This window comes from Paramisgurnus dabryanus, chromosome 1, assembly GCF_030506205.2.
Source record: "Paramisgurnus dabryanus chromosome 1, PD_genome_1.1, whole genome shotgun sequence".
In the NCBI taxonomy this organism is placed as follows: domain Eukaryota; kingdom Metazoa; phylum Chordata; class Actinopteri; order Cypriniformes; family Cobitidae; genus Paramisgurnus; species Paramisgurnus dabryanus.
Window position 1 is genome coordinate 45,640,580 of NC_133337.1, and position 72,089 is coordinate 45,712,668.

At 38.8% G+C, this 72,089-nt stretch overlaps 2 protein-coding genes and 1 long non-coding RNA gene across 3 annotated transcripts; 2 read left to right on the forward strand and 1 right to left on the reverse strand.

Moving 5' to 3' along the window:
* The first annotated feature begins 20,937 nt into the window (after positions 1-20,937).
* Positions 20,938-32,115, forward strand: kcnj16a (potassium inwardly rectifying channel subfamily J member 16a). The gene is made up of 2 exons (XM_065262830.2): positions 20,938-21,021; positions 27,755-32,115. The coding sequence occupies exon 2, from the start codon at positions 27,766-27,768 to the stop codon at positions 28,927-28,929; it is 1,164 nt and encodes a 387-aa protein (XP_065118902.2). The 5' UTR covers positions 20,938-21,021; positions 27,755-27,765; the 3' UTR covers positions 28,930-32,115.
* A 371-nt stretch (positions 32,116-32,486) lies between these two features.
* On the forward strand, positions 32,487-38,312 carry kcnj2a (potassium inwardly rectifying channel subfamily J member 2a). The gene is made up of 2 exons (XM_065262634.2): positions 32,487-32,647; positions 34,903-38,312. Exon 2 carries the CDS (start codon positions 35,168-35,170, stop codon positions 36,449-36,451), a length of 1,284 nt encoding a protein of 427 aa, XP_065118706.1. The 5' UTR covers positions 32,487-32,647; positions 34,903-35,167; the 3' UTR covers positions 36,452-38,312.
* Positions 38,313-40,301: 1,989 nt separating this feature from the next.
* Positions 40,302-42,593, reverse strand: LOC141282994 (uncharacterized). The gene is made up of 2 exons (XR_012337939.1): positions 41,364-42,593; positions 40,302-40,993 (listed from the first exon to the last, which is right to left on the reverse strand). It is a non-coding gene; the product is annotated as an uncharacterized lncRNA (long non-coding RNA).
* Between the last annotated feature and the right edge of the window lie 29,496 nt (positions 42,594-72,089).

Genomic DNA, 72,089 nt, shown 5'->3' on the forward strand with positions numbered 1-72,089 from the left:
GGTCAACATGTGCCTAGAAAATTTATATTTTAGCACGAAAAAATAATTTCAGTGAACCTAAACGCTTGACTGATAGTATACACTGTAAAAAGTGGATCTAAGTATATAAAAGTCTATTGGTAACATTTAAAAAATATTACTTTTTAACTTGAAGTGAAAAATTGTAGGTGATTTTTTTTTTATTTCTTCAATTGCTAAAACCTAAAATGTAAGCTGTCTTAACTTAAATTTTTCACTTAAAGTCAATTTTGGATGTGTTACCAATAGAAGTATTTTTTTTAAGTTAATCAAACTTCATTTTTACAGTATGTTAATCATTTTGAAAAGCTACGTAAAATAAACAAATTACATTACAATAAACAGAGAGTATTAATATGCTTGCTGCTTTTTTGTACCAGTTTCCTTGCGTATTCCGACTTCACCTTATGAACTTATCATTAATTGATCCTTAATGTATAAACTTCAAAATAAAATTAGCTGACCTCTCATGAACTTTCTCTAATGCTTGAGATGGGCATTCAACAATTTTAATAAGGTTATGTAAAGAAACAGATCAAGAATCAGCCCCGAAAGCATCCCATCTGAACTAAAATATTGCGCAAGCACAGCCCGCCGGATAATTAAAAAGATATTACGTGTACGAGTAAGTGAACAATGTGGGAAAATATCATGGAAAATATTAGCAGGATGGAAAATGTTACAGGTATTTGGATTCCATGAGATACTGTAATAATACAAAGCGCTCTGCCTCCGAGATGACAAAACTTTCAGAAAAACATTAGATCGCCTCAGATCCTACCCTCCTCACACACATAAACACACACACACGCACGCCTCCCTAATGAGTTGGTTTGGCCACAGTTGTAGTTGGGCAAATTCGTCTATTATGACATAACCCAAACCCTTTCGACAGATCTAAACTCTGTAGCTGTCGGATTTACACATGCCTCGGAGGACAGAGTTCTTTCTTAAATTTCTCTTTATCTTTTTCTCTCTAGAGACATAGTGACTGTTTAAGGGAATCATATTAAAGTTGTGGTTTAATTTTATTGTTTTTATCAATATTTGAAGGCTCACAATATCTACATAATAACACAATTCTAGAGCTCAAAACTAGAAATTCGTTATAAAAATAAACAAACATTACAGTTCACTGATATTAAATGTATTCTTAGTTTGTAACACCACAGAAAAATGTGATATCAACTAATCTGAATCAATAAAAATGCCAATTAAATAAAATAAGTTATCAAAATCTTGAATTGGCAGTATTTTCAGCTTTTAAAAGAAGGGTATGTGTCCGCTGTCTGCGCTGAAACCACACCCACAAGCGGAAAAGCTGCAACCTGTCAAATACTGCTAAAACCTGAATGGATGCTCGTGAATGTGTTAAGCCGCCTTTTCACTGCACACGACAAACGACGGCCGATAAGCCGGAAGTCATTCATTTCCTATGGAGAGTCGCAAAGGGGTTGCGTGAGGTCCCGACCATCTGCGGATGCTAAAATATCGGATCCGTTTTGAGCGTTGGATCCGTTAAAAAATTTGAACTTGTGCGACTAAACCGCATGTGATATGCCGACCGGAAGTTATGTTTTTCATTGTATTCCAATCACAAACTGTGTGTGAGGTGAAAATGATTAATCCTTTTGGTTTAACTTTATTAGTAACACTTGAATCCTTAAAAAAACACTTGTGATTACTAATAAGTAATACATTATTGATTTCATTTGTGTACGTTATTATTTTAATCTTGTCTTTATATGTTCTCTCCAAAAAAATATTTGCAATCTTTGTCATATATGCATAGCTGTTTATTGTTTCATTCATTTGCGTTCATTCATTTATTCCACCATGGTAAACATATTAGAATGAAGCCTCTTGCGCTGGAATGAGCTTCCCTCCCATATACGATTAAACTGAACCTTCATTACGACTACCACTAGGGGGAGAACTCCGACTGTCGTTTCCGTATGTCGTGTGCAGTGGAAAGGCGGCTTTAGGGGCGGGGCCATGCTACACTGCATCATCGAGCCACTGTTTTAACCCCACCCAAAGAATCCAAAACACAGAAAGATGGAAAAACAGTTTAAAGTGCACCTATTTCATTGCTAAAAAACTTTATTTTGTGTTTATTTGCGCACAGCTAATCTGTACGTTGTGATTGGTCTGAATACCTCCGATGTCAGCCGGAAATGTGGCGCCCCTTTAGCCTGGCTCCGCCCTCCTTTGTGCTTCCGCTTAATTTTCATTTCGCTTCAGTACAACGTCTGGGACTGCTGAGTAGAGTTTCGTTTTCTCCGACAAAAATCTGCAGGTCCAATCAGTCGAACAGAGGGGGGTGGCTAAGAACGATGACGTTGAGCTCGTTCGCCAGACACGTTATGGCCGTCCTCCCCACTGGGTTCGGGAAAAGTTTGATTCGTTAGCGATTGGTTATGACAGATTCAGAGTGACTCTGGGCAGATCCAATAGTTTTAAACTTCAAAAGAGGACCCTCCTTAACGGAAGTAACGCTTTGCAATGGAGCGTGGCCAGACTCTCTGTACAAATGAAATGAATGTACGAGAGTCTGGTTGGACCAGGCTAGCGCCCCTTACCATGTTTGAAAGATTTGCTTACAATGCAATGCTGACAGGAGTTAACATACAGTATGAGAAAGCGGAAGGAATTATGATAATGTCGGTCTTTTACACGTCAACCGGCCCATAAAGTAAACTGTTGCCTACAAGCCGTGTGTTTGTTGTAGTCCAAGAAAAGAGATTTACGGTGGAGACGTTAACTCGGATCATTGTTTACTTTTGGGGTGTGTAGCTTTTGCATATTGTTAACATGTACTAATACACACTTACACACCAAAAGAAAATGTAAAATCGTGAATCTGACGATAGTTGCTCTTTAAGGGTGTAACTCCACAATTCAGTACTACATAGTCTTTGTAACGTGTTTCAGCAATACATTTCTAACATTTATAACGTGTTTAGAGAAAATTCTATAAAATTACTTTACAGACTGTAAGATATATCTTGATTTGTAGTTGTTTTAATGCTTGTTTTGTCAAATTATTTTTAATTTAAAGTCCCTTGAAAGTTTGCTAACACTTCATCTCACACGACAAACTGTACACCAGACAGACCTTTGAAGCTATAATAGAGACAACCTTTACATTGTTTTTAATTTGGTTTATACAGTAGCTTTAAATGTCTGCGGGTGTACAGGATAAAAGTCTCATCAAATAAGCCACTGTGTTTTTTTTAATCCAATAATGTCAACAACCAGAGGAAAATTTTATTGCTCTCTCTTAGCTCTGGAGATCAGATTAAGCTCTCAGTTGTGTTGCATTTAAAGGGACATTTCACAAGACCTTTTTAAGATGTAAAATAAATCTTTGGTGTTCCAAGAGTACGTATGTAAAGTTCAATACCATACAGATAATTTAATTATAGCATGTCAAAATCGACACAATTTTGGTGTGTGTCCTTACCAAAACTAAGTTACTGGGTTGTTCTTTTTCATATTTTCTAGGTTGATAGAAGTAGCGATGTAGTACTCGAGTCGAGACTTGTTCCTTCAAAGACTCTGTCTTGATTTGGTCTCGGACCACAGTGGGAGGAGAAGGACATGGCTCGGTCTCGACTCCTAAAGGACTCTGTCTCGACTCAGACTCGGCTCGGTCTCGACTCAGACTTGCTTCCTCAAAGACTCGGTCTTGACTTGGACTCAACTGTATTTGAAAACCAACGGACTCTCTGTCTTGATTCGGACTCGCCATAGGCGAGATAGATAGAAGCACTGGGGACCCAAATATAGCACTTAAACATGGAAAAAGTCGAGTTAAGTACTAACTTAGTCTCAAATGTTTCTCCTAAAATTGTTTACAGGAGAAATAAAAATACAATTGAAAGTATGAAGCTATAAAAGAATGTACAGTACAATGTATATGTAAAATAATCTGGATTTGGGCAAATTTGATGAGAAATGTATGCTTTTATATAGAAATATTAAAATATTAAATTATGTAAATCTGAGCTCACTTTTTGAAATTGTTCAGATCTCTTTTGAAACTTTGTGAGATTTCAGGGGCATTTCTATAGAAGAACTATCTGAGACATAAGCAAATTTTCCATTTGTTCTCCAATGAATCTCATTGATGTCTAGTAGAAATAATCGAAATTGGATTTATTATTTTTCTTTCTTAAGATCGTCAAATCTGTATCAGGGTTAGGTTTACATGTAGGTAATGGAAGATATTTTAGAACGAAAACGACTGTGTCTATGCGAGTCCCATCTTCAAAGGTCTGTCTAAGTGTTAAAGAAAAAAGGGAGAACAACAGAGACGTGTGTGTAAGTGTAAGTATAATCACCTACAGATGCAGGCCTTTGTTGGGGGGTATAAATCTCTAACCACATCAGAAATTATCCATAAAATTTACAGCTTAGGAAAACCACGTGTGTGGCTCTTTTAGCACCCTAAATCTACAAAGCCTTCTCTAGCACTCTCCCACAACGGGACAGCTAGATGGGGAGGCAGTGGAACGGAAGGAAATTACACCAGCCTTAATTGTTTTTCTGTAGCCAATGCAACCTGCCCCCCCCCCCCCCCCTCGCTGTCATGCTAACAGAATAAATCATTCAAAACAGCTAAATATAACATGGCTAACTCTACCCTGCCGCAAGCCCAGCAGATTAAACAATATTCTTTATAGGGGGTAAAAAGCTAGGCCATCAATCAATATAATATGAAAGAATGGCTCAGGAACAGAGTTGTTAGGATTGGGCAAGATATACTGTACATGTCGTGATCTAAACGAGAAAATATATTTGCCCGTAAAGCGATTACACAAAGTTTCCACCGGAGCTGGAACCAGTTGTACATCTGAGATGCATAACTCCAGATGCATCATTCTACTGGCTGTCTGTTCATTTATACAAACATGTGGTTCTGGGCTACTGTGTACTGACTGACAGCATTTGGGAGCTTGATACCAGTCTAGAGTACAGTAATGATGCCCAGAAATCAAATCAGTATGAGATTTAAGGGTCGAGATGGAAACTAGAGCAAAGGTGAGTGAGGGTTATGGAGTTCAACGTCACATTTGGTGGTAATTTTGATGTTTTTACATGCTTGGGAATATCGCTGTGTGCAGTCTGCGTGTGATTCTTGGAAAGCATCTCAATTTGATTTCTAATGCATAGGAGGGCATTTTGCGTCTTCTCTCGGAAACAGAAAAAAGATAATTGCAGCTACTACAGTATAGTATGTATTTTTCTGGCTTTTATCCACATATTTCTAGGTGAATTTAGCACATTGCAAACAAATTCTGGAAACGAACACCAATATTCATGACTCATCTTGCACTACACAAATTTGTGTCCAATCAAATGCTCTCTAACATGAGAATGCCCCTCCCTCAACCTCAACTAAGGCATGGGACACACTGGATGATTTTTATATCTTAAATGTTTTTAAATTCATGGGAGACCACGACATCATAAGGAGAGCCAAATTTCAATGACCTATTTTTCCATGTGCTTGCAGAGAATGGTTCACCAAAACTAAGTTACTGGGTTGATCTTTTACACATTTTCTAGGTTGATAGAAGCACTGGGAACCCAATTATAGCACTTAAACATGGAAAAAGTTAGACTTTCATGACATGGCCCCTTTAACAACAGGTGGCCCGCGGGCCAAAACTGGCCCGTCAGAAATCATATCTGGCCCACGCCCGGAGCCAAATAATTTTTAAAGGGGGTGGTTCTGAAATAGATCCATCATAAAAACACTTGTGAGAAAAGGCACAAGCACGCCGAAGAATATTATGGCCCCTTTAACAACATAATTCTCAGAACTCACACACTGGATGATTCAACCAAACTTGTTTGATATTTACGATTTGGGATGGAGGAGGCTCCAACGCGATCAGGAGCAGCAAAATAATCGCAATGACATCACACTCCAGTTTTTTTTACTTAAAAATGGGCTGCGGTATAGCACTAATCGGTCACGCCCCCTTTTGATCGCAGAAGGTGCAAATCAGATTAATATCTTCTTGTGTGTAGCCAGCCTTATTAGCAGGTAGCAGACTCGTGGTTCACAGTTGTGACGTAACTACAGGACTAAAAAAGGACACGCACGCAGTCCACAAGACTAAAATTCAAATTTCATCAGGACTATTACTGCACAATCCGAACTGAACAGTCTGAAAATGAGCACTAAGTGTTACTAATTTAAACTACCTAAAACACTAAGCACTAAAAATTATTTGAACACTTGCTAGACCTGTCCAAAAGTTTCAATTACTTTTCAAAAAGAAAAGTTAAGTCTAATTCTGTGAACTCAGAACTTGGACAGTGGCCATGTGTTTTGTCAGTCCAAAACTCTGCTTAGGGTGACATCACTGAGTTTTTTAAAGCGTTTACGTGCATATTACAGCGAAATGAGTTTTAAGAGAAATTCTACTCCAGAAAAACATCACAAGTAAACCCAGCACAAATGCGGTCCGTTGTTGAAATGGCATGACAGGTGCTCACCTCCCGCTCTCAGTGATGGAAAATGAGGTGGGAACTGAGCCAGTGTACTTCCCCCGAGGCTCCTCCGTTCTGCACGAAGATGGTGGGAATGGGTCAGAAGATGCAGAGAGAGCAAGACAGAAGGATTGGTCGGCCTGTCCTTGTAATGATCTCTCGAGTGGATTGGATGGCGTCAGAAGGCTCTAGGAGGTAATCACAGTGTTTATTGTCACAGGTGGACCACTGTGCTGGAGACCCAGCTGTAGAGTCCAGCGTCACTGTCGGCCAGTGTGTGTTTGGCGTCTGTGTTTGTTGGAGTGTGGGTTACATTGCCAGAGGCCTTCATTCTCGCAGTGCTCTGAAGTAATCACCTTTGACCTTACAAGAAAGAGGGTGAGGGTGTTTAGTAGAAAGCTATCAGAAATATCTCTTTATTTACTTGCTGTTCAGAACATTTTACCTCGGCTCAGAAGGTTATAACTCTATTATAATTCATGATTTGGGATTTTAACTGAATTGGTCCCTAATTAATTTAATCAGTTTAGTTTAAAAAAGCAGAAAACGTTTGGCTAATTGTGCCTATTTCTTAATTGAATTAGACATAGTTTTCTCTACTGACTGCCAAAACATAGCCTAACCCTAACCGCGGCTATTAAAACTTTTAATTTTTTTCTGTAAAGTACTACATATGTTTGACAATTTTTTTTAAATATTTATCAAAACTGACAATTCTAATATTTTAATGTAATATTGTCGTGTTTATTATCAAAAATTAATCCGTCAAAGCATTTTTTTATTTATGTGCCCTCATCAACTTCAATCAAAATCTGAAAATGTACTTCTGTCTCTTGTGGCGATTATTCTCTGATGACATCAGCTAGGTGGCTCTGTTAACTCCGCCCCTTCCAACCTTTTAAGGTACATTCACATTATAAGCGACTTTGTCGCTGTGTGTTGCTCATCTCTTTCAAAGAGGTTGTTAGGAGGCTTGTCTAAATCTGGTTGTTATAAACAAATGTCTAACGCTCACTCCAGTAACTGATGAGAGATGGATGACGTGAACTCCACTGCTTCGTTCTCATTGGTAGTCACTCCAGAAAGTCGCTCATCATTTGCATAATGTTCAGCTTTTCTCAACTTTGTCGCACGACTGGACACGCCCATCGGTCCCCAACGGTCACTGTCGCTCATGTCACTGGATGCCGCTGAGCTTCCATTGAAATTTATGAGATCATGTCGCTCTGCTTCTGCTAGTCGCTGCTAATGTGAATGGGGCTTTAGTCTGATGCCAGTTATATTTCTGAATGAAACACCTACTCTTCTATATCCAATCAAAGCACAGTGGAAAACACAAGCACATTTCTCACATTTTTTGCGTGTGAATTTCTGTTTCACTTGTTAATACATGGAAGAAAAGTCGATTGTGACTTTTGGTTTACAGGAACTTTAAAAAAAAAACTTTTGAAATACACTTTTAAAACATACCTGTGCATGTATGTTTATTTATAAACAACAATTTAATCGGGGGTTTGCAACAGGTGGCCCGTGGTCCAAAACTGGCCCGGCAGCAATAATATCAGGCTCGTGCCTGGAGCCAAATAATTTTCATAGCGGCTGGTTTCGAAATAGATCCATTATAAAAACACTTGTGAGGGAAAGAGACACAAGCACGCCGAAGAATATTTGCGCACGGAAAAGTGTCCTGAAAGGGCATTTCTGCTCAGCACGCCCCTTTGCAGGAACACAAGCAAAGGCTAAGATGAGCACTCACTCAACTCTCTTTTGCTCTCACAGCTTGACAACACGCGCTCGCTCGCTCAGTGAAGATGACTTTTGAGACTTTGGGGTGGAACAATGACTGGTGTCCTCGCACCTGTGATTAGGTGTTTGATTTGATGTGTGACATGCATAATCTTTTGTTCCAAATTCCATGTCCAGTCAATCTAGGTAGAGAAAACTAATTTTTTAAAATGACCATTATTCCTATGTTGAAGCAGGTATTTATGTTAAAACAATAAGTCTTGTTTGATCCATGCAATAAGCTGCAAACCAAACAATTATGCCAATATTTAATGTATTTATTTTTTGTAATTTGTTATATTACAATGTTCTGCCCCAAAATCGGCATGATCAAATGCTGATTTTTTTGGCCTGATGCCAAACTTGAATTTAATTAATAAAACCTGTATTTTTAATAATATAAATATATTTACTAATATATTATTAAAACTTATACTTACACATGCACCTTCTTTGAACTGCTTAATTGTAGTAAGTCGCGATCGATTTCCATATTGTGACACATTTCAGAGTAAAATCAAATATCACACAAGGAAAAAGGTGGTGTGTCTTGTGTTTTTCCACTGCCGCTTCATTCAGAAATATAACTCACTGTTGATAGGGGTTAATGGATGATCTATCCAAGCGGTAAAGCTGACATCATCAGAGAAGGATTGCCACAAGAGGGCCAAATACATTTTCAGATTTTGATTAAAGTTTATAAGGGCACATGATTTTTTTAAGTAATTATTACTCACACAGATACATTTTTTTAATGAACACAGCAATATTGCTTTAAAAAACGGTCAGTTTTGATTTCATGGGGACTTTAACTTTATAAATTCTGCATCCTGTTTGTTTGCTTTCAAATTCAGAGATTAAATTGGAATTTAAACTGCATGTTTAGTTTAATACCGATTGTTGCAGCTCTGCCTAATACTGTAAGTCTTATGACGCTTTTCCATCGCATAGTACCCTACAGTTTGGTTTGGGTCAGGTCAGGTCAGCTCACCGCACTTTTGCTTGGTTAGCTTTTTCATCGAGTTCAGTAACACTTCGCAGTGGGAGAGATTATAGGCATGTCATTATATTTGCGCTGCCTACTGCTGTGACACCATGCAAGTGAGAGCGTTGTTGTACATTCCCATGCATTCATTTATTTATCAGTCCGCCACAAAATGTAAATTGCCCATGACATAGATGTTTGCACATCACGTTTATCACTACCTCTGTCTCACATGACAGTTTCTGTACAAACACTGTGGCGTCAGTCGACGCGCTCTGCTGAGCCTCATTTAAGTTGCATTTAAGCATATGTGTGGACGTGTGCGTCGCGAATGTGCCGCCACAAACTGCAAGTCGGGAAAAAACTGTTATGGTGTTCCTGATTCTCAACCTGTGGATGTTTTTTCATTGCCAAAAGGGAGTTTGGGAACTTATAGCAAAGCACAGATGACAACAGGTTTACTTGAGACAGCGAAAGTTAGCATAAAGGTAAAGCTAATCTTTTACATTATAGCGGTGACGCTCGTAGTGACGATTGACTCTGACCAATCAGTGATCTACAGTGTTTTCGCGTCACGTTTTGGGAGCAGCTTGGTTCCCTTGGAACCCCGACGAGGTGGTACTAAAAAAAGTATTAGTTACTACGTACTGCACCCAGTGGAAGCCCCCAAAAGTAAGCTGACCCGACCTAAACCAAACCGTGGGGTACTATGCAATGGAAAAGCGCCATTATTTCCTTGCCATTATTGCAAGCGCTACTGAAAACCTAATGATAACATTGTCATATCTCTACATCCGATCGGACGATTTAAGATCGATCACCACTCGAAAACATCAGCGGAATAAAGATAACATCTCCCCTGTGGCACTGAGTCAATTTTCCCTGTGGAGACCAGTGTAAACAACACCAGCGACAGGAGTGGGATTTTATTTGGCCCATGCAACAGATACAACAGTAGAACGTAATTGCAAATTAATATGATAGTGGGATGAGAGAGAGACACAGAGGAGAGGACTCTGCAAGACAGTGTGGTGAGTCTTGGCTGAGCTTTTGTTTTTACCAAACAGCTGATGTCTTCTTCATTCATCCTCAATCAGCGTGTGTGTGCATCGGACTCGTTCCTGAATCCATTAAATCGGCCCCTTCGTTCCAGGACAGATTTTGAGAACCCAGACGCCCAGTCTCCACCATCAGAGCCCAGACTAGTCAACTGTGCACCTATCTAGAGGAACTCACAGTAAGCCTCTTTGTCTCCCTGGAGCTGCAGTTGAATGAAGGTTAGCCAAGCATCATAAATCTTCTCTCATCTCTTTCTTTTATGGGATCTAATAATAGCAAAAGAGGGAAGGGGAAGCATAAGAGCGGGAAACAGAATATCTATCATTTCTTTAAATAAATGAGAATTTTTTCATTGCCATATATTGAATCCAATTTGAGACTTCCTGCATTTTTGCATTTATCAGTATTGCAATTGCTGGCTGTTATGACCTTTTATTTAACAAACCCAACATACATCTTTACTGTTCCTAATGTAATCCATCATTTTGTTTCTGCCCTCCAGGTCTTCCTTTTGCATCTCTTCAATTCGTTCTGATGGTTTCATTGTCTCTATCTGGGATTATACTTTATAGAACTAAAAAGAAGGATGAAGATCTGTAAACATAAGCTGCAAAAAAATCAACTGGCTGTGTACTCATTAAAGGGCGTGTTGCAGGTTAACCACCACTGTTGATTAATGGGTACATAAATCACTCAAGATATGTATATCATTTTTAAAATGTCTCAAAAAAGGTCTTAAAGACCCTTTTTTTTAATGTTTTTGGTATTAACGGTTTTTTTAAGCAATTTGGCGATGACGTCACGTTGGGTGGAAGTCGATGAAAGCATCAGCCAGAACCATAGAGATAGATAAGACATTTGTTGCCGTTTTATTAATACTTACGTTTATAATATGGAAATCATATATACATAATAGGAAATATATAATGTGGTATACTGCAAAGTTACCCTGCTAATTATTATTTATGATATATGTGGAGATAAATAAAACTTTGCAAATCTGCTGATTCAATCCATTCATGTCCTGACCACCAGGCTAGAGAGTTTTAAACATCCTTAATCCACACTTACTAGTCTATCATATAATATCTAAAATATATTTTTATGTGAAATAAAAGGAAGTTTTGTTATATTGTTTATGCGATCATAACGAATCACACGATCATTTTATACACAGAAGCAGCGGTCAGCAGCTGCCTGCAGCGGGCTTGAATCTGACCGCATACTGCAATAAACAGGCGTTCGGCGGCTTTTTACATCAAAGGATGACAGGCTAGAAACCAATCACTGATCCCCATATTTTTATAAATCCTGGACATGATTGGACCGGCCGAACGGGTTGAGCACTTTTAAATTTGTCGAGCAGAGAGACTGCACAGTTTGACCAGCGGGCTGCGGGAACCGGCCGCACATCAGACCGAGACCGACAGACGGTGTTGCTAATATAACTCCCAATGTATAACTATTATCAGACCGGCCAACCGGGAAAGTCCCGACTCTCCCGACTGACACTCCGCTACTGGCTGTAGGGAAATGTGTGCGTTTTGATCGGTGTTCGAGGCTCTTACCCCGTGACCAGATGTGACGACGTGACGCCTCACTCAGCTTCCAGGATTTGAGCCATGCTGCCTGAATTCGTTTGTGCTGAAGATCGCATACACCCATTTCAGCAGGATTATGGTCTCCCTCAAACCAGCACGCACGAGTATGTTAATTGTTTGTTTACTTTCTACACGAAGTTATGCTAACGCTATCTGGCTTTCTATCTATCTATCTATCTATCTATCTATCTATCTATCTATCTATCTATCTATCTATCTATCTATCTATCTATCTATCTGTCTGTCTATCTGTCTGTCTGTCTGTCTGTCTGTCTGTCTGTCTGTCTGTCTGTCTGTCTGTCTGTCTGTCTATGTCTATCTATCTATCTGTCGTTCTGTCTATCTAGTCTATCTATCTAGTCTATCTATATCTATGTATTTATCTATAATTTGCATTGATATAATCTGAATATTGTACTTTACTCATCTCTCTAGTCACTCTCAATGCTCTTAAGGCAAATTCTCTCCCCAACGTGACGTCATGCAGTGCGTTGAGGGGGAAAGGAGAATCCTTGCAAACCGCTGTACTTTTTCGTTTTTTATTCCGTTTTGTGATAACCAACAACATAAAATACAATGGATAACAATTTAAATGTTTATTATCAACAAGCAAATTGCCCAAATTTGTGGAAAAATGTTACCTGCAAAACGCCCTTTAAAGGGATAGTTCACTCCAAACTGAACATTTTGTCATCATTACCTCATGACATTCCGACCCCGGGCTACTTTCCACAGCTTCTGTTTTTCATACAAGAAGATGCTACTAAGCTGCAAAAAGCAACATAAATATTTTAACTTTAAGTATCTTCAAGGATAATGTCATAAAAGCACCAGACATCCATATGCTATGATTCAGGATACCTTTCTTTTATGGACAATAGAAGCTCAAATATTTTGCACAAAATGCTTTCTGTATTTAACAGAAGAAAATAACCTGTGGTCAAACCTGATCTGAGAAACTCTTCATTTTTGCATGAACTGTTCATTTAACACAGTGGTTCTCATTTTTTTTGCTGTGCGGCCCTACTTATACGGTGCAACCCTTTGTGGCCCCCCAAAGTGAATTTATGACATAAGACATTGTAAAACATTTGAATTAAACAAAATATATGAAGTTATACAATGTAGTGCTGTTGGTTAGGAGCCTTATTTTAATTTTTTTAATTTTTTTAGGTTTAATAAAACATAATTCATGACAAATTCATGTATTTTATAAAATGTCCCCCCATGGCACAATCTTGCGGACCCCATTTTGAGACCACTGCTTTAACGTACTGCACAATCATTTGCCTGAAGCCATGTTGTTTGATAAAATCTGCACAGATGCAACTTGGTGATTCTCATAAAATTAGACTTATGACGTCTCATGAAACATTTTGATAAAAAAAGTAAATGCTATCAAAATAAGAAGCTTACAGTTACGAAGATATCTTCATGTGCTCTTTTGCACATGATTTCAAATGACATCATACAAACCAATTTTGTTGTTTTGATGACATTTAAAGGGAAAATTTTCATTACCGCAATGTGTCCATGACTGGATTTGGGTTCTTTGACATGTAAATATTTATAGTAAAAAAATCTAAAAGATGAAAAGCTTCAGTGCAAGTTACACTATAAACATTTACAGTAAAGAAACATTTGGTATTTGGTGATCATTGGTAAATGGAGAGACAATAATAAGGAATATAAATGTGGCCAAGACCAATTTTCTCATCCTCCGCAACAATTTTCAATCATTGTTTAAGCCCTCAAGGAACTAACATTTTCAAACAAAATTTGTTGCTAGGGACATAATTGACTGTGACACTCAAGATCGCTACCAGGTAGGCAGTTCTTATTTTTTCTTTCCAGATGAAAGTTAAAATTTTGTTTGTCATAGTACCTAGACAACATTTTAGTTCTCATTACCGAAACATGAGTTTGTAAATGCATATATTTAATGTAATTTCATCAGCAATGATCATTTTTGATAATGATAATCTAAAAATATTTTTTAAATATGGTTATAGTAAGTTCAGACCTTAATCTTCTAAGTGCAAAAAAATTCTGATGCTGGACACCTTCTAAATCTGGATTTCGTTAGAATCACCCAACTGGTTGGAAACAAGAAAGACCAATGTGATGACATTGTGTGCTATAGTATTATATACAGTATAAATATGTGCATTTATGCATTTACACTATATCTGTGTGAGGGTGTAAAAACAAGTGCACTGTATATTATCTCAGCGGTCGACTTTAAAACTTTGTTACAATACCTCATTCAGCTACAGCAATGGAAAGCGTGGAAAAGTTTGATTGCTGGAAACATTCACATGACTGTTTTTCTCCTGTGTTTTAATCTGCAAATAAACAGCAGATTTTCCAAAGCTATGTGCAACACAGAGAGTGATGGTTTGTGAGTGTGTGCATGTGTTTTTTATGTATGAAAGAAGTGAGAAATGGTCTACAATCTGTCATTTGATTCATTGATTGTAAATATACACATGCAAACATACATTGGGGGAAACACACTGACTTTTGGCCAATATTGTTTCATCAGTGCAATATTAAAATGCTTATAATGCTCACCCTAACAGTGTAACTTCTATAGCAGTCGGCACTCCATAAGTATTTTTCCCATTCATTTTCTCTAGAGATTCCCAAGAATTCTTCAATGACTTCTGAGCCTGGAAACAAACGTATAACTTCCAAGATAAATCAAAACATTGGATTTGAATTACATAAAGTATTTGAAAATCACTAAAAAAGAAAGGAGAATGTCTACTTATGAGGGAACGACTGAAGTACTTATCCTGTGTAAAAAACTGTGATGTAACAGAATGAGGCTGGGATATTGTGCCATTTTAATGGTATTTCTCATCAATAAACCCCAGTATCGTCTTTCACGGTGTAATACTGCGACATACCTATAAATAAAAAATAAAAAACATTAATATTAGTTAATGATACGTTCTCACAGTGTGTAGATCATACGTATAGCCAAACTTTAATGGGTGGTTTCCCGGACAGGAATTAGCTTAAGCCAGACTAGACCTTAGTTAAATTAAGATATTTAAGTCATTTTTTAAAGCATAATTTCTAAATAAACATAACTGGTGTGCATTTTCAGACACAACACTCGCACTGATTTATTTTAAGGTATGACAGAGCAAGTTGTTTTCGATCAAGACAACACTAACATTAAGTTATACTAGGCTTAGGCCCTGTCTTGGAAACTGCCCCTAAACTTATGAAGTTTAAAGGAAAACAGCACCGTTTTTCAATATTTTACTATGTTCTTACCTCAACTTAGATGAATGAATACATAACTATCTTTTTTCAATGCTTGCACTTTTAATCTTTGTACAGCGCTTCTTGAATGTGTTAGCATTTAGCCTAGCCCCATTCATTCCTATGGCTCCCAACAAAAGTTTTATTTTGTGCCACCATACTTACTTGTGTAACTACTCATGTAACAGTCTTTAAATAGGGAAAACATGGAAGTATTTGGTGGCTTCTAAATTCATCTCTGTTTGGAGCCATAAGAATGAATGGGGCTAGGCTAAATGCTAACACATTCACAATGCGCTGTACAAAGATTAAAGGAACAGTATGTATGAAATTTATATAAATTAATCATAAAATGGCCCTGATATGTCACTAGACATTAAGAAATGATTTTCATTTCAAATACTTATATCACTCACAAACAGTGGTCTGGCCAGGATATTGTCATTTAAAACGTGGAGTTGCAGCCTTCAACTTATGTTTATGTTGTCATGTTGTGTATTGGCCACCAGTTGTGTGATTGCAATACTAGTTTTAGCCACAAGTTTTGTGATTGCAAAAAACATACTGTTCCTTTAAGTGCACGCATTGAAAAAAGATAGGTATGTATTAATTCGTCTTAGTTGAGGTAAGAACATAGTAAAATATTGAAAATGGTGGTGTTTTCCTTTAAAGTACAGTTTAAAATGAACTACTTGCATTTGCTTGTTTGGAGTGGTTTACCCAAAATGTTTGCCTTTGAATTTTACGTTTTACCATGAAAAATACAACTTAAGGTGGATTTCAAAAGGCACATACTGTATATACACATTTTCCCGCTAGAAGGAAATATAATAGCCTGCCTCTGGTTGCAAAGCAAAAACCTTTCTATGCAACAATGTTAGATAACACATTTACCCGAATCTTCAACAAAATTGGATGGATTTCAGTATGATACCAGTTTAACAGCAAACATCGTGACATACAGCCTGCCAACTATCAATACTTCGTCAAGTTATTGTTTGGGGAGAGGCCCGGTGCGATATGTTTCATTAGACCGTTTCGGCTTTATGTACTGCACTAACCTGCATAATTAGCATATTGAATCCTTCCAAAGTGCAAATGGAAACAAGACTGCTGGGCATTCGTCGTAGGAATAACTTTCCAAGGAGAAACTGGAGAAGAAAACAAAGAGAGAAAGGGATATAGAGAAAGTCGAAATGGTAAAATAATTGTGCAGAAGTCTAATTTGATATCGCATCATTCTGAAAAACAACATATTTCAAACATTTGCAACATTACCAATGTTCTCTGTGAAGCATCCAAAGTAAGCTAATAAAGAGCACACAGACCACCACGCAGACCACCACCACGCAGAACGAAAACAAATGGTATTTTTAGTGCAGTGGGGAACAGTCATTTATATCTTACTATTTCAAAAAGTAAAATTTCTAAAAACCACTCAATTTAAAAGGGCTGGCAAGGGGCGATTTGTTCAATTTACGCACATAAAACATAACAAACGGCGGACAGAAGTGTTTATTTTGTACGAAAAACGAATCCTGCTTGACGGATCTAATATAACCATGGAGACATTAAAAATAGAATCAGTCAAAAACAAACTTACAAGCTCTCGTCTCGATAACAGGTTGATGCGTGACACTATTCACTACCAGTACTCTTGGATGAAGATCTAAAATATGGAAGCAAAACAGTCTGACAGGATGGTGACATCTTTATGAGGACTTCACCAAGGCCAGCAGACCTTTCAGTCTCACCGTTCCGAAACCTTAACTCAAATCACGGGGAAACGAAATCATGTGGATTTTTGACAGAGGAATGAGATAATAAAGACAAGCTAGAACAAAGAAAATGGAAACAGAAAAGGACTGAATGTGAAATAGCCTATAACATGGAAAAACCAGGTCTGAGATGGAAACATGCATGCTGAGCCAAGCACTCGGGTCTTTCACAGGCAGGGCTGAGGAAGGGTAAAAACGGCCAGGGAAAAGTGGCTATTTCTCTTCCCCGTGCTCCATCATATTAGTATCAATATGCGGCCTCATCAGCGGTGACGTGAGAACCGTATGAAACTGGGACACAAATGCGAGCTTCAGTACAGAGACTCACACAGACACATATACAGCACTATTGTCAGCCTTTCTGGGTGCACCCTGGAATTGATTTTCTGGCACGTTTTGTGAGGGAATATTTGAAGAGTTTGGTTCCAAAACATGATAAACGCCATTTAAAAAAAAAATGAGTTAATTCCAGAATCAATATTGTAGCAGGTCAGTATTTAAAAGTAAATTCTTAATTTGTTCTTCTTTCATCTTTTCTCTTTGTTTTCCCAATATGCAATAAACCAGGGCCAAATGCTACTATAACGGACAGAAAACGAGCTCATTATACAGTAAATTACACAGTTTCTGGTGTTTACACTGAGATAAATAAATTGGGATGGAGACCACAAACCCCACATGTGAGTGATCACAGAACAATTAGCATGCATGCGATTCATTTACTGTAAGCACGATAATAATAAATATCAGATTAAAAGCATTTCAGAAAACAAAAAATAATAATTAAATTAAAAGCAACATAAACCAAAACAAAATCTAGCATGCTTCTTAAGACTATAAACTATTGGAGTTGCAAAACCTAGGCTGTGTCTGAAACTATTATACTGTAGTGGACATTATCAAGCATATATTCAAAATCATAAATCACCACAATAACAAGTGTATTACAAGTAAAATTACTTGATTCACTGTGGGGCTCATGGCACATGTATTTACGCCTCTCGGCACACATTAGTACCTGCAGCCCTTTTGACGTGCACCATGCATAAATTCACTGGTTTTCATTCACTGCTTCAAGTGGACTACAGTATTAATGAAGTGATGTTCAAAATAGCGAATGAAGATTTATTTACAGGTACAGTTTTTTTTAGAACTACTTGCAACTTAAAAGCATACTGTAAGCCCTTAAAAAAGTACATTTATGTATACGACACACTTTTATTCAAAGATACTGACAGTGCATTCAATCTATAATTGTTTATGAAACCCATTAGCATTTATGCTGATACCTCAGTGCTCTGAGCTACAAGAACACTTGCTATTAAACAAGGTCCTTTTCTAGAAGCACATTCACACAGAAGTCTGGCCCGTTTTTCTCCTAATAGCTCACATGTGAGACAAACAAATGACCCACAGTGGACCAGGACTGATAACAGCACAGTGTTCTGTAGACAGGGTGGCCCAAAGGGTCCTGTTTGTTTGTTTGTTTGATTTACTTGAAGAACAACATATAAATGGGGTATGCTTTCTGAACCATTGGACACCAAATACCTTGAATAGACTCACTGACACGCACAAGCCTTTAAAATCATTAGAAGAATGAGTACAAACCGTGACTACAGTATGTACCATGTTGAAGAGGACTATAATATAAAGCAAAAAAATATATTAAAGCAAACAGCCAGAAGAAGATATTACAGTGATTTTCCATAATTAAGAGTCTCATTAGGTTAAATGTTTTATAATCTTTCATAGAAATGTATCTTTTCATCTAAAACAACTTTCCTTTTAGGATGATGTTACCAAGTCGTTTCTAACCCAAACCAAACTAAACATAATTAACAAATTAAGTCCTGTCCGTTCCAATGTCATATTATAGGAACATGTCATGTTGTAGGAGTTAAATGCCCCGCTTTTATTATGTAAAGGATGTTATAGTGCCAGAAAATTGTTTATGTTATAGCTACTGGAGACAATTTAGTAAAATGACACACAATACTTCCGGCTAAATATTATATAGACTAAACCCATATATTCCACATGGGATGAACACATTAGAAAGTGTAACTATTTTGGTCTGTATGAGAAGCCGTGTGGGAACGGCACTATTGAACGACCCAAATCACTTTAAGGTCAATGGTTAACAAAAACAACACCGGATTTGATTTGCCAGAACATCACCAATACACTGTACTGTAGTTCATGCGCCCATTTATTACATTTTTCTATGAATCTGTACAGCTCTTGGTATACTGTACAGTACTGTATGTAACTTAAAATGTTAAGTTATATACATAATTTAAAAAAATGGCCTTTAATAATTAAATAGTGCATTTATAAACTAATAGCTATCGTAAATTAATGTACTTGTATTTCGAGCATTAACGTCTATGGGTCATTTTAATTGGTACCATGATGGAAAAGCTCCGGAGGTGTAATCTGTTGTTTCCACTGCCGGTAGGCACAAAACAGCAGCAACCATTTATAAGTCAATCTATCATATTTCTTAAGCCATGGCGAGACAGTGAGATTCAGTATTGGCCCTGCAAATCTAAAATCTGAGAAAGGGTCTGCTTCTAAGAGTTGCCATGACCAAACCAAAATAATGTGGTCTATACAGAGACCTTTATGATAAGTGCTTTTGAGAGAATAGATGAGAGAAAGTTAGGTTAAGTATGACTGTGTTTACGTCGCATTCGGGTCAGTAGCCTAAGTACGTTAGCTGTAACTGTAGACATCTAACAACAAGCTCTGCAGGTACAGTACATGTTTATTGTGACAACATGGCCTCACTCCCAGGAGCACTTTTTACTTTATGACAATTTTGTTACAGTCTAAGAAAGGATGTGTTAATTTTATCACATTGTTTTGTGTTAAACTATATAACACATTATGTGTCATTACGTGTTGATTTTGAGTTCGAATAAATGAAATGGACAACACAAGATGTGTTAAAACAACACAAAGTGTGTCATTCCAAAAAATAACACATTAGATGTGTTGTCTTTAACTAGACACAAGATGTGTTAATTTAACACATTCATTTTGAGAGTGTACTTGTATGCTATTCTGTATACATGCCAAAGCCAAATCAGAGTTGCTTGTTTGTACTTTAAGTGTTTTGGCAGACATTTACTGACAATAGTGAAGATCTTAAACAAGGTGAATATGAATCCAGGCCGTCTTAGATAATTGATTTTTGCAATGACCTTCTTGTCGGAGTCTCTTAAGGGGGTCGCACACCGGCTGGCCAGCTCAGCGCCGCGCCATGCCGTTCTAAAAAACTCGAACACATTGCTTTCTATGAGTATACGCACACCAACGCCGACAGGTGGCGCCTGTCCGTGCCGCCCAGCTACGACTAAGGAAGTCATAGTTTAACATTAAATAACATCATATTTGTCCCAAATCATTAACGATTAACATTGGCTGCTAACGTATATTGTTGTACATATACACACAAATAAAAAAATCTTGTGCCTAAAAATGGCCTAAAAGAAGGGACTCACTATATAAAATACATTTATTATCATTAGATGGATTCATTCGATTGCATTGGACAAAAAGGAACTAAAACTTAGATTCTCGCATAAAATGTATTCCTCAGAGGATTAGGAGCTCATGAGATCTGTTGGAGTTGACTGCAAGTATTAGCTAAAAATATCTAATTTGTGGATTTTATTTTAAATTAGTCACTGTTTTGACAAAAAATAAAAAGAAACATTGTATTTTATGTAAACATAAATGCGAATGATAACATTATAATATTTGTTGTCTTAAACTGTGGCTACAACTTCAAGTGCACACACACACACACACACACACACACACACACACACACACACACACACACAGCAATTGTGAATATTGTCTGAGCATAGGTACAGGTGGGCTGGATCATTTACACTCACCCAATCCAAGCTCTGCAGTCAGTGCAGTTTATGTGCAGGATACAGGTGAAAACTTCAAAACACAGCATACTTTCCAAGCAACAACAGAAGACGCAGAGCAGGTAGGGACCATTATTCACAGTCTATTTATTTATGCACCATAAACAGCAAGCATAGCCAACCTGTGAGAGATAACAACATAAATGTTTAAAACAATTAATGTGGATCATAACAGACAGGTGTACATGTATGCTTATCAAACTTAAATTTGGCGAGAATGAAGTCTTAAGGTCTTAGTCTAAATGTAACATGCATGCATGGGTCTGTCATTATATACTCACCCTCAAGTCCTTTGTAAGTTTTATGTAGTTTTCTTTCCTGAAACACAAAACTACTTATTTACTACAAAATTTCCAAGCGGCATTTTCTCATGCAGTGAAAGTGAATTGTGATTATGGCTGTTAATAAAAAATGTCAGTATACAACTGCTTAAAATTCATCTTTTTCATGATTTAGATCTAAATTATAGTACACAAGTGATGCTTCAGAGGCTTGATGACATTTAGTTTACTTGCAACAATAAACAATCTTAATAACTTTTGGTTTAACATGTTTATGGAAAATAGGATTAGTAAATTGCACAAATATATATATATATATATATATATATATATATATATATATATATATATATATATATATATATATATATATATATATATATATATATATATATATTCTTTAACATGACAAATGAAAAAAAATCAGCATTTTTACAGTGTACATTGTGTGTGAACTGTCCCTTTAACTGCATGGCCACCATACAGTAGATAATTTCTCTGTAAATGGGCACAAGGTGCGGTCAGAAACGTGTCGAGTGAAACCACTGTCCAAAAGTCCAGTCATCCACCGAATTGTATTCCTTGCTTCCTGTTGCTGTCATACAGGGATCAGAATCCGTGGATGTGAGCAGAGATAAAAACTCGCTGGTTTTCGGGGTGTTAGAGGAAGGGCTGAGTCAGGATATGGGCGACACTTGAGCCACATTAGGGAGTAATTTTAAATGAGAGTGCAAAATGCGTGTGTGTGTGTATGTGTGTGTGTGAAAGAGAACATGCTGTATTTGGCAGGCTGAAAATCACTGAACCCAAATGACCGACAAGTTGAATAATAGACAGCTATGTTTCTCTCACTGCCGTATGCTTAAAATATAATATTCACTTGTTATAAATTAACTGCAAATATCAGTTTTTTGAACATAATTAGTGATGTATGCATTGAAATACGTGCTGTTTAATTTTTTAGTTGACCGCTTGAGGTACTTTCCTGGAATGTCATAGCAGCTGGCATAAAACAGAATGTTGCGTAAACATTTCAAGCTAATTTGTTTCTACTGATCTTTACCGTACACAGTGGTGTTTTTCAGGTATGCAAGGGACATTAAAAATGTCAATATTTCTGTTTCATTTAAAGTGTTACAGGCGAAGATTTATGAAGCATGGCTAGCAAAGTACTCGTGCTAGTGTTAAAGTGACACAAAGCGTATAATAATACAGAAACGTCCGTACAAACGCCAAGGTTAATTACAATTCCCCCTCAATCCTTGTAATCAAATTCAATGACTAACTTCCCAACCGTGACTCTAAAAATATAAATCAAATACACTTGTATTTACACCTGTAATACTGTTCTGGTCCATATGAGCCTGTGTTGGAACTAGTAAAACTTTAGCTAAATAAAGTGCCTTAAACTTCCTGGGAACACAGAAACTGAAGGTCATTATGGGTGAGACAGGGCCTGGGGTGAAGAACTTCTGCTCCCCACACACGAGATGGTTTCGTGCCACTGAACCTTGTGTAGCTGCATGGACGTTTTTGCTTTAAGTGGGCATGTAATGGTCTTGTTAAGCCCTGGAGCAATGCAGGAAAGGAGGTAGGAGGTAGGATGTACCGGGACTCTGACATTCAGAACATTGCCATATGTCACCCATCAGCGGTTTACAACCTTCAGCTGAATGGGAGCAGAAGAATCACTCACCGACAGAGAGACATCTAAACATACAGTTGTTGTACATATACACACAAATAAAAAAATCTTGTGCCTAAAAATGGCCTTAAAGAAGGGAACTTCACTATGCCAATAGTATTCACACACTAATTTGGTGGACATAATTGCTTGGCAATCCGGAATATTGAGAGAGAAGAGCATGGCTGGTTTAGCTCAACTGGTAAAGCATGGCACAAACAAACCAACCATAGTTTCAAATCCCAGGGAACACACACCACTTCATCATTTACCAATAAAGATAATCCACAGTAATTAGTAAATACTGGAAGTTGCGTTTGTACAGTTGTCCTGTAATTGTGTTAAAGAATAAGCTCATGTGATTGAGGTAAAAACCGCAAAAAGAAAAAAAACTCGTGTTCCACGAGAGGAGAAAATTGGATGACACTTTGACTCTTTCACACGATTACAGAAACATGACTACATAATCTGACAAGCATTCATGGTTTCACAAGGAAGTGGAGTCCAGTTCATCCAGTTAGATATCGGAACCGGCAGTCCAGTTTGGCTGGGTGGGAACAGTGATCAGAGAAGATGATGTTTAACAGTGGTTTGGCTGTGATAGATCAAACAGCTGCCAAAGGCTCTCCCAATGGGGTGCTTAATTTCAATCCTCTCTAAATGTTGTAGTTTAGAATGGCTTCCTATAATGGTCAATGGAGAATCTCAGGACTCCACCCAGGCGTTTTGGGAAACACAAAATCGTTGAACTTTGTCAGTAACTACGAAACTTACGACAGTAGTTGGCTAACATTGCTTTTGGGAAACGCACCCCAGATAAGCTGCCTTCTTTTAGGGGGCGTGCACACCAAAGCTTTTACGCCCGCGGCCGGGGCATGTTTTCAATTGATTACAATGGAAACTCTGCGTTTTTCAAATAAGCCAGCAGCTAGCATTTTTTCCGTGCTGAAAACCGGCGCTTGGCGTTTTTTCAGCGCTCAGCACTGAGCGTTGAGAGTTGAAAGAGATTCAACTTTGGGTGAAAAGCTCCGCTCGTCAATGTCAGTTCTCACACGGCTGTCCAATCACAGTGGAGGACAGGCGGGACAAGTATCACAACAACCAACTGGCTCACAGCTCAAGTATCATAGCCACCAAAGCGCTCAGCTAAAGAAAGCTAGGGCTTAGCTGAAAAAACAGCTGCCAATTGATGTCCTCCAGGCATTTTAAGCCATGTTTAAAAGTTTTGGTGTGCACAACCCCTTACTGTAGTGTGTAACCAATAGGCTCTTTATCCATTCAAAATGAATTTGATCCAATCAATTTGTAAATCAGATGGAAAAGGAAATATAACAGAAAAGTCAAACATTAACTTTGACTATATCAGCAACTAATTTTATCAGTATGTTTCCTATGGGATTCAAACTTACAACTTTGGGGTTGCCAGTGCCATGCTCTACCAGCTAAGCTATTTTCGATATTTAAATGTAAAAAAAATAATAAAATAAAAATAATGGCATGACAATTGGAAATTGATTGGATTGCGAAAAAAGGCATTACAAATCAGAATGGAGCTACTGTACAGGTGAAGCAAATGGTGGGAATGTACAAGAGGGTTAGTTTTAACTGAGCACTGAGTAAAAAGATGAACCCAACCTGTCGGGATGTAATTTAACCTGTGCTTGGTTGTTTTAATGTAAAAAATTCTGGAGTAATTCAACCGACTGTGGCTGGGTTTCTCCCTTTAGACTCAACATTGGGTTGAAAATAACCCAGCATTTTTAGATTTTATACTGTATAAACACAGACTATTTTTTTATATAAAATGAAGGTGAGCAATGCCTACTAAAAAAGCAAATGACCTATTTGCCTTTGAATGGACACTTGTGGCCATAACTTTAAGGTTTTAAATAAATTTTAGGCTCATTAGAAATAAATTCATGAAAAATATATTACTCCGAGAAGTATGACACCTGATAACTATGTTTACTGGTTTGATGTGAAACCTACTTTAATAGGAGATTTACACGACATTCAGTAGGCTACTCAAATTACAAACAAACACATGCAAGAATTACCGAGCAACTAAGTCAAACTTCATCAGTTGAGAATAGACCAAGAAAGAAAAGCGTGCATTGAAGATATTAGATTTCTTTGCACACAATGCTGTGAAAAACCCACAACCTGTAATAATCTCAATGGTTTGGTGCAATGAGGTCTGTATCCCCAGGCAACCGATTATTATGATAAACTGTATTGACACTAAGCAAAGAGAACATACTGTAAAAAAATGACCAATAGTAAACATTTCCAGATTGTCATCCTAAAATATCTCCGGAAAGCCAAAACATACCAGTTAAAGCCACATCCGACAAAACTGATTGAAGCATGAAACGTGGATGAAATAACTACTAGAAAAAAAACGATCTACAGCAGCTTTTATTTTTCCTTTTTGTGTATTTACATCATTTATATAATTCTCCTAGTCTGGCATTCAAAGTTTTATAAGACAAGACCAGTGAGATTCAATTCCATGGTCTGCAAGATATTTTTCTTCTCAATTTATGGAAGAAACTTCACCTTAATCATGTTCTTTGACAGTAAGTGCAAAAAAACAAGCGGAAAATGCAAAAACCAGCAGCAGTTGAGTGGAAGGTCACAGGGTCCAATGACAACAATAATGTACATTTAAGGAACATGGCTATACCTCATTCAGTTACAGTATACTTGGAAGTGAAGACCCTACACAGACAAGGAAATGAAACTCAATGATACAAACTCTTCATTTAAGATTGTGTGTTCCCTAAACCCTGAAAAATCTTTAGTTTACGTAGCGTACAACTGGATGAAGGCTGTTTCCAGTCCAGCAGGGCCAGCTGGAAGAACATCCTTTGATAAAGGACAGGGACACGTTTAAATCAACGATGCCAGGAATTCAAGCTAAGAGATGGAACATAAAGTGCGTGAGATGTAATTTCAAATATCCGTTTGCGGTTCATTCCACGTTAAACACAGACGGACGTTGCTATTATGGGTGGTGTGGAAAATTTCATAATTTGTGTGATGTGTGCATGTGGTTAGGTGTGTGCGTCTGAACGAAAAGAGTCAGAAAGCTAAAGCGAAGGAAAGTATGTGGTTGTGTGTGCAGAGAATTGTTTTAACCTCAGGCAAAGTTAGTTTTGTTGCTGTATCATTACCAGCAGAAATGTATTTACCTTGCCTCCCATTCATAAATGTACGGTGTGTGTGTCCGAATGTTTGCTTTTGCTTTAAACGGCAAACAGAAGCAAGCACCTTTCTAGAGGTTAAAGTCGTAAACAGACATAATCATCCACCATTACAAAGGCCAACGTGTCCAGAGCATCTGTTTACATAACAAATTTTATATAACACAAATATCCCTAATCTATAGCTTGTATTTCATAACAGGGAATTATAGTGCAACAGACCTAGACTAGCACGGTCGGGTGGGACATGCTTTCTCACAAAACTCGATTTGATTTGCAGCCAAAGTCCCTGGTTTCTCAGCAAGTTGGCCTAAAGCCTGAACATTTTCTGTTTGTTGAGACACTTATTCACCTTTGACCCGCTGATCTTGGACCACAAACGTAAAAAAAGACCTGGTCGCTACACTAGGCTGATGTTCATTATGGTATCCCAAAGCTGAGCTCGTGTTAAGTCCTCAATATGACATGGCCAAACCACCGACCGCAAGCAGTCTCTTGTTCCAAACATCACCACCCAGCCCTACAACAGCTTTAACATTTGCCCCAACACCACTGCTTATGGCACTTATGAGCAAGCGACAAAGCATGGTGGTGTTCACAAATATGCTTTTGTAAAGGTTTGCAATTACCGCATTTACCAAAAATGCACTAAAACAACACAACACACTCTGTGGACATCTGATTTACTTCTTACACTGACAAAAACATCAATTTCAAGTCACATTTTAGAAGACGTGATAGGATGTTTACTGCTAAACCTGGCAAATAACAGCCTGGCTCCTTATTAAGCCAACTGAAAATCGTTTGGGGATTAATTTAGTTTCTTCGCTTAAATTCTGCAACGCTCATCAAAATCTGTTGCAGAAAATGGTTATGTTTTGCTGAAATGCAAATTTGCATATTGTACAAGAAGTTCAAGAGTGCTAAGTATAACCATCATACCTTGTGGTTTTATAACTGCATTTGGTGTAAGGCATTTTTCTCGTAAAGAAATAAAAATCTACCACTGACATCATTCAGAAAAGTTTAAGTTTTTCTCCAAATTAAGAATTAGTTAACTCCAAAAATGTGTCATATTTACTCACCGTTATGTTGTTCCTATCACCTATCGAAGAAATGTATCGCTTTTCTTTCCATGCAGTGTACAATAAATAAGGAATAGGGCCTTAAAGATTCTTCAAGAAAGCAGAAGCATCATTATAAATCAACAATATATTGTTTATGAAACTATACAAGTTCATCTTATATTAAGTAATATGGGGCGGTTTCCTGGACAGGGCTTATCTAATCCCAGACTAAAATGCATGTTTGTGCAGCCTAAATTAAAAAAAAACACTTTGCACTGACATATCTTAGCATATATCAATGCCATTGTTTTGTCTCAAGATGCACACCTGTAATGTTTTTTGTAAGGTTTGTTTGTAAAAACTATTTAAATGCCCTAATTATAACTAAGGCCTAGCCATGGACTAATCTAGACCCTGTCTGGGAAACCGCACATAAAGTTTTACTTAGCTTAATTCACAAATCTTGAAACATCATTTAATCGTTTGCATTCTTTTTGTGAACTATTTCTTTAATGTCATGGGTAAACCTGATGACTTTGCATTTCTCTCATCTCTAGACTGACTCAGCATGAGCTCACGAGCATTGCAGTATTCTGGAGTGAAAAGCAGCGATGACGTACCCAGCGTGCATGCCGAAGACAGCTGTTACACTAAGAGAAAAAGATACGTAAAAAAAGATGGGAGCTGTAACATGGTGGTGCGTCACGTTCCTGATGAATGGCTCCTCTGGATCACGGACATCTTCACCACCCTGGTGGAGATACGCTGGAGGGTCATGTTCTTGACATTTGCCCTCTCCTACATTTTATCATGGCTTTTTTTTGGAGTTCTGTTTTGGTTCATTGCACTCACCCACGGTGATATGAACGACCCTACCAACGAGCCGTGCATGTATGAGGTCCGAAGCTTTGTGGGAGCTTTTCTGTTTTCGTTAGAGACCCAGACCACCATTGGTTATGGCTTTCGGGGCATGACTGAAAACTGCATGATCGGCATCATTTTAGTTACTATTCAAGATGTCATCAGTGTCTTTATTGACACGTTTGTCATCGGAATTGCTGTCGCCAAGATGGCTTCTGCACGTAAGAGAGCCCAGACGGTTGGTTTCAGCAATTGCGCTGTGATCAGCTTACGTGACGGGCACCTGTGTCTGTCATGGCGAGTGGGCGATTTTCGTAGAAACCACATGGTAGATGGAACGGCCAATGCCCAGCTGCTGCGCCACCGAGAACATGCCACAGGGAAAGTTGATGTTTCATACAAAGACCTCAATATTGAAGAGAGCAATATCATCCTGGCCACACCAACAACCATAGTTCATAAGATCGACCCTAGTAGTCCTTTGTACAAGGTGAACTTGAAGGACTTGAGGAAAGAGAGCTTTGAGCTGGTGGTATCGTTCACCTACACGGACGACTGCACAGGAACACTTCACCAGACACGTACATCCTACACTCCCAATGAAATTCTGTGGGGCCAGCATTTTCAGGAGATGATCAAGGTCACCCGCAAGAACTACAGAGTGGACTACGCCTTGTTTAACCACACAGTTAACGTCCTAGTCCCAGAATTAAGCGCAGAGGAGTATGACCTTAAGAAATGCTCTGAACAGCCAAAACACAAACCACTGAACGTAAGTCCTCCAACAGAAGCTGTGGAGTTGGTTAATGGGAAAAGTCCTGAGGTAGAAAAAGCATCCACCAGCCACGCTGTCCAAGTGAACAAGCTATAGCATCAGCCCTGACACGTCCTGACTCTACTATATAGCACTTTATGGGCTTCATCTGAAGGCATTAAAAATGCACGTACAGTTAGCTTAAGTCTTGAAGGTGTGTTGTTATTTAGTGGGACAATATTACATCACACCTTTTAACAAAGACTGGATTGTGGATGAATAATCATCACAAAAGCCCCGTAGATAGGTTGACTTTGACTAAAAAAAAGATCATTCAGAGTACTACTTTTAAAATTATATGGTTGTTTATACCTCTAGTTTTGTCGATCTAAAATCAACAAAACTTTCAGTTGTATCGGAGTAAAACTTTCTGGGCCGGTGTACCGGACAGGGCTCAGGTCAAGTCCAAGACTTAAATGCTCGTTTGAGTTGTCCTAACTAAAATCAGCTTGCACTGACATATTTTAAAATATATCAGTGCCGTTGTTTTGTCTCAAGATACCAGTAATGATTTTTGTAAGGTATGTTGTAAAAACTACTTAAATATCCTAATATAACTAAAGGCCTAGTCCTGAATTAATCTAAATCTAAACTGCAAATATGTTAAGTCACAAAGTCATATCTGATGTGTCTATGTCACATATACACTGTATATGTATCTGTGTGTGTACTGCATGCATTGGCAGTAATGCACAAACTCACTCTTTGCATAAAAAACACACACGCGCGCACACACAAATCTCTTCTTGCTTCAAGATCACAGAGGTAGTTAAACTTTGAAGTGTATTACAGACTCATCTTCTATGAGCTTTAAGGTTCTTTGATATCCAAAGATGTTAAAAAGGCATCCTGATTAAATTATGACCCCAAATTGTTGACCCAAATAAGAGGCTATGGTTCAATTATAATGACACTGACATTAACCTGACCAAATTGCGGTCAGTCAGAGCCTCTTTGGCATCAGCTGAGGAAGTCCAGAACATTGTTCCACCTTATTTTTCAAAGTGGTTAACCTTTTCATCCAAACAGCTAATAAAACCTGGGTTTGGAAACAGAGCCCTGTCAGAATTTTCAATGCTTACAGAGCAAGCATCCAATTCCTAATAAGGACAATTAAACAGGCAATATCTGAGGTGGTCAAGGTACAGCAGCAATAAATAACACTTTTGTTCCACTAATACAGCTTACAATTTCTGCCTATTAAAAGGCATTTTGAGGGGTATATTTTATCTTTACAATACACTAATATGATCAAGCTAACTGTATTGATCATCACATTTTATAATTGTTAGAATATACGGAACAACATTGGCTACACCACCAAATATTTGACATTACAAAAAGCATGTGATGTGCTCTTTAAGCCATATGAGTCGTGCGTTTCCAATTTACATACTATCCTTCCTGTGCCCCCATTCCCATACTATCCGTGCAAAATAGTATTCAAAATCACAATAGGGTATATGCGCAACTTATTTTCGCATTCTTGTTAAACACAGTAGATCGCTTCCGGTTCTGTATGCTCTAAGCCAGGGTTCCCCAAATCTTACCCTGGAGGGCCGGAGCACTGCAGAGTTTAGCTCAAACCCTTATCAAACACACCTGAGCAAGATAATCAAGGTCTTCTTGATCACTAGAAAATCACAGGTGGGTAAGTTTGATCAAGGTTGGACCTAAACTCTGTAGTGCACCGGCCCCCCAGGGTAAGATTTGGGGACAAAGGCATTTCTTCTCACATACATTCAGATGTTAGAATAAAAAAGAACATAACACAAATAATAATAGTACGAATAACAATAACAAGCTACGATAGCACATACCAGCAACCGGAAGCGATCAACCTAGTTTTCCGGTTCGGTCACGTGAAGTTTAACATATACTGTATTAATATGTCCCAAAACATTGGATTGGTCTACTACTTCCAAAACTTCACCTCCCATATTTATTTGTGGGTAGTATCAGCCGTTAAGAGTGTGCATAGATCTGCACTTTAAAACTTTTATGTCTTGTTTACTATTTTACAGTAAACATTACATAAGAATTAATGAATAGAATGGCTAAAATGCAAGGAGGAGCTGTACTTTGTAGTGTCTGTAGTGTCTAGGCAACATTGAGGTGACTTCTGTTACACATTAGTATGTCTCAGTACTTGCATAGTCTTCTTTAGCTATGCACTCAAATGTATATACTTTCCCGTATATACAATACATAGGTTAAGGGCATAGTAAGAGTAGGCCAATTGGGATGCAGCACAGGGCCTAAACAGTGGCACGTTTGGTGTCAGAGTTATTAACAAAAACACATGTCCACTAAAATAAATAAAACCGAGTTGCCGGGTCTCTGGAAATCGTCCTGCAGTCTCCAGCTCTCCACCTTGTGGTTGGATGCAGCGCTGTTCAAGCATCGCCTCAAATTAGGCTGAAAGGTAAACAGAGAGGGGACAGCTCACGCACCATGTTTCGCCTATAAATAGTCTGTATTATTAATAGACTCGAACAAGAAAGTAACTAAAATAAGCTCCATGAAACAGCTTTACAAATAAAAGCCTAACACGGCTCATTACGTGTAAGTAAGCAGGAAAAGCAAAGGCCTGTGAAACTGATGCTGAGTTTTCATTGGAGCTCATATGAAAGGGAATGTAAATACTTTCATTTGACTAAACAGTGAACCGTCATTAATTTCTCTCACAATACTTTCGCATTACTCATTCAGAACAACATGATGCAATCATTATATGTGTTTATAAGTCTCATAATCCAGTTATGCGATTAGGAGCATCCAAGTTTGATTTCACATTTATTTCAATCTTTGATGTGATCTTACTCAGTTAATATTAAAGATATCACAGTTATATTTTCTCAGATTGTTCTTTGCATTATGTAGGACGATGTATAGCTGGGTTTTCAGGCTTGGTCATTTGTTGTATGACAAAATAAAAACAAATATGTGCTGTTTTATTCATATTTATGTATTTGATGAGTATTCTTCATAGTCAGCCCCAAAATATCAATAAACCTACTTCTCCGAATATAAACCATGTTTAACGTTAGTTGGGCTGCATGATCAACACTTGTGGGCAAAATACAGACTTCAAGTCACTGGTTAGTAAACAAAACATGACAGTTCTCAATTACATTGAAATTAGACCCAAATACGTCACACTACATAATATTTAGTACACGGTGTAACGTAAAACAAAACACTTTATAAATATGAGTGAGTTCTTAGTTAACTGCGCAATCGTATATGGTAAATACTGTAGTGTTTACCTTTGGTCCTGTCATTTTCATCGTGTGTATCGTCGTTGTACATAAAACGTGCAAATTATAATCATGTATCAAAGTTAATGTCCTACATTAAATCATCTTATTGACATTAATTTAGTTTTCTGTCAAGTTTTCTCTTCAAAACACTTTCTTTTTCTCAGAGATGAATCTCACCCTCTCACACACTCCAGTCAGTCAGACAGCCAGTCAGTCAGATGGCCGTTGCTTTATCCGCGTGAAACTCTCCCTCTCTCCTGATTGGTAGGTTTTCAAGGAGTGGGTGTGTCTAGCCGGTGCGTGTTATTTAAATGGCTTTGAAGCCTGGAGGATACGGCACATGAGTTACCGCACACTGCAAACAAGTGGCGACAAGTGGGGATTTCTGATCGTTAATATAAGATACTGTACAGAGCTTACGTGGAGCCAAGATCAATGAGAGGATAGTGTGGATAGTACACGTTTCGTGGGATTTATATATGAACTGCTTTTTCTTCATTTGCACATTTTAGGTAAGATCGCACATACAGCCTACATACATGTAGATATACATAATAACATGTGTATTGTATGGTTATGTATGTTAGAAAATGCCTAAAGCTTTCAATGACCAAGAATGTTGTGCTGTGAAGTTTAATAGCATACACACGTGATAATTCAGTGCAACGTGCGCAAATATTTACGTGAGTTTTTTTTTTTTAATAACGAGGTAGCATTTTGTGAAGGCTATTTTAAGATTAATATGAAAGTAGACTGGTGTGTTGTTATTTAAAAAGAAAATGTGGAAAACTATTTAAGGAGTAGGCTAATTAAGGATTTTTTTCCTCCCGCACCTGTTGACTTCATATCTATTTTTATTATGCTTATTGTACAACCGTCAGGGTTTATTGTTTTAAATGGTTATTTGTACTAAATCTGTTCTACTGAAGTCATTGCATTTTTGTATTTGGAGCACAGCTGCGCTCAGCTGTCAGCCGTCAGCCGCCTGACAGACGCGCGCTCGCCTGTTCAGGCTGAAACAGACGCCGGCTTTCAATCGCCATCTAAATGGCATCTTGTTTTTGTCATGACTATGCACGCCACAAATGTAAACCATTAACAGCAATAATAGAGGAAAAAATGCAACCCAGTTAAAAAACATGTGATGAATATCCTTACTAGATCACTAAAAAGAATGTACTTTTATGTAAGATTTTCCACTGGTCCTTACAGTTTCACTCCATCAAAATAAACATATTTTCTGGATATCAACAGAGCATATTATGTTTCATGTATGATACATAGTTATCTGAACATCAGGAAGGACACATGTAAAGACAGAGACCAAAAGAAATTAAAGGGGTAAGATGAATAAAATAATAAATAACAACTAGATAGTACAAAATGTGAACTTTGTGTTGCTAGGAACATTGATAGTTGAGTATAAGCTTTAATGAGTGTTTTAAACCTCCATAGGGACTTGTCACAGCTCTGTCATTATAATGCTTAGAGAGAAGATGAGTTCCCAAAGGACAGGTTCTCTAGTCAACAAGCTTTGTCTAAGTCCCTGCTCTGCACCCAACATAAAACCAGTATAGCTTGTTTTTAGTTAAGAATATTTTGTGCTTCCAAACATTGTTTAATTGGGTCAAGAATAAGAAGAATGATTTTCTCAATCTTTCAGTTTAATTGAAAGGTAAAGGTGAATAAAATATCAAAAAAAGTTTTCTTTAATGCATAAGAATGGATGCGTATAGCAAATTCAACTTTTTGGCTTTTTATATGTGTAAACGATGTATATTAATGCAGACTTTAAATGTAAAGTGGTCAAGTCAGACCTGAAGATTTTATGGACACAGCTGTCAATTAGATCTTGTTTGCTAATTTGCATTAGCACAGCACGTAACACTAGTAATAGACATACATGACTGAGCAAAACAATTTTCCATTAACCCAAAGTCTGATTAGCACAGTACATGAAAATTACTAATGGTCCTGTGAACAATAAGGCAACGAATGAGAGCGCATCAACAGACAAGCTGCCATGGCATTAACAAGTTCTGTAGAGTACTGTTTTGTAAAGACCTAGAAAATTTGGAGAAAATTACAAATTGCTTATATACATGGGTACTGTTTTCAATGGAAGAGTAAACATGCGTTTCCACCTGCTCGACAAGATCAAATGAAGTTGTTAAGTGAAAAGATAAATGACCAGCGTACAATCTATCAAAAGTATTAATATCAACCCATAAAAGGAAATTTTATAATTCAATAACCTACTACATCATTCTTTGCAGCCTCACTGAACTTATAAATGAAAGAAATCAGACTTCGGTTAAGCTTTGTTATTTTGTCTGTTTTGAGTGAAGTCTTGTTGGCCCACTTCACTGTTTTTTTCTAAATCTGAAAGGAATGGTCAGGGTCCTCTTAAGTTTCAAAGTATGAGTTTTTGATTAAGCACATACCATGCATCAAAGTTAGTATTATTCCATGTGATGCTAAATTCAGAGGGAAATGTGAACATTATGATTTAATCAGTGTACAAATTTATCAGTTCAAGCTGAGACTTGAGAATGCATGAGATTTATGTACATTGCACGCAGTCTCGGAGACACATGTGCTATTAGAATCAAGAGTTCAGATTTAAATACAAAATATTGTAAAACTTGTGAAGTAAACATAAGAGGAGTTGAACTTTCAATCAACCAAATTGGTGTGAAAATGTTGCATTTCTTGGGTCTTTGTCGATGGATGCTAACTGTTGTTTTTTCTCTCTTGTTTCCAATAGGACATTTGACTGATGCCATCACCAGATCAAATGAGACAAGACTGACCACCCCATCACCTGGCCCTTTAGACCTTTCCAGAAGGTCAATTTAAAGGTCTAACTGGAGCATAAAGAGACGCCTCCTGCGTCCTGCTCTGAACAGCCCCACCATTTCCTGCTTGTGTTGGTCCCCGTGAGTGTTTCAAAACTGTTTCTCCAACGCTTTTTCCAGAAACTAAGACTGTTTTCCAAAGCAGAAACAGCACAGACCTCCCAGACTGAGGTGATGGGAAGTGTGCGGGCCAACCGCTACAGCATTGTGTCATCAGAGGAGGACGGTATGAAGTTGGCCACTGCTGCGGTACCAAACGGGTATGGTAACGGGAAGGGCAAGGTCCACACCCGTCACCAGACCCAGAGCAGGTTCGTCAAGAAGGATGGACACTGCAACGTGCAGTTCATCAACGTCAGCGAGAAGAGCCAGCGTTACCTAGCCGACATCTTCACCACGTGCGTGGACATTCGCTGGCGATGGATGTTTGTCATTTTCTGCTTGGCGTTTCTGCTGTCCTGGCTGTTTTTTGGATGTATCTTCTGGCTGGTGGCCATATTTCACGGAGACCTGGAAAACGGCAGCCCGAAGTGCGTCTCGAACGTAGGCACCTTCACGGCTGCGTTTCTCTTCTCCATTGAGACGCAGACCACCATTGGCTACGGCTATCGCTACGTTACGGACGAGTGTCCCATCGCTGTGTTTATGGTGGTGTTCCAGAGCATTGTAGGATGCATCATTGATGCCTTCATCATCGGTGCCGTCATGGCCAAAATGGCAAAGCCCAAGAAGAGGAACGAGACGCTGGTGTTTAGCCACAACGCTACAGTGGCAATGAGGGACAGTAAACTGTGTCTGATGTGGCGGGTGGGCAACTTGCGCAAAAGCCACTTGGTTGAAGCCCACGTTCGCGCTCAGCTCCTTAGGTCTCGCACCACAGCTGAGGGCGAGTTTATTCCTCTTGATCAAATGGACATTGACGTCGGATTTGACAGCGGCATCGATCGCATCTTCCTGGTGTCGCCCATCACCATTGTCCACGAGATCGACGAGGACAGTCCTTTCTATGACATGAGCAAACAAGAAATGGAGAACTCTGACTTTGAAATAGTCGTCATCCTAGAAGGTATGGTGGAAGCCACTGCGATGACCACCCAGTGCCGCAGCTCCTACGTGGCCAGCGAGATCCTCTGGGGACACCGCTTTGAGCCTGTCCTCTTTGAGGAGAAAAACTATTACAAAGTAGACTATTCTCGCTTTCACAAAACCTATGAAGTGCCCAGCACCCCCTTGTGCAGTGCAAGGGACCTTGCTGAGAAAAAATATATCCTATCCAACTCAAATTCTTTTTGTTATGAGAATGAGGTTGCCCTTTCAAACAAAGAGGAGAAAGAAGAAGAGAACGAAGATAGCTTGGGCCCCGGAAGCACAAACACGGACATCAGCTCGGACTCTGACAACAGCCAGGCCACCGTTCCTTTAGAAACGCGGCCTTTAAGGCGGGAATCAGAAATATGACTGTGCAGACTTTACGGAAAGGTTTAACAGACACCTCTTCATACAGGCACATTGTGCTGAACTGAGCCCTTCGGTGAGGCAGACTCAAGCTAACGGTACAGTTACGAGGAGGACCCGACATTGAAACTGTACTTACGAGTATGCATGGTTAAATAAACACCGCATAGAGGCACTGCATAGCTAATGAAGACGTCAAAGCGAAGAAAGGGTCACCCAATTAGGCAACACTACCTGTTAGATTGTTGCTTCTGAATGACATGACGCTGGGAGATGTAACTGCTTGGCAAAACTTGAAAATGAGCAAGCATGGGTCCGTGTGCGTTTGTCCTGAACTAGTTTGATACATCATTCACACTTGCTGCTGCTATGGAAGTTGACTCTTTTTCAGATTGGCATGGAAGTCAGACTGTTATTCAGTTTTGTCCAATTGTATAAGAAATGCTAAAAATTTGAGAAAGGCGGGCCTTTAAAGATGCAGGTGAAAACGCACACGACCGTGCCTGTTTATTGCGATACACCGGACAGGGTCTTTACATCAGTATCAGAATAAGACATCACAGTCACTTGTCCACAAGGACAAATCGAGTGAACGTGTTATTGAATGTCTATCTACAAGTGCTGCTATGTTGCATATGAAATAGAGTTTTAGACTTAAACCAAAGAGTATTCAAAATTATCTTTCATAAAGAATCTATCGAATTCTTTATAGACGTATAAGATGATCGACAAGCCACAACACGGAGTACTGCATACATATATATATATATTTGTAAGTGGAATGAAATCGTTTTGTTTGCTTATGCACATATATGGTTTATTTTATCAATTATTTTCTTACTCGAAGCCAAATGTGTATAGGGCAAGGACAAAATCTAAAATAAGTCAAATGGAAATAAGAAAGCTACAGGTTAGCCAACCTTATTTTCAAACAGATATTCCCTTATTTTCCTCCCATAACTTCAGTGTTACTGTAGTTTAAGTGTTTAGGTTGAAACTAGGTTCTGTTTGCATGGATTTCACATAATATATTCATTTACAAACTGTGTGAGTGTATACTGGACGTAAGGTTTGGGTTTGTAGACGTTTTCATGTAAAAGAGAAAAGGACAAAAAAAGGAATTCACTTTCTTTATTTCGAACCTCTCTAATAATTCATTACTTCTCAGTGAACTCTAACCTCTTGTCTTGCCTGACAAACTGCAATACAGCCCTAATGCCCTATTTGGCAGGTGTACGGAGATCTGGGTATGTAGGACAGGGTAATGAGACTGAGATCATGGCACTGTGATCCAATGACAATCAGAACACAGAATCTGAGCTCAGAACCGCACTTGCACACGAAATGTGCTCTTGTGATGTCACTTTTTTATAGTGATATCAAACCTGTATCTTGTTTTCTACCTAAAGTAATTCAAAGACGCCACTATAGAGCACGTTCTCCTGAAAGCTCTATAAAAGGAGATAATAAATTGGGAATTTTATTTTTAAATACTGCACGTTATCTGGCTGTGTTAAGTGTACAAAAGAGTATAAATTGTTATACATACAATTTCAAACGTAGTCACACTTGATGAACAGCCAAACATGCCGTAAATATGGTGTGTAGCCTACCTGTGGGAAGCTCGTGCTCCTTTTATTGACTGAATGCAGCGTTTCTCTTTGTTGTAAATATCCCCATACATTATGCAGCCGTTCTGTATCAGTCTTCCCTATTGTACTGAAAATAAAACAATGGAATGTACAGATTTTTATATTATGATTAATATTATTGTTCTTATAATTATTATTATTATTATTATTGTAATTATTATTGTACATGCTATTTTATTTCCTTTTTCAATAAAACGAGATTGAATGGTCAAGTAATTGTGGGTATTTTGTTTTTTGAGAGAGAGAGAGAGAAATCTGGGTAACACTTTACAATAAAGTTAATTAGTTAATATAAGTTAATGTAACTAACATGAACAAACCATGAGCAATACATTTGTTACAGTATTTATTTATCTTTGTTAATGTTAGTTAGAAATAAAACTTTTAATGGTTTGTTCATGTTAGTTCACAGTGCATTAACTAACGTTAACAAGATTTTAATAAAGTATTCGTAATTGTTGATATTAAAATTAAGATTAATAAATGCTTTATAAGTGCAGTTCATTATTTGTTCATGTTAACTAATAACTAATGTTAACTAATCAACTTTATTGTAAAGTTTTACCAAAATTTGGTAAACTCTTTAAAGGTTTCAGATTTAAATACTTTTTTAAATGCTAGGTTTTATCCCAGTATAATGTGCAGAAATAGTCATTGGCCATTCCAAGTAGAAAAAAAATATTTTACATAATAATGTGATTTTGGGGTGTGAAAGTACAGTACATGTTTTTGGTAAACGAGAGATAGTATAGGGGCACTTGGTTGAAAAGTTAAATACTGTTTTGTGTTGTAATTGGCAAAAGTAAAACTAAAAACATTGTAAAGACTACCCATAACAAATAATGCATTGTGGAGCTATAAAGTTGCTTGGTCACTCTTTATGCCGGCACAGCTCTGCAATACAAAAGACTACCCATTCATCTAAATAAAGAAAGATAAAAATAAAATAAAACAAATAGATTATAAAACTAAACAAATATATTATGTGTGTTTGTGATGTCCAGCTGAGGATATAGAAATTAGACAATTATGGAGCTCAGATGCAAAAACGCTAAACGTCACCTAAGTCATAAATTAAATAATGATGCTCTCTGCACATTTTATACAATCATCAAATATTTAGCTTCAATTCCGCTTTATCCAGGTTTCAGGTCATTCAGAAATACCGCTTTGTTGGCAAGAATCCACGAAAAGTCTTATAAAAAAAATGCAAATTTAAACAGAAAACGTGTCAGAAGCACTTAGACGGTTTTGCATACTGGTGACGTTCACATCAACCCAATACTTCAAGTATTTTAGTACTTAATGTTTAGATGTATATAAATCTCTTTAATTATATTTTGCTCTCACAATGCCTATTTTATAATATGGTATTTTCATGATTTCCATCCAAAAAGTCATGGTAGGTCAGCTGTATCCCATGACAGGTCATGGCCACAAGGACCTACATAAATCTCACGACCTGCTGCAGTGAAATACAGTATGAAGCAGATTTCTCAAAGTCTTTTTTCCAGTCCTTTTCAATCCTCCTATTAATTTTAACCATCTGCAGAAAGTTTAAACCCTAAAATATATTAATGATAGAGTACATTAAGGGGTGGTTTCCTGGGCAGGGATTAGTTTAAGACAGGACTAGGCCTTATTTAATTATGAAATATAACCAGTTTTAACAAACACGTCTTACTAAAAACATCACTTGAATTTTGAGGCAAAACAAAGGGCACTGATGTATTTTAAGATATGAAAGTGCAAGTTGTTATGAGTTTGGACAGCTCTTACATTTATTTTAGTTGAGGACTAATCTAATCCCTGTCCAGGAAACTGCCCCATGACAGAATGCAAGAATGAACACTCTAAAAATGGTTGGGTTAAAAACAACCCAATTGGCAACCCAGCGCTGGGTAAATATTGGACAGAACATATGCTGGGTTAAAGTAACCCAACACGCTGGGTAACACATTTTAACCCAGCAGGTTGGGTTGTTGAAAAAACCCAACGTGTAGTCATTTTAACCATTTATGAGATTAATATTCTGGGTTTGGGTTATTCTTGCTGGGTTATTTTTATCATGTGCTTTATTGTAAATCAAGACCATTGCGAACACCAAATAAATGTTTATTTGACTTCAAAATAACTACAAACTCTTAAATTTTTACAGTTGGCAGTTGCAAAATCATTTAAAGGACTGCTGCTTACTGACATCAAGTATAAATATATTTATTAAATATCAGAAATTATGCACATTGAAGTAACAATGTAACAGGTTAAATCAATTTGTTTGAATTTAAGACAGAATTTGTATATAAGTATATACAATATATAAATGAAATACTGAAATGTACATAACAAATCTGCAGCAGTGTAAGAAAATAAACAATGTAATTGTTAAATTAAAAGTAAAATCATTTACAGATGTGTAAAGTTTTTTATAGACCAGATGTTCCAAGTTTCAGAGTATGGAATGTATTTGACTAAAAATACTTCATTTATTAAAGTTACTCCTCACGAACAAAGATGTACAAAGGAACCGAACAGCAGAGGATTTATCCATTTGGAAAATGACAGACTACAGTAGATGCACATTGCCTGGGGTATTTATTTTCAAGCACGTAAAATGCCTTTAAACCATAGACTGTAAAAAAAATATGAATGTAGTGTCCGTGACGTCACCCACTGGTTTGTGAAGAGCATTTTTGAAGCCTAAAGTAGGCGGTGCGTGCCGTCGCCATCTTGGCCGAATTGCAGTTTAAGTCACTTCCGTATTGGCTCCATCAGAGAGACTGATGAGAAAAAAGATTGAGAGATCTGTTGCATGTTTCCCATGGCCAGGAAATAAAGGAAAGGATTTTGAGGATTCTGTCCAGAGAAGAACTTCCACCACATTTGTTGCAATCTACAAAAGAGGAAAAAACTTTTAGTGGTCTGAACTAAATGATCAGATTTAAGTGTTTAGAAAACCACGTGGGCCAAGGGAATTATACATTTTATAAAAATTATAAGACTTTCTTTTGCATCCCTGGCCGCATTACCACCACTTGTGAGATTTTTTTCCCAAAAATGCAATGGCCTGTCATCGGTTTGCATAAGACTTTGGTGTTACACTGCTTTAATTGTTGTGTCAACAACAAAGGCTGCAAACCACACAGACTGACAAATAGGATGATCTTACTATAAAGAATAAAGTGCTGCAGAACTAAAATGCAGCAGATAATTAAGACATTCCCAATACATTTTAAATAGGAGTTATTAAATGTTATACTTACTGGCTGTATGAAGGCCTTGCTAGCCTCATCAATGGATGGACGTAAAAACTCTGCACACTCTAAAAAAAAGAATGGGAAAACAACATCACATCTGATCTCTGCTAAAAACATAACATCTCTGATACAGTAGTCAGCCACAGATCAGAGGGTTGGTCAATATAAACTTGAAATCACAGGAGACAACCCAAGAATATTATTAAATTAATATAAAATAGTAACTAAATACGACTCAATAACACATCTTCATTCATATAACACATAGGCTATAAATGTTTGTTAAACGGTACACGCGCCTCCGTCTTGGTGACAAATACGTTTATGTTTTCAAGTTCATGTCCAAACACTTAAATTATTGTTTCATTTTAAAAGAGAGGACCAAGCAATATACATATTAGACACCGGTTCTTGGAAACGCTGTTTCGTTTTCATTTATCGACGAGTTACCTGCCGTACCGACGGTGAATTGAAAGTGCTGCTTGTCCCTGCCTCTCAGTGACAGAGTAGACGCCAGCTCCGCAATTCTCCGCCGCCGGTTAAGTTAACTTGCTCGCGCCTCGCGGTCTGTCTTTCCATATCGAATGACAAGAAAGCAACTCGTTTGTCATCAAATTTAATTTAATAGTGTCGCTATTGCTAAGCTGGGAAAACTATGCGCGTGTGTGACACAACAAGCCGAAGTGGGGTTGCGGAGGTCGACTCGGTACCGGTTTTGACTCGCTTTGTTAAAGGCTTACAGAAATTGTCATGAGTTAATAAATCAACCGTGTGATGGGGATTTTGTAACATCGATTTTATTAATATGCCATATTAAACATCTTAGAACGATTATTCAAGTCAATTTGTGTAAATGGCGATCTGAGGTAACAGTCGTCATTCCTCTAAATTACACCCGTCGTCTTAGTCTGTATAAATTAACACGTTGGTGTCTCGCAAAATGTTATAATTTTGTTTATATTCATGAAATGTTTACAAAAACATATAAACTTACCTTGAAACAACTTCTTCCAGTGACTCTGTCCTTTCACAACGACCGTTGCTGAGCACATTCAAACATCAAAGGCGCGAAGCACGTGAGCCTCTTCAAACAACCCAGCATAATAACCCAGCAGTTTTAACCCAACAACCAGAAAACTGAAACTACCCAAAAAGTGTTTAAAATGTTAAAAAATAACCCAGCAAAACAACCCAACAGACTCAACCCAGCATTTTGGGTTAAAAAATAACCCAGCCATTTTTAGAGTGAATGAATGAAAAATTGCAATGAAACAAGAGCTACTACAATACACTTTGTAAAAAAAGAAAAGGACTTTCTGTCACACCTCTAACACCAGCACTTTTTTCTATAGCATTATCATGTCAAGATGAGAAATTCCAGTTTGTTAAGAAGGGGAAATGAGTTCTTTCATAATGCCTAATAGGGATGTCATACACTGGACAATAAATGATTTGTGTTTTAAAAAAATGGAAAAACAAGATTTAAATTGGTGCCATGGAAAATATCTGTATACACAGGAGGATAAGATTGACAGTAATGTCAGCTGAGGTAGTCTGGATTTCTGGAACGATAAAGGATGGAACCAGGTTTATGTGTGTGTGTGTGTGTGAGCGAGAGAGAGAGAGAGAGAGAGAGAGAGAGAGAGAGAGAGAGAGAGAGAGAGAGAGAGAGAGAGAGAGAGAGAGAGAGAGAGAGAGAGAGAGAGAGATCATCTGTTCTATTCATTAGTGATCATCTAAAGATGTGATACTCAGAGGAACAGCAAGGAGAAAAAAGCCAAACAGATACATGATTTCTTCTTGACCATAGATAGTTTATGTTAAATACCAAGTCTTACTGCTTTAAAAAGTCCATTACATAATACAAAACATCAAGATGTTGTAACTTCCTTAATTTCATGATATCAATTGTATAGTCATTCATTTAAACTACTACTTTAAAATGCATATTTAAGTACTACTGTAGAAGTGTATATACTGTAGTACATACATGCTACAGTAAATTGCTGTACTAAAAAAAAGTTCACATAACTTAAATATTCAAAGGTCGCTTACTGAGTTTTATTGGTTTATTGTTGCAGAATTTATGTATAGAGAAAAATAAAATTCACTTCTGACTAAAGGACAAAATTTTTTAAATAATTGGTAGCAAAAACAAATGTTTGAGAAATCAGCTACTGTAAGAATGAACCTCACACAAAATTCAGCTCTCCAAGGCACTGCCTCATACGGGAGAGACTGTCACGCTGGTGGGAAAGTAAAAAATAGGGTGTCACCCTTTCCGGTCACACCATTTGATATTCGATTTATTTATTGAATTATTCATTTAACGGTGACCAGGAAAGGCGCATTGAGTCTGTGCTTCCTGTCCGAAAGGATCGCATTGTTGGGCAAGATGCAGGGTAACAGCTTAGTAGGTGATTTTTTTGCTTCCCGTTTTTGATAACTACACCCACGTTCTTAAGATTTCTCCTAGGAGTCAAACAAGCTGCAACAAAGCTGCACGAGACCTAAGTGTTTTGATAACAACACTTACCTTAAATGGCTTTCTAGCCTATATTTCAGTGGTTCTTAAACTTTTTCCGCGTGCGGCCCCCCTTGTGTACAGTGCATTCCTTCGCGGCCCCCCAAAGAAAATTTATGACAAAAAACTGTTCTAAAATGTAACATTTTAATTAAACAAAACATATTAAGTTATACAAAGTAGTGCTGTTGGTTAGTAGCCTTATTTTTTTTAGATAAATGAATGTATTTTATAAAATGTCATAAAACTGGGGCCCCCCTGGGGGCCCCGGACCCCAGTTTGAGAACCGCTGCTATACTGTATGCTTAAAAATTATAAAATTTCTCAGATTAATTAAAAGCAAAGGTGCTACGTGATGCCAGATGAACTGTTTTTGTACCTTTCTGGTTTAACTGTTTGGTTTGTTTAGTATAAACATATAGGCACAAATGAGTATTTTTTATGTGCACATGTGAGCGGTTATGTGTTGACATCAGAAAGTTGAAGAAGAATGAGACATTCTTGCAGTTTAGTCTATTAAATGATCTTCGAGTATGTTTTCATAGTACAACGAACCCTTGTATCTTAAAAGATCAAGGAAAATTTGATTCCCCGTGAAATGAACGCTTTATTAATGTTATTTATCCCACATGGAAGTGTTCAAGTGCCTTTTAACTCTGGTATTTATAACATTTTTGTTATTAAGAAATCAAAGCAATAACACAACAGCCCATGAACAGGTTAACATTTTTGGGCATCTTGAAGAGGATCTGCGTATATCAGTCCATAAACAGGTGATTTCTTTCAAATTTTCTGCCCAGCTGTGATCTAAAGGGAGGGTAAACAATGGTGAACTCGCAGGCCCCCTGTTCACGCAACATAAAACAATCCATGTACCAAAAACTATAACCGGAAAAACCTTCTAACAAGCCACCGTCTGGGAAAAAGCTTTCAGACACTCTGAGCGCTGTTGCAGGTCTGTGATCCTGACGCTTTTGTGTCTGTTTATAGAGCGCACCGTTCCGGTTTCACACGATCTTCTACACAGGAGCGTCATTTAGAAAGAGCCCTATTGTAATAGTTAAAGACATGTACTGTGCAATTTTACAACTGCCACTATAAAGAAGTATGCATAACAGGATCAATGCAGATAGAGTTGGGGTTTTCATAGGCAAAATGATGCAAAGCTCCCCTCCCCTGCTCCACTTTCAAAACAGGAATTCCCAATTTTAAAGAAGTTTCTCAATAAGGCCAGGATGGATGAGAGATAGTCATGCAATGGGAAAGAAAGAAATAAGAGAATAGAAACCACAGAATACCACACTACACGTTTACATATTGCAAAAATGATAACCTACATCTTTATAATCCAAATCTTAAAGCAGCTTTTATGAAACTAGGTGTGATCCAGCGTAGCTCCAAAAGCATTTTTATGATCGCATTCAGCTCCTGTCTCATTATGTAATGGGAAGATTTTGGTATAACCTATGAGGGATAGGAAGCTGTCTGATGTAATATATTGCTACAGATATACTGTAGTACACTAGTTTCATAAAATATAGCTTCTGTATGGCATTTTTAGGTTTAGATTATGTTCCAGATATATCAGATCTGCAAAATTTATGAGCTAACCTAGTTACTAAAACTTTTAGAAAATATTTGGTATGACCTCTGTATATCTCGCGTATATCTGAAGAGGAAACAATTTCCCTTAAGTTTTCCATGCATCTGTTGGTTATTTGAAACCTTGGGCTACAAACATTGTCTTGCATGTGGGTCAAGTAAACCTGAGGGTGTAAAAGGCCTGCAAATTCAGCCAGATCCCCTTCTTTTGTAAAAGTTTAATGGTAAGAAGTTATAAATCACACTGAAGTTCCTTTTTAAATGGTATTCCTTTGAGGCTCATTTACTAGTGGTTCACTGGAAAACATTTAAGGTTTGGACCAAAAGCCAGCACACATGCAATAAAAATATATATCATAGCAACAATATTTTTTTATTATTAAATGTTAATACCTTGGTTTTGCATCAGCCCGCAGGCAGGCTTGGAAAAAAACATAATTTTGACTTTTAAAGCTTCCATTAAACAGGACAAACTCGCTAATATCGCTAAGTTTTAATTCCGTCTGGTCTCTTTCACAGCGGCCTTTTAAAAGTTTTAAGACCAAATATTTAGCTCTGGCTCAAAAATCTTATAGCCCTATATATCATTTATAAAACCAGATGATTCCTGGACAATTTTTACACTTGACAGTAAATGACAGTTTTATAAAAGAGAATATTTAACACATCTGTAAGCCTTCACTGGGCTTTATTGTGTCTTTCAATCAGGCTGGAAAAGTTTCAATTCAGCAGAAAACGTTGTGGGATAGAGTTGTACAATAAAATATGGTAAAAAAAAACCAATAAAAAACTACAATTTAAGCATGCAATATAAAAATTGAAAGTTGGATTAACTTAAATTGGTAACACCTAAAAAAATATATATTTTTTTCTACTTAGATTTTCTTAATTTACTAATGTTTTTTAAATTTTACCAGTTTAATAATTTGTGTTGATCCAACTTTCACTTTTTCAGTGCAGTGCATATAGATGGTTTCATCGGACGCACGTGATACACGTCTGGATCCGAACCTTACTTCCGGTTTCGTTTTTTTAATGGTCTGACTAGTTGCTAAACTGATCTCTTGAACAAATGCCTCGTCGAAAATAACAAATGTTTTGGTTTCCTAGGTAATCTATGTGTTGTTTTGTTTGCTTGTTATATAAATAAACTATGTTTAAAGAATTTATTGTTATTTATTATTAGCGGAGTTTACCGGAAGTTACATGCGGACCGCGACAGCGGCTTGTTTATGTTGTTACCGCTGAAACGGTCTATAGCTTTTAAAATTATTTATTTTTTTCTAAGAGGAAAGTGATGCTCTCTACATTAAATAAAAAATGCTCTAAAAAAACATGTGTTATCTTCAACCCATGGTTGGGTCAAAAATGCACAAATGCAACCTTTATATACTCACCTAAGGGATTATTAGGAACACCTGTTCAATTTCTCATTAATGCAATTATCTAATAGACCAATTACATGGCAGTTGCTTCAATGCATTTAGGGGTGTGGTCCTGGTCAAGACAATCTCCTGAACTCCAAACTGAATGTCAGAATGGGAAAGAAAGGTGATTTAAGCAATTTTGAGCGTGGCATGGTTGTTGGTTTTTCCACAATCTGCTCAGTTACTGGGATTTTCACGCACAACCATTTCTAGGGTTTACAAAGAATGGTGTGAAAAGGGAAAAACATCCCGTATGTGGCAGTCCTTTGGGCGAAAATGCCTTGTTGATGCTAGAGGTCAGAGGAGAATAGGCCGACTGATTCAAGCTAATAGAAGAGCACCTTTGACTGAAATAACCACTTGTTACAATCGGTATGCAGCAAAGCATTTGTGAAGACACAACACGCAAAACCTTGAGGCGGATGGGTTACAACAGCAGATGACCCCACTGGGTACCACTAATCTCCACTACAAATAGAAAAAAGAGGCTAGAAGCTTACCAAAATTGGACAGTTGAAGACTGAAAAAATGTTGCCTGGTCTGATGAGTCTCGATTTCTGTTGAGACATTCAGATGGTAGAGTCAGAATTTGGCGTAAACAGAATGAGAACATGAATCCATCATGCCTTGTTACCACTGTGCAGGCTGGTGGTGGTGGTGTAATGGTGTGGGGGATGTTTTCTTGGAACACTTTAGGCCCTTAGTGCTAATTGGGCATCTTTTAAATGCCACGGCCGCATTGTTTCTGACCATGTTCATCCATTTATGGCCACCATGTTCATCCATTTATGGCCACCATGTACCCATCCTCTGATGGCTACTTCAAGCAGGATAATGCACCATGTCACAAAGCTTGAATCATTTCAAATTGGTTTCTTGAACATGACAATGAGTTCACTGTACTAAAATGGCCCACACAGTCACCAGATCTTAACCTCATAGAGCATCTTTGGGATGTGGTGGAACGGGAGCTTTGTGCCCTGGATGTGCATCCCACAAATCTCCATCAACTGTAAGATGCTATCCTATCAATATGGGCCAACATTTCTTAAGAATGCTTTCAGCACCTTGTTGAATCAATGCCACATAGAATTAAGGCAGTTCTAAAGGTGAAAGGGGGTCAAACACAGTATTAGTATGGTGTTCCTAATAATCCTTTAGGTGAGTGTATTTCAAATTAATGCTGGCTTGTTTTAGCCCAAAATGCTGGGTTGTTTTAAATGAAATATAAGCATTTTCTACGTTATTTTAATGGTTGTGTTTGTCCCAGTTTTAGAGCTTTAGACTCATTGCACAGTTTCCTATTTTATTAACATATAAGACAATTAAAATAAAATTGATCTAAGAAGTAAAACGTCTCGGTTACGGATGTAACCCTCGTTCCCTGAAGGAGGGAACGGAGACGTCACGTCGTGACCGACGAATTGGGAACTCGCTTAGAGAGACCAATCTGCTTCGAATACTACTAAAACGCCAATGAACTTGGCATTGAGATATTTGCATAATGCTGGCGCCGCCCCGCCAGGTGCATATATAAGCAGCAGGTGCAAATGAGGAAATTAGCTTCTTTTTCGCTGAGAAAGCCGGAAAGTGTGACCGGCCGTAACAGCAGGTGGCAGCACCTGTGGCGACGGGACGTGACGTCTCCGTTCCCTCCTTCAGGGAACGAGGGTTACATCCGTAACCGAGACGTTCCCTTTCAGTCGGTCACTACGACGTCACGTCGTGACCGACGAATTGGGAATCCCTATCAAAACGCCACTAGGGGCTGACCTCTTCCAGTGTCTGCGTAAAGCCCTCCGGTTCCACTTAAGGATAAGGAGAATTAGGTTTTAAGGCAGAAGGCCGGGCACTAGATGTTCCTTTAACCCCACAGAAGTGCCAGCGACTGGGAAGCGCCCTACCTGAGCGGGATAGGAACGCTGCGGAAGCCACCACCCGTCTTAAGGGTTAATGGTGGGCGAAAGTCAACCGTAGTTGAGGTAAAAATGACAGCCGTGGCTGTGTAAGCAAAGCAGTGCTCTGCTAAGGGAAACGTGGGCTAGTAGGATTAACCCCACGGAAAATACTCACAAAGGAACCCGGTGGGACACAATGTGGAGCCCGAGCCAACACGTAGGTTCGCGAGGATGCAGCTAGTGAAGGCTGACAGCCAATGCTCCGCAACAAAGGCTGCCAAGGCAGCGGAGGAAGAACAATTCAAACCATTACGCATTTTTGTTCTGAAGGCCTTCCATACTGATACAGTTATGAAGCATCAGATGGAGGCTGCAAGCCGACCTGTGAGACTGTTCTCCGTGCTCCCCCTGGTGAGGAAAGAACACGAGAGGATACAGGCTCAATACGAACACTGTAAAATCTAATGAACGTATTAGGTGTCGCCCAACCAGCAGCTCTACAGATGTCTGTTAGCGAGGAACCACGAGCTAGAGCCCAAGATGAGGCAACGCTCCGTGTGGAGTGCGCTCTCAAATTAAAGGGGCAAGGAATACCCTGAAGATTATAAGCCAGGGCGATAGTATCAACTATCCAATGAGACATCCTCTGCTTAGTGACAGCTTTCCCTTTCTGCTGGCCACCATAACAAACAAAGAGCTGGTCTGAGGTCCGGAGGCTTTGCGTGCGATCCACGTAGAGTCGCAGTGCGCGTACGGGGCACAACAAAGCCATGGTTGGGTCTGCGTCCTCCGGAGGCAGCGCTTGCAAGCTCACCACTTGATCTCTGAAAGGCGTAGTGGGAACTTTGGGCACGTAACCTGGTCTGGGCCTCAATGTTACACTTGAGGCAGCAGGACCAAACTGAAGGCACGAGTCGTCAACAGAGAATGCATGTAAATCCCCTACTCTCTTCACTGAGGCCAATGCTAGCAGGGTCAGAGCTTTCATTGATAAAAGCTTCAGACTCGCAGACTGCAAAGGCTCGAACGGGGGGGCCTGCAGGGCTTTCAGCACCATGGACAGGTCCCAGGGAGGAATAGAAGGAGGGCGCGAGGGGTTTAGCCTACGAGCGCCTCTTAGAAATCTAACAACCAAATCATGCTGGCCAACTGTTCTGCCGTTAATAAGTGAGTGATGAGCAGAAATAGCAGCGATATCAACTTTAATGGTGGAGGGTGACAGCCTACCGTCTAACCTATGTTGAAGATATACAAGCACGGTGTTAATAGGGCATTCTCTGGGGTCCTCGCGTTGCGAAGAGCACCAGGTGACGAAAAGGTTCCATTTAAACGCGTAAGCCCGTCTCGTAGACGGAGCTCGTGCCGCGTTGATTGTGTTAGATACCGCTTGCGGTAAATCACTTAAACCTTGCGCGCGCTCAACGACCACACATGGAGATCCCACAGGTCGGGGCGCGGGTGCCATAATGTGCCCCCTCCTTGAGAAAGAAGGTCCTTCCTCAGGGGAATCCGCCAGGGAGGGGCTGTCGCGAGGAGCATTAACTCTGGAAACCAATTCTTGCTCGTCCAATATGGGGCGATCAGTAAAAGGTTCTCCTCGTCCTGCCTGACCTTGCACAGTGTCTGTGCGATTAAGCTCACTGGGGGGAATGCGTATTTGCGCATCCCCCGAGGCCAGCTGTGTGCCAATGCGTCCACGCCGAGGCTGCCCTCGGTTAGTGAATAAAATAGGCGACAGTGGGTATCGTCCGGCGACGCAAACAGATCTATCTGCGCACGACCGAACTTCTTCCAAATTAGCTGGACCGTCTGGGGGTGGAGTCGCCATTCGCCGGGGCGCGCCGCTCGAGAAAGCGCGTCCGCTGCTGTATTGAGCGAGCCCGGAATGTGAATGGCACGAAGGGACCTCAGATGCTTCTGACTCCAAAGGAGGAGATGACGAGCGAGATGCGACAGGTGACGGGAGCGCAAACCGCCTTGACGGTTGATATACGCAACGGTCGCAGTGTTGTCGGTGCGTACTAGTACATCCTTCCCTCGCAGCTCCGTAGCGAAGCGTACGAGTCCCAGATATACTGCCCACAACTCTCGGCAATTGATATGCCAGTGCAACTGGGGTGCTGTCCACACCCCTGAAGCTGTAAGCTCGTCGTACGTGGCACCCCAGCCCGTGTCGGACGCATCTGTGTGTACAACAGCATGCTGAGCGATCTGTCTCATGGACACACCGGACCTGAGAAACGCGGGGTCCGACCACGGGGGGAATGTTAGGCGACACGCAGGTGTAATGGTTACACGATGGATGCCGGCGCGCCACGCTCTCCTCGGGACTCGATCGTGAAGCCAACGCTGAAGCGGTCTCATATGGAGCAGTCCGAGCGGTGTCACGGCCGCTGCTGCAGCCATATGCCCCAGGAGCTTCTGAAATTGTTTCAGCGGGACCGCATTCTTCCCTCGGAATGAACCGAGGCAAGTCAGAATTGACTGGACGCGCTCTCTGTCAAACGCGCCGATAAATCGATCGAGTCCAGTTCCATCCCGAGAAAAGAGATCCTCTGCGTGGGGCAGAGTTTGCTCTTTTCCCAGTTGACCCGAAGACCCAAACGGGCGAGATGCCGAAGCGTTAAATCTCTGTGCTCGCACAGCGTCCGTCGAGAATGCGCTATTATAAGCCAATCGTCGAGGTAAGCCAATATGCGAACGCCGCTCTCTCTGAGGGGTTTTAACGCCGCCTCCACTACTTTCGTGAACACACGGGGAGAGAGGGATAGCCCGAACGGTAAAACTTTGTACTGGTATGCCCGTCCCTCGAACGCAAACCGGAGAAACGGTCTGTGACGAGGGATTATGGACACATGAAAGTACGCGTCTTTCAGGTCTATTGCCGCAAACCAATCTTGGGGGCGAATTGAATTGAATATTTGCTTCGGTGTTATCATCCTGAAGGACCTCTTCTGCAGAGATTTGTTCAGAACGCGCAAATCCAAGATCGGTCGCAACCCACCGCCTTTTTTGGGTACTATAAAATACGGGCTGTAGAAGCCCGATCCCATCTCGGTTGGAGGGACCGGCTCGATCGCGTCCTTCGCCAACAGGACTTCGACCTCTGCACGCAGTACGTGTGCATCGGACGCTTTCACCGTGGTGAAACGAATGCCCGAGAATTTGGGTGTGTGCCGGATGAATTGAATTTCGTAACCGAGGCGAACAGTGCGTAAAACCCAACGAGACGGGCTGGGAAGCTGAAGCCACGCCCCCAGGGACCGTACGAGGGGAATTAACGGCACTGTCGGGGTACCCGCGGTGGGGCGGCTGAGCGGGACAGGTGGTACTGCCGGTACGTCTGCTGAGACAGCATAAGTATCTACAGTATGTGTGTGTGTGACACTGACCTGAGCCCACTGAGGGTGACGGTCGTCTGGTCTCCTCAGCGGAGAGCACAGACTCCGAGGAGGGTGCTGGTGGTCCCGTCTCCTCAGCGGAGAGCTGGAACTCCTCAGAACACCCGCTGGCGATAGAGGAGAGGGAGGAAGAGCATGTGAATGCCCGCTCACATCTCTCTCGATCCTCTGAAGACCTGGAGAAGGAATAGGAATGCACTCTTTTTGTGGTTTTGTGGGTGCCGGCTGAAAAGCCGGCGGAACAGAAACAAAAGGAAACCAAAGATTCTCCACCCGGCCCTCTACCGGTGGAGGGAGCGATGCCATCACCGTCTCCCGTAGAGTGATCCCATCCCAATCCAGGTCGCCCGTCTCAGGGCCGCTTCGTCTTCCGTTTACCACGGGAAGCGGGTGGGGCGGGCGGGGCGGGCTGTCGACGGCTGTTCCCCCTCCGTGGCCTGGAAGATGTTCTAGTGGGGGGGGCGGAGGCAGCCGCCGCAGGGCGCCCTCGGCGAGGAGCAGACGGGCCCGCCGGCGCTGGAGGGCGAGATGCAGGTCGCTTGCGCCGGGGCATGATCTGTGCGATCGCCTCTGTCTGCTTCTGGGCGGCGGAGAACTGCTGGGCAAAAGACTCCACCGACTCACCGAAGAGGCCAGCCTGTGACACTGGAGCGTCCAAGAACTTGTTCTTGTCCGCTTCCGACATGTCAGCCAGACATAGCCATAAGTGGCGTTCCTGGACCACCATCGTGGACATGGCACGACCAATCGCCTGCGCTGTCACCTTCGTAGCGCGAAGAGCCAGGTCAGTGGCAGCCCGGAGCTCCGAAAGGACAGGCGAGTCGTGTCCTCCCTCGTGCAGATCCCTCAAGGCTTTGGCTTGGTGAACCTGCAGCAACGCCATTGCGTGCAGGGCTGAGGCCGCCTCTCCACATGCCTGGTGGGCAGCGCCCGTTAAACCGGAGGACTGTCTGCAGGCACGAGAGGGGAGGGTTGGGCGGTCCTTCCAAGAGGGAGCGTGTGCCGGACACAGCTGCATCGCGACAGCACGCTCCACGGGAGGGATCCCCGTATAACCCTTAGCGGCTCCGCTGGTGAGGGAGGTGAGGGGGGAGGGCTGAAACGGCCGTAATCTCGTGGAAAACGGCGACTTCCAGGTTCTAGTCAGCTCCTCGTGCACCTCGGGGAAGAAAGGCACCGGTGGAGAGGGTTGTGAAACCCGGGCAGCTCCAAAGAACCAATCATCCAGGCGGGACGGTTCGGGCTGAGGGGGGGGAACCCACTCTAACCCTACGGTCTCCGCCGCTCGAGCGAGCACGGCCACCATCTCTGGATCGAACTCCGGCGTCCCAACCCGACCAGAGGGAGGAAGGGCGTCGGGGTCCACGTCAGGGGGAGGAGGCCCACCCTCGGATGCTGCGGCGTCGGTGGACCCGGAGGGCGGCACGATGGATTCTAGAGACATCGTAGAACACGACGCTGAAGTCTCCATCGGCACATCAACCGGCTGTGGATGAGGAGGCTGAGAGCCTGAGGACGAATCCCCCGCTCGGCTCAGCACAGTGATGCGCAGGTCGTCTTTTGAGAGCTTCACAGCCGCACCGTGGCGGCGTTCAGCACTCGCATGACGAGGGTTGCGTTTTTCCCGGAGGAAAGACAACCGTCTGCGCAAATCCACAAGGGACATGTTCTCGCAGTGAGAACACTTACCCCCAGCGAACGCTGCCTCTGCGTGCTCGATGCCCAAACACGAAAGACAACGCTCGTGACCGTCCTTCGGACCCATGTATTTGCCGCACCCAAGATCGCACGGACGAAAAGCCATCCTGAAAAGGACGCTGATGTCCGGATATACGAGAGAGTGGCTGCCTTTAACAAGGCACAAAGCTCTCTCGTATCACTCTTTTAGGGAAATTCACTCAGATGCTTAGTTGATGAGCGCACAGGAAGGCAACGCACACACTAAACTCAAAACAAAATAAAGATGTAGAGTCGTGGAATTAAGCGAAGCGTCCGCTGTGGTACTGCTAGTCCAACCAACTTCAGCAATCGAATCCCACCAGAGTAGAGTAGCTTCTCAGTAGCAGATACTGCCGGCTTTCGAAGCGATAAAAAGCTAATTTCCTCATTTGCACCTGCTGCTTATATATGCACCTGGCGGGGCGGCGCCAGCATTATGCAAATATCTCAATGCCAAGTTCATTGGCGTTTTAGTAGTATTCGAAGCAGATTGGTCTCTCTAAGCGAGTTCCCAATTCGTCGGTCACGACGTGACGTCGTAGTGACCGACTGAAAGGGAACATGGGTTATTTTCAACCCAGCAGGCTGCATTTGTTCCTTTTTGCGCCATCGCTGGGTTGAAAATTACCCAGCATTATAAAGAGTAAAGCCACCTAAATTATAAATTTAAAAAGAGCAATTTCTGTACTAAGATGTTCCTCTTGGAAAAAAGACTTTAAAGTGGGAGGGCATGGCCTGCTTTGTTGTTGGTCCATGTATTCTCTAATGACACATGTTTCATCTCCCGTGTCAGACAGAATTAGCCCTGATGGACAGGAGATAGACCTGACATATGCAGTCATGACCTTGATGAGACCATAGAGCCAAACAGAGTTCAGGCTTTTGGCAGCTGGTCTTTGGTAGGCACATGGGATAAAACCCAACAAATGTTTTTTCTGGTCACTCTCATTTATCTTAAGGAAGAGGAACGAATGATGCAGAGATGATTGGTTTGGTTTCTCCGAGTCCTTGTTCTTTACATGAGAAGTGCAGGTCAACATTTTCCAGCAAAAACAAGGCATGGCTGATTTGAATTGATCAAGGTCCTTTGTGGCCACTACACAGCATTCTTTCAGTAGTTGCACAGAGTTTGAGAACAATGATGTCTCTTAAAGTCTCTTACTGACCTGCAAGTTCAAACAAAGGCTGTTGACCTGAAACTTAAACTTATACGCTTAAAATGCACCATTATCTGTACACTTTCAAATGGAGATGGGGTAAAGCCTGGCATTCCACTGAGTCATGTCTCACTGGGTTAATGTTGGTAAAGAGATGATGAAGATGTATTTTTCCATCTGTCAGGCCCACTGTAATACTTCAGACTTAAATAGATCTGTTGTAGGGAGAATCTCCGAGCTCAGCAGCTGTGATATTATAACTGAAGTGTAAATCCCATGCACCGATAAAAGTTACTGAAGAACGTGAGGTGCTAAACTTAAACGTGCACGGGTGTATTTTAAATCGATCATCAGGTATTTATTGGTTTTATTTATCCCTGTCAACTAAGAGAGCCAGAAAAATTCTGACTTGTTTTTATCTTGCCAAGATACTGGAAATCATTTTTGTTTTGCTTATTAAAGACAAAAACAGTCTACAGTTTTGGCTCCGATTTACAGAATGAGGCTGAAATGATGAATGGAGACTGAAACAGCACACAGCAAACATTTAACCACACTCACTTTCCCTCTTAATTTACTTTTGTTAAGATATTTCCAGGAACCGAAACACAGAAAAGTCAACAATTAATAGCAAAGTGCACTTCTCGGAACCTAATCAAGACAAACAAGAGAAAAGTGATTTTAATTTTGGGTTTTTCGGTATTTCTCAGTCGCTTTGGACCATTTTTCAAACTAGAAATCAATTTTTTAAAACACTTTCAACCTCCAATATCAGGTCAGTTGTGCAACATCAAACTCTTATTGTTTTGGACAAATCGTAAATGCTTTGATACAATCATGTACAATTGTCTGCTGTTTGCTACATTTTCAGTTGCTTATGTCATTTTCATCAAAATACATTATAGCTTAATGGTTTCTGTTGAATACTCTTGCGCCTCCAAACATTTAGGAAAGAGTTAAAGGCATGTCGTGCAAAATTGATGAATTGCAGTGGCGGCTGATGACTTCTTTTTTCGAGGGCGCCCGATGGGAAGTTCGTCACAATATGCATGTGTGTGGTTCCTTTTTGCAAAATATGTGTTCTGCGTTTACCGTTAAGGGAGTGTCTTGCGTGTATTTTGTGAACGTGAGCATCTCTTTTATCATAAACGTTTTTGACGAGTATGCAGCAGGCACTTATTTTGACAAAACACGTGATGCAAATGGTTTACATGACGCAACACACACATATTTTGAAAACGCAAGCAACTCACATGACACTTTGAACGCTTATTTTGAATTAACGCCCCTCGGATGAGCAGTCACGAGCCGCCACTGGACCTTTGTGTCGTAGTCTGTTACTTCCTAGGTTTTTAGTCTTTTGTAAATGTAAAAAAGGTGCCATAGAATAAAAAACTGTATTAGGCATAGATGAATAACATGATAATGATATATTATGAGCCTCCAACGCATTTGTTTCCTCATTTTTATTGTGCATGAAAATACTGCTGGAAAACGGGCCAATCTCAACACTGACTGTGTTGTCACAGTCGAGATGTATGCCTCAATATTAAATTACACATTAAATTAATTATAAAGTTGTTCAAATGCTAAAGACAAAATTGTGACTGCTGAGTTGCATGCTAGTAATGCTACATGCTAACGTTTAGGCTGAAGTTCCACTATTGACTTTACAGTTACGTTTTGCAAGTCCATCTTGGAAAAAACACAAACTTACCACCTAGAAACGTCCATTAACAATCTCTAAATGATTGTTTGTTCGTCAAAATCTGTATTTTCATCTGATACAGGCTCAAACATATGAGCCTGTATCTGCAAAGCAGAGCCAATCAGAGCAGAGCTCAATATTATTATTCATGACCCTTACAAACAGGGCAAAAATAGACTATTTTTTATTCAAGGGGACAAATCCTAGGGTTGTAAATAGACATGTAAAAACATTTCTGGCTAATTTTGTACTTAATAAAGTTAAAATCAGTCTCTCCAGAAAAACGTGATTATGCGATCACATGATTCAATGCATAATCAGCCAAAGTCTGCATATTTATGCAAGGGACTGCATTTTTTATAAATATGCTGCACTTTTGCCATATAAATTGCAGATTTCTGCTTGTAAAATATGTGGGGCTTGCAGGGCTTGCTTGATTTCATAATCCCTGCATTTTCGTAGCAAAAAGTCTATGGGCCCTATCTTGCACCCAGGGCAATTGACTTTGTCAGTGACGCATGTATCATTCGTATTTTGCACCGGCGCACAGCGGGTTTTTCCCTCCACAGATGCACGTCGGCAAACTAGGGAATGAACTTGCGCTCCCTGGGCGGTTCAGTGCAAAAAAGGAGGCGTGTTGCGGTGCAAACCATCCCTGATGCTATTTTGCAGTTTAAAAAAACAATTGCGCCACTGACCAAAAAAAAACTAGTCTAAAGTCAGTGGCGCGTTGCGCGTGGTTCATTATGCTATTTTAAGGCCGCATGCTTGACCATAATGTATAGCGCGCACAACGCGCACACACTTTGCTTATCTAATTTACACAGATGCAACAGTTATTTTTGCAAATCATAAACTGTTACAATAAAAAATATTAACACATGAGATAAGGGAAATCATTGTGGTGAGCATTGTGGTGATAGTTTTTATTTATTGTGTGGCTGCGTTAAAAAATTCTCATGCAAATAACGATTAAAATATTTTCATAAGTTTGTTGTGTGGCTGTATTACGTTTATTTTATGTAAATAATAATTAAAATGTTTCATAAGAAACCTTAATGTATATGAACTTGATTTGTAAGTGTACTTTGGGGTTGGACCTTGCTTGCGTTTCTTGGGTCCGATTTCAAAGCCCCCAAACCCTTTCAGCGGTGAGGGTGGACGCAGCGATGTCCTCTGATGGCGTCAGGTCCTGAGGCAGATCCACCTCCCGTTACACGGCATGCCCGATTTATGCTGGCAAGCTTGGGATCCCCCCGTCTCCTGACATCATTGTAGCGCTTGGCGCAACGATGGGGATGCCAGCTGATGAGACAATTGCGGCTATTTCCTCTCACGCCTGTTTAACCTACGCTGATTTGGGTGGGTTTCTCCTATCCCCATACAAAACAACTTCTCTGTCTTTGACTGCTCTTACAAGAACGTCGGTCTCCTCGGCTGTGAACCGCTCCTGGTGTGCGCCTGGTAAATCTGTCATTATAATAGCAACCCGCCATGGAACTTGTGCCCTTGCGTTTAAAGGGAATGTTGGATAGCTTCTGATTGGTTTATTTGACGTTACGCCCAAACCACACCTATGAATAATGAACCTACTTCAGACCAACCCCTTATTGATTTGCGCCTGGCGCAAGAGTTATTTCTCCCGCCGGGAAAATAGCAACAGCACCCAAGATCCGCCCACAAACTCACTTGCGTTTTGCGCTTCGCACTTGCGTTTCAGATCGTTAAAATAGGGCCCAAAATAAGTTGAAAAAATTCCATGCAAATGATTATGTACAATTCTCTGCTGTTTCCTACATTATCAATTGCTTATATCATGTTGATCAAAATGTCTTTTTGTTAAATAGTCTCACCCCTCACAACATTTAGGCATTAGTTCATAGCATAAGTCTTTACATGCAAAACAAGTTGTCATAATATGTCAAGCATATTTCTATATATTTCCACTAAACTTTTTTTTTCTAAATCTGTCCTGAATTGGTAAATTGCTCCCAGGTGAATCTTGACTTTCTCTAACAGACAGGAACGTCATGAGGTGTAGGAAAACTAAACTGTAATTCCTTCAGCACTGCATATACAGTTTTCCCTAATAAGATTGTCCTATGTTCATATTTCTACTTTTGTTTTTTCTTTGTACTAAGCAGTGCTGTCTTTTCCTTTCTGTATGCCAATGACATGGACTTTCAACAAATTACAGTACACACAGTATAAGTATGAATCTTCTCCAGTCTCTTGCAGTCTAACTCCCACATACACTAAGGTGTAACCTACAATTTACAATAACTGTCATCAAAACTTGTGCAGCCATAGTTTACATCAGAACATCCCTCCAGAGCAATTTGACTGTCTTACACAAATACTTGTCATTCTGATGGCCCTAAAATGTTCATGGACACAGATATTTACTTTTGATAGATGAACTAAAGATTGTGACCAAGAGACTTTTGCTGGTAATCCATAGTGTTTTGCTATTTGTACGAATTGTTTTGAGAAATGCACTTACTGTTATGCAAATGTCAAGGCTGATTCGAAAAATGTACCAATGGATTTGAGAAAATCTGTAATGAATTGCTGTCAAGTAAATCTTGAAATTTTTTAATTTTTTATTTGTATGATACAATATGATTTTTTTTCAAAATCTCAATGTGTGTTATTTGTTTACAGAAATAAAGGTGAAAATGTGAATTTCTCCACAATTTACATCAGAAAATACTGACACATATAATTGTGTACACACATGGCGAAACATTTTGACTGTCTTGTTTATGAACAATGACACAAGGACTTACCATTTTAAAGGGACTGACATGTTCACTGGTGTATACATTTACTTTTGGAAGATGAACTAAGGATTTTGAACAAGTTGAGGCTTTTGCAGGACATCCAGTCTTCGCCATGAGATATAGAGATGGTGTAGCGTGGATGGATGGATAGACCTATCTTTTATTTTCTGTCTTTCTTAAGAAAAACACTGATGAATGGTCAAAATTAATATTTAACCTTTTAAATAATAATGATAATCTGAAACAGGTTTAGATACCCATCTATCATCCTGCTTAAATATCAAAATAAACCATAACAATAATGACATGGTATCTCCCGAAAAGAGCAAAATAAACACTGTTGTTACGTCTTGATGTTTTCATCGTGATTCACTAATGGAAGTTGGAAAAGGAAATTATGAAATTGTTTTACTATCTGATTCTATCTGGTTTTGGTCCTGCAGTCTAAATCATGTCCTGTACTACTGACTTGTCGCGACAAAGCATGTGATGGTCTATAGTTTCATTCATGAACACAGCCCATAAAACCAATCAGAAAGAACCATCATCATCATCATCATCAAGATCATTATCCAGTTAGATCCTTGAACTAATTTGATCTGGCCACCCTCAATTCTAATTTTAGATCATGACCCAGCCTTCTTTCAACTCCGATGTTGAGGTTACACTGCAAATTGAAGCTATATCCTGGTTTTGTTTCCTATTTTTACTTTGTAATGCAAAAATGAATTAACAGCCATACAAAACATATCCACAACAACGTGCAAACGCAGATGTTAGGTGTTACGGTAACAGAAAGCACATCTGCCCTGGTGACTAAGAATCATGTTTGAATGTGTCATGTGTTGCTGATTTCCCAGCATGCATTGCCATGCGACAGTAAAAACTCACATCTCAGTTACTCACATAAACAATTATGAGATTATCTGGAAGTGTTTGCAAGGATATGGCAGATGTGAGGATATTTTGAAGCTTTTTTGCATTCAAAACATGCCGATGACAGATTCGTCCAGCAGCAAAACAGTCACTTTTGGGAAAAACGAAGGCCTACGTATTGATTAACACGCTGGGTCTTATGTTCTTGGATTAGTTACATTGCACTGAATTACAGTAACTGTGGTCTAGCCCTATCAATACACGATTTCAGTTGTTGTTGTAGATCCCCTACACATATGGGCCAATTTCAATTATGCAAACAATGTGTCTGACATGTTTTCTTGTAAATTAGTATTTGTTTATCGGGCTCTTATGTTTAGGTTCAGAAATTTAACTTTAACCTCCTAAGAGCTGAGCTTTGGTTTGTCTTTTTTTCAGATTTCTAGCAGCTATTTTGGGGTTAGGAAGAACCAATAAATATAATAAACAAATATTTTTCTATGAACATGAATCAGCGTAATTGTCCATGTTTGCGTACAACAGGTTCAAGTTACACTGAAAAAAAATTATTGAATTTACAAAAAAATTTTAAGGTAAGTGGTTGCAAGCTACTGTACATTAAAAAAAAGTAAAATAGAAAACCAAAATTGTAAATGCAGTAAATTGATTGAGTAAATTGAGTCAATATCTTTTTTCAGTGTACACAGAATTAAAGGAATAGTCAATTTTCTTAAAAGAAAAATCCAGATAATTTACTCACCACCATGTCATCCAAAATGTTGATGTCTTTCTTTGTTCAGTCGAGAAGAAATTATGTTATTTGAGGAAAACATTGCAGGATTTTTCTCATTTTAATGGACTTTAATAGAGCCCAACATTTAATACTTAACTCAACACTTAACAGTTTTTTTCAACGGAGTTTCAAAGGACTATAAACGATCCCAAACTAAGCATAAGGATCTTATCTAGCAAAACGATTGTAATTTTTGACAAGAAAAATAAAAAATACGCACTTTTAAACCCCAACTTTTCGTCTAGGTCCAGTCCAGCGTGACCTAACGTAAATGCATAGTGATGTAGGGAGGTCACGTGCTACATATATAAAACGCACATTTGCGGACCATTATAAACAATAAACTGACACAAAGACATTAATTAGTATCAGTTGACATACAACAACGTAGGAACGGTCCTCTTTTAACAAACTTATAAACACTGGGGCGGAGTTTCGCGTTTGTCCTCTGTGACCTCTTGACATCATGACGTATTGCGTGGGGTCACGCTGTCGCATCACGACCGGATCTAGACGAGAAGTTGTGGTTTAAAAGAGCATATTTTTTATTTTTCTTGTCAAAAATGACAATCGTTTTGCTAGATAAGACCCTTATGCTTCATTTGGGATCGTTTATAGTCCTTTGAAACTCCGTTGAAAAAAACTGTTAAGTGTTGAGTTAAGTATTAAATGTTGGGCTCTATTAAAGTCGATTAAAATTAGAAAAATCCTGCAATGTTTTCCTCAAAAAACATAATTTCTTCTAGACTGAACAAAGAAAGACATCAACATTTTGGATGACATGGTGGTGAGTAAATTATCTGGATTTTTCTTTTAAGAAAATTGAATATTCCTTTAAGTATTATAGTGCAAACAACAAAAAAATGTGATCTCTTAGAAGGGTCATGGAAATTAAAAGGCTATTAGTCAGTAATTGAAATATTTTTTGTTATATTTTATTATTATAAATGTCACTTAGCAAATTTTAACCAGTCTGACCATTTTACGCTGCAAAACCCTATTTTAAAAAATTCCACTTCTTTGGACAAGGCATAGTAAACAATTTAAATTTTTATGGAGTTTTGTGGCTTTTGCATCTGAGCTCATTGTTTGTACCACCTCTCACCCCATTTGTGACAGTTTAGACCACACAATCCCACATGTAAGCCTTTGTTGACATTGATGTATGGATGTACAGTCAATGACAGAAACCAAACTGTTAACTCCAACTGTGCCGGCGGTATACATGTATGCGATGCAAAGACTAAATATATTTTCTAAATATGTGACATAGTGTTCATGCCAGGCTTTTCCTGTGGATGGTAATGGTTGCGATTACAGCATGCAAGGGGTGACAATTTACAGTTTAGTCACATTGGGTGAATTAAACTCATTTGTTAAAGGAAAACACCACAGTTTTTCAATATTTTACTATGTTCTTACCTCAACTTAGACAAAATAATACATACCTATCTTTATTCAATGCGAGCACTTAATCTTTGTACAGCGCGATGTGAATGTGTTAGCATTTAGCCTAGCCCCATTCATTCCTTAGGATCCAAACAGGGATCTTTTTAGAAGCCACCCAAACAATCCCATGTTTTCCCTATTTAAAGACTGTTACATGAGTAGTTACTTAAGTAAGTATGGTGGCACAAAATAAAACATTTCAGTCTTTACAGTAAATCATTTATTTTAAATAATAAACTCAGTTAGGGGCAGATCACACAGAACGCATTTATGGCAGTGGGAGGTTCCTTTTTCCAAATGGTTTTCTTTGGGCATTGATCATTATGCATGCTGTTTATGCACGCACAACGCCTTGCATTTTTGCCACATGCCGCGCCATGCATTCTTGCAGGAGCGCTCTTAGCGGTTGAAGTTGAACAAAAGTAAACTCTGAGCGGAAAAGCACCCAAAGTCGTTTGCGTTTTATATATTTAAAGTGCATCTATTTCTTTGCTAATAACAATGCAATTTTGTGTATTTGGTATAATACAATGTGTTTGCGTGGTTTATGGTAAAAAAAAACACATTATTTTCCTCATACCGTCAATTTTAATAGCTCCAGATTTCACTCTCTTCCTGAAATGCACAGATTTGAAAAACTCTGTGTCCCTAATTGGCCAGCTAAACTGTACGTTGTGATCGGCCTGAATACCTCTGATGTCAGCCGGAAATATGACGTTCTTTACCATGTTTGAAAGATTCGCTCACAATGCAATGATAAAAGGAGATAACTTACAGGCTGTGAGTCCGAAGTGGTCGGTCTTGTCCATGTCAACAGGCCCAGGAAGTAAACTGTTGCCTACAATCTGTGTGTTTGTTGTAGTCAAAGAAAAGAGATTTACGTTGGAGATGATAACTTGCATTATTGTTTACTTTGGGGTATGTACCTTTTGCATATCATTAACATGTACTAATACACACTTTCAGTGAGGGAAATCAAACTTTGATGCTCAAAATCTCAAATAGATCTAAATGAGTCATATATATATATATATATATATATATATATATATATATAAACATAAACAGAATTAAACACGTTTAAAATAATTTACTTTATATAGTCTAAAATGATGTATGGACAAATCTAAATGCAAACTACCAGTGTTTACCATCTATTTTGTTTGAAGAACCTGCACAAACCCATCAGTTTCCTTAACATTTATGCAGTTGTCAAACACTTAATCCAAAGCAATTTACAATGCATTCAACCATTCTTCAATGTATGTGCATTCATCAGTACTGTATGTGTGTTCTCCGGGATCAAACCCATGATCTAATGCAATGCTCTACTAGTTGAGCTACAGGAACTCCAAAACCGAACTAGGGTGTGTAAATGAGCGACTAGACCCCTGACAGCTGGGATCACTGAGCCGACAGTGTGGCGGATCAGGAGGGGTCACACAGGTCAGGAATTTCATGAACAATAGGAAGAGCTTTTTCTGTCTGGCACGCTTTAGATGGGAATTTAAGATGAGGATGTGATTAGTGCAGCAGTTGCACAGGTAGCAGCTTTAATTATTCGGCTTGCTGCATATTCTGTGTTTGCCTTGGATTGCTTCACTTTTTCCAGGAACAATTCTGCTTAAATCTGTTGTGACTTAGCAACCACTACAATTTTTTGCTGGGCTTGTATTTAATGTATTTTAGAGACGGGGAAAACGCAGGTCTTTAAATTGGACTAATTTAATCTATGGGTCAGAGCTCATCTGAAAGAGATGAACAGCAGCTATCCGCCCCATCCCATGAGCTAAAGTTGTTCTTTTCGTTTACACGCCTCACTGATCGCAGACTAAATGTTTCGAATGAAAACAGATTCATCAGCAGCGAGGGACTGGCACGCATCCTGCCGGCTTGCTACAACAGCATCTGAGTAATACAACAAATACATTCACAAAACACCACAAATTAACAGAGAGAAAGTTGTTTGTGTACATTGTATGGGTCATCACAAACAATATCTGTGCACTGTTTAGAAATTTGGTCCTGTATATGGGTCACGACATGATGATAGTTTTGCCTCGGATTGAGAACATATGACAACATACATCTCTACAAGACACATACACTTTTGAATTAAAAAGCACCAAGATTCACGATTTTACATTTCCTTTGGTGTGTGAGTGTGCACATGTTAACGAAATTCAAAAAGGTAAAGGAAACAATGAAACAAGTTAACGTCTCCAACGTAAATCTCTTTTCTTGGCCTACAACAAACACACATGGATTGCAGGCAACAGTTTACTTCATGTGATTGGTGATGATCGACATTATCATAATTCCTCCTGCTTCAGACTCACAGCCTGTGGGCTCTATTTTAACGATCTAAGCGCATTGTCTAAAGCGCACAGCGCAACGTCTAAATGGGCGTGTCTGAATCCACTTTTGCTAATTTAACGACGGGAAAAATGGTTTGTGCGTCGAGCGCATGGTCGAAAAGGATTGGTCCTTCTTTTTTAATGAGTAGCCTAATGGGAGTATTTTGGGCGTAACGTGCAATAAACCTATGGGAGTCTCAGCTTTCATCCCCTTTAAAAGCCAGTTGCGCTGGCGCTATGTCATATCCCTATTTAGATGACGGACTTTGTAAACTGAAAAACTAAGCGGAGGAAGAAGATCACCAGTTTAGGATTAATGTTAAATAATTGTGTTGTTTTTCATTTGTATTGAAATTTTTATTTTTTTATTAAAACCTTTAAAACAGGTTTTCTTTTAGTCGTGGAAGTAAAAATGCAGGCTTTTAATTGCTTTAAATGTATGGCTATTCAATATCATCAAAAAATAATTTACAAGTATGTAAGAAAAGGTTTGTACTCTAAAAATACTTTATTTGTAACTAACAGGAGATAAAGAATTTACAAATGGCTCTCCGTGTGTTTCAGCACTAGAACAGCGTCAGTTACACTCTGAGGCTATTTTGGGGATTTTCGCCTGGATTTGGCCTACCCAATTTCAAAAGCTTATCATACCCACAAGCAGAGGTGCACATACAAAAGTTTGTTATCAGTTTACAGGAAACCCTTTGAAATTACATAAAACACTGTTAAAAGTGCTCAACATGGTTGTATGTGTTGTCAGTCCTCTAATAAACACAAAAATAAATAAGCGCTTTTTGATGTTTTTTTTTTTCTAAAGTCTGTATTTAAAAGTGTATAACTCTGGCCCTGAGTGGTAACGAAGCCTGCAGACAGTTTTGTTTGATTCCAGCAATTGCCAGCTTACAGAAGAAAAAGGAATTTTTTCTCTATCATAATATATGCAAAAGTTATTTTACTCCAACTGATGGGAGGAATAATACGCTTATGGTGTACAATTTCTGCCAAAAAACATTTGAAGTGCTACCATAGCCACATACAGTGGAATAAATGCAATATCTTTATATCATTTTGCAGAAAACCCTTTGAAGTTACATAAAAAGCTGCTGTTTGTGACAAATATTGTTATTTATGTTGTTTTTCATATGATGAAACACCAAATTTTCTTTTTTATGTTGTAAACACTGTATTTGATAGTGTATAACTCTGGTTCTGGGTGCTCTAGCAGACTGCAGACAGTTCTGGTTGTTAGCAGCAGCAGACAGTAAACACCCAAAAAAAGAATGAACTCTTTAGCATGTCGCATTCAAAAGATATTCTTATTTTACTGAAGGGTGCGAAAATACATTTTTAATATAAATATTATTTTTTTGTTTTGCACATATAATAAATAGCAAGGGATTATATATGCACACAACCAAAGAAAATGTTGTGAATGGACTCATTGTTTAGAGTAGGACCTAAGATAAAAGATGGTGTATCATTTGTGGCAATATGTGCTATCTGAGGCAGTTCACACTCAAGTTTCCCATATGTTTATAAAAGACGATTTTTAACCTTATTATTCATTCGATAATTGTTGGATACGTGTTAATAATAGAGCAAAAATAACGATGTAGCCTTATTCCTGAGAATGAGAGCTTTCATTTGATATAAGACTTGCCCATGTTTGTCATACTTGAAAAATATGAAATATGTGAATATTAAATCATATAATAAATTGTCGGGGGGGTGATAGTGTTAATTAAGTGTAAATAACTTTCTTACAGTAAAACATATCTCAAAGTGATGCATATCTGCAGAAAGTAGAGACTCTAAGCTTTCAAACAGTATCTCATATGTGGTACTGGGTCCATGACAGACCATTAAAAATTAAAGGAATATTTTATATTAAGTCAAAATAAGATAATTCTGGACCCGGTACAGGGTCCACAGAGTTAAAGAAGTTAAGCATTACTTAAAAATGTTTCTCATCTCAGCATATCCACAGGTACAGAGTCATCATATACAATAAATCCGTGAGGTAGCATTTTAAAAAAAACATTAAAAACAGATGCATTTGTTTAAAGGAAATCATTTATTTACTTACCAGGCTACAGGTGAAGCAGCTCTTTTTGTCTTCTAGCGTCTCATAATTAGTCCTCATTTATGTCCAAGAGACTCAATAAAAATCTTTTACATTCAATCCTTTAAACTTGCATATTTAAAAGCGTTTTTGTGCTGCTGCCATTCATGTATGTAATGTTGTCTTGTATGTCCCGTTTATAGGCGCATATTACTAATGCATTCTTTAAATAACAAAAAACATATTGCGCCATTGACTTTAGACTTTAGACCAGGTTTTTGTTGGTCAATGGCGTAGTCTATTTTAGTTGCCTCAAAATAGCAACGCGCCAACAATGCACCTGAACACACCTCGTTTTCAGACCAGAACGCCCATGGGCACAAAAGGGGGCGCAAATGCATTTGCTATTTAAACAACGTGGTGCTAAACGTGAAAATGATAATTGCGCAGGGTGGAAACTAGCAAAAGACACTTGCGCTGCATTGCGCAGGGTGTAAGATAGAGCCCTGTAAGTTAACTCCTGTTAGCATTGCATTGTGACCGAATCTATTAAACATGGTAAGGAGCGTCACATTCCCGACTGACGTCAGATGTATTCAGACCAATCACAATGTACAGTTTAGCTGGCCAATCAGGGACACAGAGCTTTTCAAATCCGTGCGTTTCAGGAAGAGAGTGAAATCTGGAGCTACTTAAATGTATGGTAGCCTATGTGGAAAATAATGTTTTTTAACCATAAACCACGCAAACACATTGTATTATACCAAATACACAAAAAAGTTGTTTTTTAGCAATGAAATAAATGAAATAGATGCTCTTTAAAGCGATTGTTCACCCCAAATGGAAAACTTTGTTCATTATTTACTCACCATCATGTTGTTTGAACCCCCAAAGTTTTTCTTTGTTCTTGAGAACCCAAACACAGTTTTTTTTTAAGTGATGTTTTGGGTTTTCTGGTTAATATATCAGAGTTAATGGTGACCACCATGATTATTATCTACTCCCATAGAAAACCCTTCAAGCTTCAAAATGACCCAAATTGTTAAATAGGCTAAAAAACTCCACTCGACATATCGCTGTTGTTGTTGTTCCAGTTGTTACACATTTTTAAAAAAGTAAACATTATATTATTTATTCTATAATTTTTTTTTTTTCATTATTATTATTTATTATTTTTCATGTCTGTCTATTCTGTTTTCTTTACAGCTGCTTTTCAACAATGCAAAATTGTGAAAAGCATTGTGTAAATAACTTTGAATAGAAATCTAATTGAATTTGAACAATGTGTCTAATCAAAGTTTCGAAACCATGTTGATCCCACATTCCTTTAGTGTAAGTACGCAGTATTTTTGGCCAGTCTGTACTAAAGCTGGGTCAACACTGACCTGCATTTGAACGCTGCCCTAAAAAGCAGGTCCTGTCGGTTTCACACATGACACATTAGCATGTGTGGGTTTCTATGTGGTTTTATTGTGGTTTTATACAGTATATGTGGTTGCTTGTCTGGCTGCACAGTTACTTAAGTACATCTGTTTATAATTATAGGTGTGTATGTGTCAGCCAGTGAGAATTTATCACTTCTGTTCCACATGTGCTGGCCGTGGTGTAACTGAGGGCCATTTGACATCTGTTGATTTTGGTCATCTCTCAGCAGACACTATAATTTTGGAAGCCACACTTCTGCGTACGATTCTCTCTCTCTCCTCAACCTTCTCACGGCTTTGATATCAAACACTATTACCCACACCTGATACTTTTATCGACGACAACAACAGTCACTTAGGCCAGAACAGGTGTCAGGCTGTATTGAATCCATACTTGGATAATGTCAAGGACAAGTTTTTGTATCTATGAAGCCATTCTGGAAGGACTTTGGGAAATGTGCTTGTCCTTCCAATGTTGACCCGCTCAGGATAACCCAAGACTGACTGATCCACGCTGACAGTCAACAAATCGTTGGTCAGACTGCTGGATGACAGGCGTTATGGCTGCATTAGAGGTTGATAAGGTTTACAAGCGAACATAGTTTTCAAAGCATGTGTTGGATTGCTTTGGCTCAACATGTAATCCTGTATTGGCCTGTCAACCTACAAAGTTATGTCAAATGAGTTGTAACTGTTTCAAGTGTGCACAGGGCAAGCTCACTGCTCATGGATATAAACAAACCGTCATATGTGTAAAGAGAATGCAAAAAGTGTGTTGCTGGGCATAAGAGGTCACACAGGGATGTAAAAATAACCCGGTTACACTTCAAGAGGTATTTGGTGTAGTATCTGCAGCTCTGTTATGCAGCAATATAAAAACATAACACTGAAAAAATGATTCATTCAATTTACTCATTTTTGTAAGGTAAGTGGTCGCAATCAATTTATTTAAGCTACATAAAAAAAAATAGAAAATAGAAAAAAAAAATTTTGTTTAAATGTAGCTTAAATAAATTGATGGCGACCACTTACCTTTTTTTTCAGTGAATGGTAACACTTTAAGGTTGCATTTGTTAACTTTAGTAAATGCATTAGCCATACTAACAGTTAACAATACTTTTACAGCATTAATTAATCTTAGTTCAAGTTATTTTTAGCATTTACAATTATTAATTTTTTTTTTTTTTAAATCAAAAGTAATGCACAATGAACACATATGAGCAATTGCATTGGCATTAACTAAGATTGATACATGATGAAGAACTATACTGTTTATTACACTGAAAAAAAAGATTAATTTAATTTACTAAATTTTTTAAGCTAAGTGGGTGTAATCAATTTATTTAAACTATCATAAAAAATAGACAAAATCTTTGGTTTTTAAATGTAGCTTAAATAAATTGATTGCAACCACTTACCTTAAAAAAATTGTAAATTGAATGAATACTTTTTTCCGGTGTAGCTTATGTTAGAAAATGCATTTACTTATGTTAAGAAATACCAATTTGCTACCATAATTGTTTAACACTTACACTGAAAAAAAATTATTCATTCAATTTACTCATTTTTTTAAGGTAAGTGGTCGCAATCAATTTATTTAAGCTATATTTAAACAAACAAACAAAAAATAGAAAAACAAAACAAAACAAAAAACTTTTGTTTAAATTAACCTAAATACATTTTGTACTTTTAATGAATCATTTTTTTCAGTGCCATGGTAAAACTTTACATAAGGTTGCATTTGTTAACTTTATACTTTTACAGCATTTATTAATCTTAGTTTATGTTATTTTTATCATTTACTAATGATTTTTTTTTATCAAAGTAATGCACAATGAACCAATATTAGCAATTGCATTGGTATTAATTTAACAAAGATTGAAAAATGATGAAGAGCTATACTGCTTAATACTCTGAAAAAAATGTATTTATTTAATTTACTCAATTTTTAAGGTAAGTGGTTGCAATTTATTTATGTAAGCTACATTTAAACAAACAACAAAAAAAATAGAAAAAAACTTGTGTAAATGTAGCTTAAATAAATTGATTGCAACCACTTACCTTAAAAAAATTTAGTACATTGAATGAATCATTTTTTCAGTATAGTTTATGTTAGCAAATGCATTTACTAATGTTAAGAAATACCAATGTGTTAGCGTAATTGTTTAACACTTAAGAGTAACACACAGAAAAAAACTATTCATTAAATTTACAAAAAAAAATTTACGGTAAGTGGTCGCAATCAATTTATTGATGCTAAAAATTATTGATGTTTAAATGTTGCTTAAATTAATTATTTGCGACCACTTACCTAAAAAAATTGAGTAAACTGAATGAATATTTTTTTCTGTGCATCCTAAAAAAAAAGGAAAAGTAGATAACTTTACCAAAGGGAAACCGTGGGTGTGGGTGGTCAGAATGTTGATGTGAAAGTCAATATGAGACTATGTTAAATCTGGTTTACTAGAGTAACAGGATCTTGGTGTGAAGACACGATATGGGAAGGAAAAAGAAAACAACAGCTGTAAAGAGGATGAGTTCATGTTCACTGTGCCAGGATGCTGGCAAACATCTCTGATCACACCTTTTGTGTGGCCATCTTGCTGGTTTCCTGGGTATAGCAGCCAGCTGACACACTGGTCTGCACCAGATAAAGTCGCTTTGAAAGACAGCTGCCAGCGCAGACACATCCAAAACACAGACTGCAGTGGGTGTTGTACGTGGTCCTAAATGAAATATACAAATTTCTTCAGCATTGTTCATATCACGACATCCATTCAAAACTCTCCAGAATCAAAGGAGTGTTTACTGAAATGTCAGAAATTAGCATTTCCATGAGATCTATAAAAACTAGCGACTGTTAGCAATATGCCAGCGAAGATGCAACTGAGATGTAGAAACTTGATTGAAAAACATATTTGACACACAAGAGTCTTTTTTGTGATTTATTGTTTTCATTCATGCACAATGTAAAGAACATTCTGTGGAAATACAACCTTGATATTTTTCATATTGAATGAGTAAGGCAATGACAAGGACAGGAAAAATGAAATTAATGATTGAAATCAAACTCTTTGATACTAGAGAGGGAGAGAGAGAGAGAGAGAGAGTGAGAGAGAGAGAGAGAGAGAGAGAGAGAGAGAGAGAGAGAGAGAGAGAGAGAGAGTGAGAGAGAGAGAGAGAGAGAGAGAGAGAGAGAGAGAGAGAGAGATTCCCATTTACTCTGGGAAACACTGCACTAGAACACACCTTACACTACGACTATCTCGGGTTAAAAATCAGCGCATCAGGCGGTTTTGGTCTCGCGGTAAATGCACTTAAAGAGAAAGCTAGACGAGCATTCTATGTCATCAAAGGCAAATTTAAACAAACAGACATTCCTGCTACAGTTTGGTGTAAAATATTTGATAGTGTAATAATGCCCATAGCTCTGTATGGTTGTGAGGTTTGGGCTCCACAAAGCCTAACAGATTACTCCAAATGGGACAAACATCCAATGGAATCCCTGCATGCTGAATTCTGTAGAAATATTTTAAGAGTTCAGAGAAGAAC

Coding starts and splice junctions, on each gene's coding strand:
- kcnj2a (XM_065262634.2), top strand. CDS start 35,168: ATGGGAAGTGTGCGGGCCAACCGCTACAGCATTGTGTCATCAGAGGAG.
- kcnj16a (XM_065262830.2), top strand. CDS start 27,766: ATGAGCTCACGAGCATTGCAGTATTCTGGAGTGAAAAGCAGCGATGAC.